Here is a 71,053-nt window from a genome sequence, read left to right on the forward strand (position 1 = left end):
CACAGCCTCTGTGTGTCTGTGTGTCTGTGTGTGTGAGAGAGAGGGGGGGAATGAAGTGGCAAATATGTTTAGAGAACACAGTTGCATCTTAATTGGGAGAAAGCCAGTGGCTGTTGCCCAAATGAGTTCTCAACTTCATGATATAATAGGCTTTTGCTAACCAGCCCTTCCTATTAACTCTAGCAAATGGCTTAGACCGCCCTCTCCCACCCCCAACTTGGGCCCCGGGCGCTGGCAAGGCAGAGCTCATCTCTTACAAATGTTAAAGCTGCTTCAGCGCACTGTAATAAACTAAAAGGGGGATGCAATACCCTGCACATTCATTCCTTTCTTCTCTCCCCACCTCCCCACCCCACCCCCAGTCTTTTTAACACAAGTAACTGGAATAAAAAAAGATCTGAGCTTCTGAAAGTTGATAGCACCAGCACTGAGTCAGTCCTTCTCTTGTGAATGAGTGACGGCATGCCACAGGATCATCCAGTGGCAATGAGGTGGGGTGCCCAGCTGTGCCGGTTCCAGGAGTTGGGGGGGGCGAAGGAGGAATACGTGGCTTGTGCCTATAGAAATGTAGGAAGTTGCCTTTTCCTGCAACTCTCCAAGACTACCGACGGGGTTCTGTCCTAGCTGCACCTGGAGATGTCAGGGATCAAACTTGGGACCTTCTGCCATGCAATGCACAGGCTTTTCCACTGAGCTGGAGCCCTTCGCTATGGTGAGCCTGACTCATTGGTTTGCCTGGGCCTGTATTGTGTACACTGATCAGCCCTGGCTCTCCTAGAGTTCAGACGGAGTCTCTCCCAACCCTATCTGGAGTTGCCTGGGATTGAACCTGAGGCCTTCTACGTGCAAAGAAGGTGCTTGTAGCTTAGTGGGGAAGCATGTGTTTTGCATGCGGAAGGTTCCAGTGTCAATCTTCAGCATCTCCAGGTAGGATTGAGAGTGTTCCTTGCCAGAGACTCTGAAGAACCACTGTTGATCAAGTGTAGAAAACACTGTGCTGGGTGGAACAATGGTCTGAGTCGGTAGAAGGCAGCCTCCAATGTTCCTATGATACGGTTTCATTCAGTATTCACCGAGATGAAATGTCTCAGGAAGAAATGTTTTCTGAGACATGTCTTTTTCAGGGCTGTGCCAGACTGTTGGAGAACACACCCACCCCAAAAAATGTTCCCCTGACCCACCACCAATTTCACCACCTGCAAAAAGGAAGGAGAATTCTGGGAAACCAATCCTTTTCAGCCCTAGGGGCAGTTTTTGCTACAGTCTGGATCCATTTACACACACACCCAAAGCAGTGCATGAATGTCCTACTTCCAGGCTCACCAGCCAGAGAGCGTTTGACTTTCTCTCTTTCGTTGTCACACAACAGTGAGCAGAGAGAGCGAGATGGAGCTTTTTTGTTTTATTTTTTTTCCCCACCTCTTTCCCACATCACAATCCTTTGGGGATATCAAGGGCAACCCAGAGAAGGGTTACCTGGAGAAAAGGGTTGCTAGGCAACCAAACACCCACCATTCCCCCCCCCAAAAGCAAGCGCCAGAAAGCCAAAACCCATTCCAGGCCCGCAACCAGATTAGCATATTAATGAGGTTGTAATTTCCCCTGGAGTTGTCTGCCTGTACATGCTTGCTCCAGCTACACGCTGGCCCAGGAGTTTGCTATGCAAATAAACTGGTTTTTACAGGCTTTGGCTTAATTAACTCATCAAGTTCATATTCCTAACCACACATACACACACACACACAAAGACAGCCTAACTACAATTTAATGGACCTGTGTTTTTACTCTTCCCTTTCACTCTCTGGAAAGGCCTTTAGTTACAACCTTTTCTCTCCCTCTCTCTTTCTCCATGAACCTCTGTCAAAAGAGGTGCTATTTCTTTCGATTTTCTTGACATTCCACAATCCAAGGGACTTTTTCCCCCCTGAATGTTCCAAGTGGTGGGAGGTGTCTTCTGGTTCCTGACATCAGAGGGAATTTGATTGCAGGATTAGCAGGGGCACAAGTTCAAATGTGAGGCGTGGGGTGGGCAAAGAGAGTAGGGGGGCCTGCAAGATTGTCCACAAGGTTTAGGGATGGCTGCTCTTGATTGCTGACAAAATCCCATACATGTCTACCCAGGTGTAAGTGCCATTGACTTGCTTGTGAGGAGGATTGCAGCCAACAGTTTTACCCCATCTTTCCTCCAAGGAGTGGCATGCAAGCTTCTTCTCCTCCACCACCCCTCCTCATTTTATCCTCACAACAAACCTGTGAGGTAGGTTTAAGCGAGAGCGAGAGATTGGCTCACCCAGGGTCGCTCAGTGAGCTTCACAAGTGCGTGAAGCAGCTGAATGTGGGTCTCCCTATTCTTGCACTTCAATTGCAACAACAGTGGAGGCTGGTCCATTTGGGGAAATGGGGAAATGCCCCACCAACCTCAGTCAGACACCAGCCTGCCTTCTTACTTAACAACCAGTCCAGGGGGTGGCCCTAGCTGTCAGTTTCCTCCACCTCTGTCTATTTTGCCCTTGTAGAACTCAACAGGGAGGAGGACAGGGACAAAACTAGAAAGAGTTGGCTCCGCCTATCATTGGCTCTAGCTCCACCTACTCTTGGGCTCCCTGCCATCTGCCCCAACAGTCCCAATGGCCACCAGCCACCATTGCACAACACTACACTGCCTGTCTGCCATGATCACAGTAAAACAGCAACACCAACAAACCAGTTAAGAGCATTTGTGGCTACATTATTATTTTTAAGCAACTCAGTGTGTGCCAATGATCAGGCAAGGATATAAAGGGTCAGTCTTGGCTCAATGATTTTCCTAACATTGCTCTGAATTAATCATCTAATGTTTTTTTCAAAAATTTACCATTTATATTTTCCATTAAAAGAGGTCCTTTTCAGGAGCCCATCTAGGGCTTGTGATTTCCATAATCTTGCATGGAGGAGGGGGCATTATTAAAATATGAGTTATGTAAATGCACTGATTTGTAGAATAAAAATAGTTTATTAAGCGGTCCACCAAGACCTACCAATAAGCCTATGTGAGTGGGGGGGAAGTTTGAGAACCGCTAATCTAATGTGTCCACTATGCTGGTAATACACCAAGAGCCCCAAATGGCTTCAAAAACTAAAAACTAAACCCCATCAGTATTGTGATAGATCATGATTTAAAAGGCATTGCTTTCAAATGAGCACAGTCAATTTCACTTCCTTGTCCCTTTTTATTAAAAGAAAGAAATCTCTTCTAGTTTCAATCTGAACTTCACTAATTCACGTGATATTTTACATCATCTGAAGCTTCTAGTCATAATGATAAGAATTAAAGAACTGGGGACAGTGACAGAAAATGATCAATAACTTGCCTGGAAAGTTTGAGGTTTGTTTTTAATTTCCCTGCCCCTGAAGTTTAGAGCATTTGTTCTTCAACTTTTGGTCACCTGATGTTGTTGGACTACAACTCCCATCATCTTTGGTCATTAGCTAAGCTGACAGGGTTTGATGGGAGTTGTAGTCCAACGACATCTGGGGACCCACAGTTGAAGGACTATAATTTAGAGCACCAAGCCTATGTGTACTTCCAGACTGCCACTCTTTTCAGGTGGTATTCAATAACATACCACCAAATTCAGGTTGCTCAGTTGTAGTTTTGTGCAACCAATCCTTTTCCCCAGAAGATCGGACTTTTTGCAATAAGGAAAATGTAACTGAGAGTGTGGGATAACACTTGCTTTGACACATCATCATTTAACCTCCTCACAAACCAATCATTAAACAGCCAATGTCACCCTGCAAACAAATAAGAATGAATACTCAATAAACAGGTTGTCTGGAAATGCCCTCCGACCAGAGTTTGGAAAAGTTACTTTTTTGAACTACAACTCCCATCAGCCCAACCCAGTGGCCATGCTGGCTGGGGCTGATAAGAGTTGTAGTTCAAAAAAGTAACTTTTCCAAGCTCTGCCTCTGACAATTATAACAATTATCAGTATATAACTTTAAGGCAGAGCATCTATATTACAGACTGAAATTGGTTTAACAGTTATTCTCTCTCCCTTGGAGACAACAGCTGTTCTGTGAGTGGATAGTCTAGAGATAGTCTAACACAGCTTTTCCCAACTAGTGGGCCACCAGATGTTGTTGGACCACAATTCCCATCTTTCCTGTCCATTGGCAATGCTGGCTGAGGCTGATGGGAGTTGTGGTCCAACAACATCTGGTGGCCCACTAGTTGGGAAAGGCTGGTCTAACAGAGATCTCAGCACCCTTGCCAAACTACAAATCCCAAGATTCTTTGAGGGGAAATCATGACAATAAAATTAGAATCATATATACTAACAGGAAGCAGGTGCTAAGTTATGATGGGTATGTAGCCAAAATAAGACTGCTGAAAAATAAGAGGGGGGTATCAGCACTCTCAGGAGGACCCCAAGTTTGCAGAAGCAGAAAAAAACCCTTTTGTGGATGCGGAGGAAGAAATCTAAGTAGGCCAAATAAACCAAAACAGCCCAGTGGGAATGGAGGTCGCTCACTCACTGGCCGCTTGAAAATTGCTCCAGAGGACTTAGAAACTTACTTTTTCTTTTTAATGAAAGGTAACAGGCTTGGCCCCCTGATCGCCCTGGGCCTGTTAGCGACTGACCCTCTATACCGTCTGTCGGCGACCTTGATTGTGAGAACAGGATACTGGACTAGATGCGCCTTTCGCTTCATCCATCAGGGCTCTTCTTATCTTCTTATGTTCTTATGCTATGTTCTACCTCCAGCATTGGTGGCCATATGTCTTTGAAGACCAGTTGCTGGGAATCACAAATGGGGAGAGTGCTATTGTGCTCAGGTCCTGCTCATGTGCTTCCCAGTGGGGTATCTCATTGACAATTATGAGAAAGGGATACTGAACTAAATGAGTCTTTGGCCTGATCCAGCAGGGATCTCCTTCTGTTCTTTACAGGGGGCCCACTGAGGAGTTCAAATGAAGTTGGCCAAACCCTTAAAAGTCATCACATAGGCTTTACTTTCCCCTTAATCTTAACTAGACTTGCATATTTACTTACTTACTCACTCACTCACTCACACAGAGCATTTATATCCCACCTTCCTTAATGATGGAACTCAAGGCAGCATACCCAAATGGTTTATTTTATTTATTTACTTTATTTATTATTTGATTTATATCCCACCCTTCGTCCCAGCAGGAGCCCAGGCCGGCAAACAAAAGCACTAAAAACACTTTAAAACATCATAAAAACAGACTTTAAAATACATTAAAACAAAACATTTTTAAAAACATTTTTAAAAGCTTTCAAGACATCTTTTTTTAAAAAAAGGTTAAAAATATTATTTTTTTTAAAAAAAAAGGTTTAAAAACGTATTTAAAAGCAATTCCAACACAGACACAGACTGGGATAGGTCTCAGCTTAAAAGTCTTGTTGAAAGAGGAAGGTCTTCAATAGGCACCAAAAAGATAACAGAGATGGCTCCTGTCTAATATTTAAGAGGAGGGAATTTCACAAGTTAGGTGCCACCACACTAAAGGTCCATTTCCTATGTTATGCAGAATGGACCCCCTGATAAGATGATATCTGCAGGAGGCCCTCAGCTGCAGAGTGCAGTGATCGACTGGGTATATAAGGGATAAGACGGTCTTTCAGGTATCCTGGTCCCAAGCTGTATAGGGCTTTGTACACCAAGACTAGAACCTTGAACTTGGCCTGGTAGCAAATGGGCAGCCAGTGCAATGCTTTCAGCAGCAGGGTGACATGTTGGCAATACCCTGCCCCAGTGAGCAGTCTCGCTGCCACATTTTGCACCAGCTGCAGCTTCAAGACCAACCTCAAGGGCAGCCCCACATAGAGCACATTACTGTAATCCAGCCTGGAGGTTACCAGTCCATGGACAACAGTGGTCAGGCTATCCCATTCCAGAAACAGCCGCAGCTATCTAACCAGCCGAAGCCACTGAAGTCACCTAGGACTCTAGTGACAAAGATGGACCCAGGAGCACCCCCAGACTACAGACCTGCTCTTTCAGAGAGAGTACAACCCCATCCAAAGCAGGCAACTAACCAATTATCTGAACTCGGGAAATGGTTTCCCATCCAAGCACTGGCCAGGGCTAGACCAGCTTAGCTTCAACAATGCTGCCACATAGAGTGCCCTCAGACTATGTCCTCAGTTGAAGGAAGCCAATGTCAGATATGTATATGAACCACCAGAACAAAAGTAATGCTATTGTTTCAAAAAAATGCAATTCTTGCTCCAAGGGCCTCAGAGAAGCACACATCCCCTCCAGTTTATTGTCACAATTACCCTGTGAAGTAGGTTAGGATGAAGGTACCAACAATATCAGGATTTGAGAGTCCTCAGACTAATGACCTCTGATCTGGAGACCTTCTATTTTCCATGCCAGGACTCAGTCCTAGAAGCCTGGAAGTAATAATAGAAGAGCACAGGTGGCCTGTCTGTGTCTGTGTGTCAATAGTAGGGATGGAATTATCTGTCAGTGGTTCTCTCTTGCTAATCTTCTGTTTGGTTCTCCACATTTCTGCAGCAATCTGCAAGGTTTCTTAAAAAAAAAATCCTCATGAAAATTCTTCAGCATATTAACGCAGATTTCTCCTAATACATTTTTGTATGCAGTTTTGACTAATGTACACGTTTTTGCAAGCCATTTATCCTCATATAATTCATGTTTGCATGTTATTTTCACTAATGATTTCATTCTGTGCACATTTTCCCCTAATATATGCATTTTTGTGAACATTGCTTGGTTGGAGAACCGCATTGCAAAATCTGGAGAAGTGTGTATTTCGAAGGATGGCCTTGTTTTGGTTCTCATATTGTTTCAGAAAGTGTGGCTTTGATAAATTCAGCTTCAAATGGAAACTGAATCACATCTCTCCCCCAAGAAGAGTGCATTTTTTTTTCACCACTAAGAAACTGAAAGTTGTTCCTGATGTATCTGGGACTAAAAGGTAACGGGGGTAGCAAAACATACACTTCTACGTTGAAACCCAACATTTTCTCCTTATAAGCGTTAAATGCCTGGGGCACTCTGCAAGGCATTCAGCACCTACATAAGAAGAACTACCAAAGCTACAACAGGCCATGTAAACCTTAAGAACTGTCAGATAAATTGGCTGGAACCCTCTCTTGTTTCCATGTCTCTCATCTCCTACTTCCCATACATGAAATGTCTAGACTTTTCTTCTTTGTTTAAAGATGCAAAATAATGCTCTTTCATTTCCTCTTCTCTTTCACTGAGATTCTAAGAGGTTCAGAGATCATTCTGACATGTGGTCAGCAAAGCAGCTGAATGAAAAGGTATCCCTGGATTCCGTTGGGCTGGCAGAAATGATTTGGCACTTTTGTGGCGAGGGAGGTTAAGGCGGCAATGAGTCACTGCAGAGTTGCTAGAACATAAGTGTAGGCAGCCTTACATGCTTAAAATTATTTCACTGAATTAAACATTAATAAAGTACAATTTAATTTTGCATTTAAGTGGCATAGATGATAGATGATAGATGATAGATGATAGATGATAGATGATAGATGATAGATGATAGATAGATAGATAGATAGATAGATAGATAGATAGATAGATAGATAGATAGATAGATAGATAGATAGATAGATAGATAGATAGATAGATAGATAGATAGATAGATAGATAGATAGATAGATAGATAGATAGGACAATAATGCTGGGAAAAACAGAAGGGAGTAGAAAAAGAGGAAGACTAAACAAGAGATGGATTGATTCCATAAAGGAAGCCACAGACCTGAACTTACAAGATCTGAACAGGGTGGTTTATAACAGATGCTACTGGAGTTCACTGATTCATAGGGTTACCATAAGTCGAAATCGACTTGAATGCATATAACAAGATTAGATTGGATGGATGGATGGTGTCTACACCTTGTCAGTTATCCCACTGGCCACTGTGAGAACAAGCCGCTGGACTAGACAGTCCTTTGGTCAGATCCAGCAGGGCTGTTCTTATGTTCTGCAACAAGGAAGAATCCTGCATGCATGCTTTTCCTTATAGTCCCACAAGTACAAGGGCTAGCGCAACCTCCTTATTAATATTTAAAAAAACCAAGGATTGGTCTGAAATGAGAGACAGTGTGGAATAGTAGTCAGAGCAGCCTTCCCTGCCATCACCACCACCTGGTACCTTCCAGATGGTTTGGACTACAACTCCCATCCACCCCAGCCAGGACATGATTAGCATGCAGGAGATCACAGGTTCAGTCCCTAGCATCTCTGGTTCAAAGGCAGCAGGTGTTTGCCAGGAAGCCAAGGCCAGGTAGAGTAGGCAATACTGGCCTACATCCTGGGAGAGTTACCTTTTTTCAGACCAAGGGCCACATTCCCTTCTGGGCAACCTCCGGAGGGCCACATGGCAGTGGTGGGCATGACCAGAGGCAAAAGTGGGTGGAGCACAATAAATGTAAATTTTACCTCTGTACAGCAGGTTAGTTTCTACAAACACACCTCTCTGTCCTTCATTGAGATAAGCAAGAGGTATTCTCAGAGTTCAAGGTAGATAAAAACACAAAGGGTAGTGTCCAGTGTTAGTCCTCCTGGGAGCAGAACCATTGAAACTGATGAACATGACTCACTTGTTGGAAGTGGGGCAAGAGCAACTCCTTGTTTGGGTTCTTTTGTTTGTATTCCAGAAGGAAGGTAGAGTTGGGGTCCTCCAGCTGGCTAGGCTTGCCTACCTTTCCTTGTGCTCTTCTCTACCTAACTTCCTTCAGTTGTAAACTGATATGTTCAGGGAAGCTTATCTGCCCCTCCTCCTTCTGCCCTTTCCTTCTTCCTCTTCTTCCACTGTCCGAGATAGAGGAGACATATTTGTCTTTGTTCTCTCTCCTGAACCATGATACGCTCAGGGAAGCTGATCTGCTCCTCCTTCCTTTGTCTTCTTCTTCAATTGTCTGAGGAGAGAGGAGACATCTTTGTGTTTGCGCTCTCTCCTGAGCCATGAGGACAGTACCCACATCTGGGCACTGTGCCTCCAACTTAGTTAGTTAGTTAGAACTAGGTATGCCTTTCCTATCTACTATGCATTTCCATAAATAAAGTAGTTTTTTTATTTTACTCTTAAGTCTCAGTGATTTAAATGCAGGGTAAAAGCCTGCTTCTTACGTAAATACTCACACTGGCACAGACGCATCTCAGACCGCTGAGTAACTCTGCATATATATACATATTTTCATAACATCACTTAGGTATATTACCTAAGAGCAGACCGGTGGGTCTACTCTTAGTTTATTTATTTTATTTATTTATATCCTGCCCTTCCTCCCAGCAGTAGCCCAGGGCGGCAAACAAAAGCAGTAAAAACGCTTTAAAAATAATAAAAACAGACCTTAAAATACATTAAAACAAAACAACTTTAAAAACATTCTTTAAAAAAGCTTTCAAAAGATCTTAAATAAAAAGGGTTAAAAAACATATTGTTTAGGGAAAGAAGGTTTTTTTAAAAAAACATGTTAAAAGCAATTCCAACAGACACAGACTGGGATAGATCTTAACTTAAAAGGCTTGTTGAAAGGGGAAAGTTTTCAATAGGTGCTGAAAAGATAACAGAGATGCAGTCGAGTTTCCCGCATTTGGGGAAATCACAGGGGTCAGCACACCTGGAGATAGTTGGATACAATCTATGAACACTCAGGGTTGTAGCTAACTGAGCCTTACCCTGAGTAGACCCATTGAAATTAATGCAGCTAAGTTAGTCATATCCATGTTCACTAGTAGGGCTAGTACTGGCTACAGTCCTCAGAGAGGGGGAAGTGAGGGGTGCGGCGTGGGGAGAATTCTGAGGACCACATCCCCTCCCTGGCTCCACCCTTCAATTAGATGGGCAATTAGACTGGAAGTAGGGGAGGTAATTTAATATAAGGTTGTTTTCTATAGTATAAGCTAGCACAAAGGCATTTCACATACAGAAGATCACATGCTTAGACTCAAAGCTGATTAGCAGAGCAATCCTGTGTGTGTCTATTCCTATGCATGGTCAACTGCTATGCATGCAACTGAGTTCAGTGAGACTTATTCCCAGGGGAAATGGCATAGGCTATCCTATCTGATATTCCCAGCCTCACAAGGTCAGTTTATACAATCAGCCAAATGAAGTGGCAAACTAGCTTCCTGGGCTGTGCCACTTCAGACTGCAGATGTGGAAAGGCCTGCCTAATTTAATGCCCCAACACGTGAAAAGCTCCTGCATGCAGAAAACTAGCTTGTCAAGGAGAAGGATTTGAACAAAGAGTCACATGGAACCTCAAAGTCTCAGACCTCAAAACTGACTGTGGCATACGTTTTCACGGGCTCAAGCCCACTTTCTCAGATGCATCATCAATTTGCCATAATAAAATTGTTAGTCTTCAGAGGGCCACAAGACTCTTTGGGCTGGATGCAATGCTGGTCCTACCTAGAGCAGACCCACTGAATCATTACTAATTTAGGTACATTAATTTCAGGGGGTCTACTCTGAGTGGAACATAGTTCGATAGCAGCCCTGTGTTGAGTTTGCTGCAAGAGACAAACGTAGCTACCTCTCTGGAAACCTTCTCCTTGACAATACTGTTGTCATTGTAGTCATTCTTTTCTATGTGCAGGAGTTGTGTTCACTTTTGTTCCAATCTTTACAGCCCTGCTCATTTGGATTTTACTGGATTTTATTTTAAATCCTGTTGTACACTGGAAGGTTTTAGGTTGGGGGGAAAACAAGTAATTGACAGTCAGCTCTATGTGTCTCTCCTTATATATTTTCTTACATTTATAACCACTTATGGAACTGAATGCATCATGTGATTCCCAGGCAATCAGCCCTCCACGCACTGGCTGTTGGAGATGTTGGGATGCAATTCAGCTTGTACTGGGAGTCTGGTCGATTTTCATGGGAAAGCGTAGACAGAGAGGTGAACCTCCGTGCTTCCTAGGATGTATTTCTGACCTAACCTGTGCTGACCTTCCTTCAGGTGCTAGACCAATGTTCTTCAGCCTTGGGTTCCCAGATGCGGTCAGAATATAACTCCCATCAACCCCAGCCAGGTTAGCCAATGGCCAAGGATGATGGAGGTTGTAGTCCGACAAACATCTGGGGACCTAAGGTTGAAGAACAGTGTTTGGACTGATAGATGTTGCTGACCTCATTTCCTGCTCCTCCCTTCTTCATCATCCCGCCTTGAGAGAGGAGGCATCTTTTCTTTCGTCTCACTCTCCTGCAGAGATGTAGGAACAAGCCTGCCTTGTTGCATCTCCAGCTTTAATTAGCTAGAACTAAGATTTTTTTCCTATCTAATATGTATTTCCTACAATAAATATAAGCTTTCTTGTTTCATTAAACCCAGAGTCTCACTGTGGTTATATCCAAGGTAAGGTGTGCTCCAACAGGAATTGTTATAGTTCAGCTTCTGCCAGCATTCTTCAGACCTGCTCAGATTCAGCCAGGTGATAGCCTCATGTGCCTTCAGACCACACACCGAAAGTAAGCCACAGTAAGTTCAATGGAGCTTACTCCCAGGTAAGTTGGTATCAAATTTCAGTCTTCAGCTCCCTTTTTTCCTTCAGAACTGTCAACCAATTAAATATTTGCCTGTTGTTTGTACCAGTTAATTGACTGATCATTGCATTTCAAAAGATGCTCATATCACTGAACCTTCAATACAGAGACACATGGAATTATTATTCTATTTGTTTTGTTTTATTCGCAATTATTAAAAGGAAAGGCCATCTTTAAAAAAAAGCTTTTCAATAACACAACCAAATTGGTTCAAGAAGTCAACACGTTTGCCCTCAACTCTCCAAATATGTGCTGCCCTGGCAAATTATGAAGGCGTTTTAGTTGATTAATCTACATTAGCGTTTGCAGTTCTGATATTTTAAATCAAGTTACCACAGAGAAGAGATTAGGGCCACATCAACAGTGTGTATTGAGTTTATTTATTTGAATGTACATCATGGTTGTTTTATTCTGTTTTGATTTTTCACTTGTTTTAATCTTTATGGTTTTAAATGTTCAAATGTTATTGTTACCATCCAGAGAGCATCAGTTATTGGGAGGAATGCAATATGCAAAATGCTGTAAAGGAAGGAAGGAATAAAGTGATAGCTGGATTTTAAAAAATAAAGACAAATATTCATAAAAACTGTAAATAGCAAGCAACATTTTAAAACACATCTCTCTTTTTTCTGACATGAGAGGGATGACTCTTCTAAGGGGAATGCCTCATCATCTAAAAGCATGAATTTTTGTTTCATAGCTATTGTGTTTACTCCTATCCAAACCTATACACATTTACCGGTTGATTAACAGCTCAATCCTATGCATACTTACTCAAGACGTAAATCCTACTGTGTTCAATTGCGTAGGATTGCAGGCGAAGTAATGGATTAATTTACTGAAATTCATACCATGCTGTGACAGGAAACAGACATGCACACACACATGTTCCCACTCTCTTCATTTCAATGGAGTTTGTGTAGAATAACTTATCCTTGGGTTGCCCAAGTCCTTCATAAATGGTCAGAATTGATTCTACCTGCAGGTCGATCTTTTATGCATGTTTACTCCAAAGAGCCTCCTACTGTGTTCAAGGAGCTTAGTCTCAGGTGAGTGTGCACCAGATCACAAACCTGGAACAATGCTTCTGAACTTAGCTGAAGTGTTGGAAATTGGAAGTGTGGAAATTGTTGGAAGTGGGGCAAGAGCAACTCCTGTTTGGGTTCTTTTGTTTGTATTCCAGAAGGAAGATAGAGTTAGGGTCCTCCAGCTGGCTAGGCTTGCCTACCATTACCGTAACTTCCTTCAATTGTAAACTGATACACTCAGGGAAGTTGACCTGCCCCTCCTTCCTTTGTCTTTTTTTCCCAACTGTCTGAGGAGAGAGCAGACATCTTTGTCTTTGCTCTCTCCTGAGCCAATACCCAAGTCTAGGCATTGCGCCTCCAACTTAGTTAGTTAGAAGTAGGTATGCCTTTCCTACCTACTATGTATTTCTATAAATAAAGTGGCTTTTCTTATTTTACTAAGTCTTAAGTCTCAGTGATCTAAATGCAGGGTAAGAGTCTGTTTCTTAGGTAAATACACACACTGATGCACACATATCTCAGACCGCTGAGGATCTCTGCATACATATACAAATTTCCATAACAGAAATTGCAGCTCAGATTTGGGGATTGAAGTCTGCATGTCAGATGAGAGATAGATAGCACTCAAAAGTGGCTAGGATGTCACTGACCTGTACTCACCTACCTGTCTTCCTTGCAAACTGATACTCTTCGGGAAGTTGACCACTCCTCCCAGTTCTTGTTCCTGCTTCTTCTCTGACCACCCAAGAAAGAGGAGACACCTTGCCTTTGCTCTCTCACCTGAAGCATGAGGGCAACAACCATGCTTGGTCTTTGAGCCTCCAACTTACTTAGCTAGAACTCTACTGCCTTTCCTTGCAACTGTGTGTTTCCATAAATGAAGTCGTTTTTCTTATTTTTAACCAAGTCTGAAGTCTAAGTGATTTTATAGCAGGATAAAACCCTGCTTCTTTACAGATAAATCACACACACACATTCTCAGTTCCACTGCCACTGCTATATCATAGCGTCTCTGCCATATCCAACATTCACCACCACCATTTGCTTATTGCTGTGACAGGAATCGCCAGAGTATCTCAACCTAGCTTATCAAAAGAGAGAGAGAGAAATGGATTTCACTGCAGGCATCCAGAAAAAAGCAGATATTGGTGGATGAGCAGTCTTTCTGGAGGTTGCTGTTCAGGTTACAGTTCCAGAGCAATCCCAGAACATGAGAACTTAGGAACCTGTCTTATTCTGAATCAGGCCATTGGTCTATCTAGCCCAGCATTGTCTACACTGGCAGGCAGCAGCTCTCCAGGAGGGTTTCAGGCAGGAGCTTTCCCAGCAGCCTTCCTAGAGATACCAGTGGATTGAACCTGGGACCTTTTTCATGCAAGGCTAGATGCCCTACCACTGACCAATGGCCTATCGACTTTTCCCCACATATTGGTGTATGTGAGACAGACAGACAGTCAGATGGTGGAAATGGAAATGTGAAGTGTGCTTCTTAGTTCTAAATATGCACATTTCTGCAAAAGGACGGAGGACGAATTTCCCTGGCCCTAAACTCCATCTCTCCCTTCAGCTCCCAAGCCGGTTCCAAGATCTTGGATGGTGTTTGAGTCGCTGGTTGAGAGCAAAAGAAACAGCTACAGAGCAGACACGTGTAACAGTCTCATGACATTCTCTCACTTTCTAGCTCTCCCTTCCAGAAAGAACTGGAAGAGGGGTTGCTTAAGACTTGCCCCGTTAGCCTTTTCCTTCTCGATATTGCTCACAGCCCTTCTATGCAGGCTCTTTTCACCCCGCGTGGCTGCAAAAACAGCTTGGGAGGGAAGGAATGGCCACGAGGAAAGAGTTAGGCACCCCCTCCCCTCCAGCCACCCCTGACTTAAAACCCCTTCCTTTAACCCTCGCCTTCCATTTTTGAAAAAGAGTCAGGACAGAGAGTCCTCTCCTGTCCAGGCGTCGGGCGTGTAACGTCGAAGTTGTCCCTCGAAATTCTTGGGGATGTTGGATTCTTCCCTGCGCCTCAATACCACGGCTTCTCCCCGAAGATCGTAGCAACACGTGGTGGTCCACCTTCCGGAGGAGGGGGGTTGTCCTCATTTTGGAAACCCGGAAATGTGCATTTGTACTCCAGAACCTCAGATTTCCAACCCCCTGAAAATTCCCTCTGGGACAAGTCCTCTTTTGTGTTTCCGGGTTGTAGTTACACAACTTCCCGGCGTTCTTTTGATTACCCGAACACACACACACCCTCCTTTTCTTAAGGACATTAGCTTGATTCAGCAAATGGCACCAATATTATAGACAGAGAAAAATGAGCTAAGCCAAAAGACAATACACTTTAAGGGTGTCTCTAAACCTCCGTGGCTTCATTGTCGTTTAACTGAAAGAATGATGAAAAAAAATAGATATTTACCCTCCACCAGCCCCAAAAGAAAAAAATGAAGGGGAGACGAAGGTATGAGCTTATGGAATCCTTAGCACGAGCGATAGAACGACTTCAGCACCCTGGTCAGCTCCCAAATGCTCTACTAGAAGAAAGGAAAGGGAGTAGGCCGGATCTGTCCATTCTCGGACCCCCCCCCTCCTCAGAAAGATATTTGGGAGGGGGGAGATGCCCCTGCCTCCTCCTCTTAGGGGCAGTGAGGAGTGGGATATTTCTTTATTTCTTTTAAGGCGCACGATATTATTGTCAGTCAGGCGAGGAAACTCAGGTATTTATATACCGGCAGTGCGCCGGCAGTGTTCAGCTGTGATGGAAAGGAATAATAATTATTAGATCTATTTCAGATTAAGGCTTCACGACAAACAAAAGATTTAAATTACAGACCGGTGAGGCGTGTGTGCACGTTTCTTTACGAGTCTGCTTTGGTTAGGATTCATTCCCCGGCTAGCTTAAAGGCTACAGTAAATATTTTGAGTAGGAAAGCTGTGTTTCTGAATATAATAATAAAATATATTATTATCGTTAATAATAATGGCATGATCCAAAAGAAAGTTGTCCTGCACAGGGTCACTTGAAATTACCTGGACTTTCCCCACTGGAAATGATTGTTGTTGTAATTTCCTTTAGGACAGATGGCATATTTTTTAAAAAATCTAGATTTTTGCTAGCTGGTTGCTATAGTTTTCTAAAGGAGACAATACACTACCATCTGAAAAGAGCGGCTTTTAAAAAAATATTTTGCTATCTCAGATAAATTTAGCCTCATTTTTATGGGTACAAAATTCGTTGGAGTTTTTGGTGGGATTTAGTGTGGTTTTTGTGTTTTTATTATTATTAAAAAGGGGAGTTGCTCTTTTCTTTTTTTAACAATGGGAAAATGGAGGAAAGAACAAGAGGCACCCAGGAGACAAACACATGAGGATGGGAGGTGAAACTTCTTTCGGATATTAAGCGTGAAAATGTGAGGTGCTCTTGATGCGCTTCTTAAACTGAAAAACCGCTTCGCTCTGCTATGAGACTTCTCGCGGGCTCTGGGGAACGAACGCGACTCTCCCTGGTTGCTTGCAGCGCTCCATCTAGATAAATTAAAGGCTGCGATCCTATGCGCACTTGCATGGGAGCAAGCCCCGTTGAACGCCTTGGGTTTTATTGCTGAGTAAAGCGCAGACCCTGGCTGAGCGCTCTCAACCTCCCACCAGAGAACCAAAGTCGCGTGGAATGAAGAGTAGAGAATTGCAGCCCCTAACCTCTCCCCTCACAGGCACGCATGTAGGCACATGCACACACACCCCTCCTCAAAGCCGTTTCCTCTGGCAGAACCAGGGAAGCTCTGACCTCCCCATTATATTGGGCAGGAGGGGAGAAAAGAGTCGCCCCACTGGTCCACCTAGCCCGGTCTCGCCGACTCTGACTGGCAGCTGCTCTTCAGAGTCTAAGGCAGAAATCTATCCCAGCTGTTCCACCCAGGATCTCCTATTGGTTACTGGTGGACCCTAGGACCGTCTGCATGGGCAAAGCATGCGCTCTATCCCTTTGGAGAAAGCGAGAGAGAGACCGAGAGAGACTTCAGTTAAAACCCAGCAATGCAGCCAGAAGGTCAGTGTCTTCCCTTCTGGGCTGCCTTGCGGGGTTTCCAGGGGGGGGGGGCTGAGATGAGCGGCGGACATCACTTCCTCCATCTGGACTGCTCAACAGCCCGCCACCCCTCCCGTGTCATAAACCCCGCAAACCACACAAAGCAGCCTCATAGGATGAGCCTCTCTCCACGCACCCACCCTCAGCCCCTTAACTTTAGGAGGTGAAAGTTCCATCTGCGCAGCGGGGGGGAGGGAATGCAGAAGACCACTCCTTCTCCTCCTCGACACCCTCTTTGCGGATTCGCCGGGGGGGGAGCAACTGCCTGGCTCAGCCAGCCCTCCCCCCCACCTCACCCACCTGCTGGGAAGCCGGTGAGTTGTCGGTTACGGATTCCCCTTTTCGCACCTTCTAAACAAAGGCGACCCAGGGCACCGCAGCGCCGGATCAACAACACGCAGTCATTGGGGGGAACCCGGGAGTGAGAACCAGAAGGAGATTTCCCTTCCACATACCCAACCCTAGCCCGTTTTCTCCACCCACACCCCGCTCTGGCAACTCAGAATATTCCGAGGGCAATTCATCTCACTTGCCATAGCAGCAGCGTATATATCTTGCCCAAGGCTCGTTGCAGTGAACAAGGAAAACTGAGCAGCTTCCCTTCTTCCAATGATGGTTTCCCGGGGCTGGCGTGCACGAGAGGGCCTTTTCCGTGGTGTCCCCAGATCTATGGAACTCTTGACCCAGTGAGGTACGATTGCCGCCCTTCGATTCAGAATTTGATAAATTAGATAGATAGATAGATAGATAGATAGATAGATAGATAGATAGATAGATAGATAGATAGATAGATAGATAGATAGATAGATAGATAGATAGATAGATAGATAGATAGATAGATAGATAGATAGATAGATAGATAGATAGATAGATAGATAGATAGATAGATAGATAGATAGATAGATAGATAGATAGATAGATAGATAGATAGATAGATAGATTCCAGCTTCCTGATGGTTGTATGATGATGCTGTTGACATTATTTTATTTATGTATTTATTACATCTCTATCCCACCTTTCCTCCAAGGAACTGAAGGTGGCACACCTGGTTAGCCTCCTTCTCTGTTTTTATCCTCTCAACAGAGGGAGGTTAGTTTGAGAGATTGTGACAGGCCCAATTGCTGAGTGGGGATTTGAACCCTGGTCTCCCATGGTCCTAGTCTAACACTAACTGCTACACCACACTGGTTATTTTATTATTAGCTGAGCAGGGGAAGGGCTCTAACACAGGGGTACAGAGATGGCTTTGCATGTAGAAGGTCCCAGATCAATCCCCGGCTTCTCCAGTTTGGTTCTGGAAAAGTCTCTGCAACTTGGGAGAGTCGCTGCCAATCAGAGTAGGCAATACTGAGCTAGATGAGCCACAACAGTCTGACTCAAAGCAAGTCAGTTTCCTGTAATGATACCGGTTTGTCTGCTGCCCATCGGTTGAGCGTTAAGTAGCAGTTTGGGTTTCATTATCTATTTTTTTTATTGTTGAACGAGGCTTAAAAACATTCCAATAAAAAAATAAAAAATAAAAAGAGCTGTGATGGGTGACATCAAGGATCTATCAAGTCCAGCACTCTCTCCAGCTTGCAGCTGTGGCCAGCCCATCAGATGCCTCCCCAGAAGCCAGACATGAAGGAAACGGCTGCTGTTTATTAGTTATTATTTATTTATTATTTGATTTATATCTCGCCCTTCCTCCCAGTAGGAGCCCAGGGCAGCAAACAAAAGCACTAAAACACTTTAAAACATCATAAAAACAGACTTTAAAATACATTAAAACAAAAGCTTTCAAGCCATCTTTAAAAAAAAAAGATTTAGAAACATATTTAAAAGCAATTCCAACATAGACACAGACTGGGATAAGGTCTCAACTTAAAAGGCTTGTTGAAAGAGGAAGGTCTTCAATAGGCACCAAAAAGATAACAGAGATGGCACCTGTCTAATATTTAAGGGGAGGGAATTTCACAGGGTAAGTGCCACCACACTAAAGGTCCATTTCCTATGTTATGCAGAATGGACCCCCTGATAAGATGATATCTGCAGGAGGCCCTCAGCTGCAGAGTGCAGTGATCAACTGGGTATATAAGGGATAAGATGGTCTTTCAGGTATCCTGGTCCCAAGCTGTATAGGGCTTTGTACACCAAGACTAGAACCTTGAACTTGGCCTGGTAGCAAATGGGCAGCCAGTGCAATGCTTTCAGCAGCAGGGTGACATGTTGGCAATACCCTGCCCCAGTGAGCAGTCTCGCTGCCACATTTTGCACCAGCTGCAGCTTCCAGACCAACCTCAAGGGCAGCTCCACATAGAGCACATTACTGTAATCCAGCCTGGAGGTTACCAGTCCATGGACAACAGTGGTCAGGCTATCCCATTCCAGAAACGGCCGCAGCTATCTAACCAGCCGAAGCCACTGAGGTCACCTGGGACTCTAGTGACAAAGATGGACCCAGGAGCACCCCCAGACTACGGTCCTGCTCTTTCAGAGGGAGTACAACCCCATCCAAAGCAGGCAGCTGACCAATTATCTGAATTCGGGAACCAGCAACACAGCGTCTCCGTCTTGCTAGAATTCAGACTCAGTTTATTGGCCCCCATCCAGCCCACCACTGGACTTCACTAGGAAGTGGTCTAACCATGACAATGGGGTGACATCCACCACCACCCATCTCCAGACCACCCCTTCCTCCATCTGGAGCAAAAACTAAATTGAGGGTGTCCTATGCAATGGGCCAGTGACTACTTGAGACGGCCCCATGGTCATCATGGAGGCCATGAAGTCCCAAGCCGGAACACTAGAGGCAGCCTCAGCATGGACATTGAAATCAGCCAGCACTATCATTCTGGAGTCCTCCAATACCACAGCTGAGATGGCCTCAGCCAGCTCAGTCAGAGAAGCTGCCAGGCAGCAGGGTGGACGGTACACCAGCAGCAGCCCTAGTTTACTGTCTCCTTAGCCCGACACCAGGTACAGGCCCTCACAGCCAGCTCCAAGATAAAGTGGTTTCCTGGTGACAGAGATGGAAGTTCTGTAGACCACAGCAACTCCTCCCCCCTCCCATCCCTGCAGCCTGTGCTGGTGTTGCACCGAGTATCCAGGTGGGCAAAGCTGGGTTAGATCAACTCCTCCCAGCTCACTCACCCAGGTCTCGGCAATGCACACCAAATCAGCACCTTCATCCACGATCAAATCATGGATGAGTGTGGTCTTATTGTGTACCGATCTGGTGTTAAACAGTACACACAGGCCAGTGGGCACAGTAGATGAGCAACGAGGAATCCATCCATGAGAGGAGTGGCAGCAAGGAACAAGGCGTAGAGAGCCTTGCCCTCATCTTCTATGGTAATTCACCACCTCCCCATGGCTATTCTTCCCTCTACCCGTGATCACCAACACGGTGATGCTGTTGGCCTGTTCCCCACAGCAGGTAGGCTACTTCTGATCATGGAGGATCACCTAGCACCGGCAGCTTAAGAACACAAGAAAAGAAAAAGAACACAAGAAGATCTTGGTGCTGGAACGGGGGTGAGTGGCAAGGTAGGTACTACGCTGGACTTTCATGACATCCAGACTCACTACTGATCTTGGCCATCGGATGCCCTCCCCCATAGCCTTCTAAAACCAGCAGTTAAAAAAAAACCTAATAAAAGGATGTCATTCCAGCATCCTGATTCCAAGCGTGGTCAGCCAAAAATGTCTGAAGCAAGGCCAAAGGATAAAATCCTCCCCCGAATTGTAGCCCCAGGCCAGAACTTCTTTATTAGTTAGTTAGTTAAGTAAGTAAGTAATTGTGCCAAGTTTACGGGAGAAGAGAGGATACCTCTGGGTATATGCAGAGCATGTTTTTTCATTTGTGATCAAGAATCAGGGGGTTCAGAGTTAAGGAAAACTTCCAGGCAGATAACGGCCTAGGCACCTGTTTGGTAATTAAGAATTGTCCTTCCTCCCTTGGAAAGCCAAAGTATTTTGGATAGGGGCTGCCCCTTCAGATCTGGAGATTTCCAGCCAAGTTGGAAGGGCCCCTTTAAACTCAAGCTCAACCTAAAATTGAAAAAGCAAAGGGAATGCATGACTTTGTTGTAGTTGTTGGAAGTCGGGCAAGAGCAACTCCTGTTTTGTTCTTTTGTTTATGTTCCAGAAGGGAGATAGAGCTAGGGTCCTCCAGATGGCTAGGCTTGACTACCTTTACCTGTGATGTTCTGACTGACTTCCTTCCGTTGAAGCTTGTCTGCCCCTCCTCCTTCCGCCCGAGGAGAGAGGAGACATCTTTGTCTCTGCTCCCTCTCTTCTGAGCCATGAGGGCAACTCCCGCGTCTGGTCATTGAGCCTCCAACTTAGTGAGTTAGAACTAGGTATGCCTTTCCTATCTACTATGTATTTCTATAAATAAAGTCGCTTTTCTTATTTTACTAAGTCTTATGTCTCGGTGATCCTAATGTAGGGTAAAAGCCTGCTACTTAGGTAAACGCACACACTGGCAGACACGCATTTCAGACCAGCTGACGATCTCTGCTCATTTATACAAATTTACATAACAGTAGTTATTTTTAATCATTGTTGCAATCAAGCGATCAGTCATTTATTTGTTGAAAAGCAAACTTCAGCACAATTATACTTACAACAACAGAATTAAAAGTCACCTCTTTTTCGTGCAAAGGGATTTGCGCGTTTGATGTGCAGGCTTAGTACACAAATCCGTTCCATTCTTTATAAGAACCCTCACTCAGCGTGTGATTCTGAGTTGGCCATTTCCATAGGAGCTGTTTGTGTTTTGTATTGTTTGAAAGGGGGGTCATATTGGGCGGAAAGACAGAGGGAAAGATATCCTACATCATCACATAACGCCCCTTATTATTCAGGGTCGCTCTTTCAGAGTTTCCTTCGCCTTCCTGTTTTGCCGCGTTGGAATTTGCCTATAGACTTTCGTCAACAAGGACCGGGAGTTTAGCAAATAGCCTTACTCTGGACAGGGACGAAGAAGAATCTTTTGGCTATTTTTTTTTCCCCACATACAAAAAGCCAACTCGCGCGAGAGCTGAAACTTCGGATCCAATCCAAGGGAGGTAGCGCGCACCGAGTTAGCAGCAAATTCAATTATGGAGGCGATCGTGATAAGCTCCTGGCCCTCATGGGCACAGGTCAGTTCTGTTTGATTCGGGGGTCTGTTGGAAAGGCTCCAGTGAAAGTCAAACGGAAAAGTTTCTTGCCTCCGCAAATTCAGACTTTTGGACGATCCAGTCCTCCGATGGGTTCACAGGAACATCATAGAAACACATCATCCTGCATGACCCCTCCCCCCAAAAAACTACAACACGTTGCTCCCAGGATCCGGTCCCATTTCCATTATTTTCCCATGTTACTGGAACAGGTTCAGAGGAGAGCAACAAGGATGATCATGGGACTGGAAACAAAGCCCTATGAGGACAGACTGCAAGCACTGGGCATGTTTAGCCTTGAGAGAAGACTGAAGAGAGAGATGATAGCACTCTTCAAGTACATGAAAGGTTGCCACACAGAGGAGTGCCAGGATCTCTTCTCCGTTGTCAATGGAACCAATGACCTAGGTGATGGGCTGTCCAGCGCTGGAGGCATTCAAGAGGCAGCTGCCTGTGGGTATGCTTTAAATTGGATTCCTACGCTGAGCAGGGGATTGTACTGGGTGGCCTTATAGACCCCTTCCAACTCTACTATTCAATTATTCTACTGGCCAGGGACTAAACTGGAGAGTGGGCTGCCTCAGAGGGGAAGAAGAGTCCTGCTGGATCAGGACAGCAGCCCATCTAGTCCAACATCCTGTTCTCACAGTGACCAACCAGATGCATGCGGGAAGCCCTAAAAGCAAGACACGAGCACAAGAGCACTCGGTCCTGTCAGGGAGCAAGAGAAAGAGCTTGATCACCCACCATTCCCAGTGGAAGCCTTGATGCCCCAGTTATCTCAGTGTTGGAAGTGGGGCAAGAGCAACTCCTGTTTTGTTCTTTTGTTTATGTTCCAGAAGGGAGACACAGTTCGGGTCCTCCAGATGGATAGCCTTTGTTTACCTTTACCTGTGATGCTCTGACTGACTTCCTTCTGTTGAAGCTTATCTGCCCCTCCTTCTGCCTTTTCCACTCTTCTCTTCTCCGACTGTCCGGGAGAGAGGAGACACCTCTTGTCTCTGCTCTCTCTCTCCTAGCCATGAGGCCAACTCCCACGCCTGGGTGTTGCGCCTCCAACTTAGTTAGTTAGTTAGAACTAGGTATGCCTTTCTATCTACTATGTATTTCTATAAATAAAGTAGCTTTTCTTATTTTACTAAGTCTCAAGTCTCAGTGATCCTGATGCAGGGTAAAAGCATGCTTTCTTAAGTAAACGTACACACATGCTGGCACACTCACATTTCAGACCACTGTTACTCTCTGCTGTGCTGCTTAAACTAATTTAGCATCAACAACAATTAAAATTAGCGCCCTCCCTCCGTGGTGTTGGAAGTCAGAGTCTGCTGCTTCTGCTGTCTCCAGGCAGATAATGGTGATCAGTTGCAACCCCATAACACTCTTTGTCCAATCCACCCGGCACTACTGAGAATCGGATGCGGGTGGAGGGGAACTGTGTTTTCCCCAACTTGTCAGTAATGTTTGTGAACATTCTAAGCAGCTCCAATGACGATGAGTTCCAACAGTGGGCGTGGTCATGCTTACGGGTTAATTAACACGAAGTAGAAGGGTGGAGCCCCTGCTTGCTCTGCCTCTGCCTCTCTCTAACCTGGAGGAAAATGAAGGGGGGTAGGGGGACGGACTCTAACGCTCAGTATGGTATGGCTGACCACAGACTATTCCGTTTACATTACCTCCCAAGCATCCACGACTCAACAGGAAACAGCAATGAACAGATTTAAACCGGAACTTGTCTGTAATGACAAGAAATAACTGTAGAACATGAAGTAGGCGTAGGGTGGAGGAAAGAGTGTCTCTAAGCATGTGCAGAAGCCTAACCATCTCCTGACCAGCTCCATCTCTTTAAAAAAAGTGTTTGGCATTCAGTTTCCACCTGCTGTGGGTGTCTTTCATTTCCGGGTCAAAGGGCGTGATTCCCAGGGTTCCAAGCACTAAAAGCATTTATCTGGATGTTAAACTCATTTGCTCCAATAGAAATCACTGCCAGGTAGGCTATATATTTAACTTTGTTTTAAAGTGTTTTTAACGTTTTTCTTTGTAGCCCTGGGCTTCTACTGCGAGGAAGGGTGGGATGATTATTATTAATGATAACAATAATAATTTTGCCTACTTTTTTTCAGGAGACAGATGGAGGACAGACTTTTGTTATGGAGTGGTGGCATAATATACGGTTTGGAAATATGCATGGGCAACATTTCATCCACACGCTGACCTCCCTCCAGTCTCGTACAAGGATCTAGTTCTCATGGATGTTTCCGGGCTATACCACTTCAGAATGGGGGAGCTGACGGCCACTGCCCCTCAGTAAGATAACAAAATGCTTCTCTCAGTGCCACTGCAACAGATCCTTCTGTAAAGAAAATTGGCGTTTCAAGCAGACGGCTAGGTCTGAATCTTTCTCCCTGACACACAGACACAGAGAGCCTGAACGGACATGTTCCAGCTGTCTGTCCCCTCCTTTTGCCTCATGCCTAGAAACAGGTCCCCGGTTTTTGATCTGGAGTAAGGCATTCACACGCGCACATCACTGCTTCACTGCTGCCCTGACAAACGTACATGTGTGAGCCCGCCCTAAACTAAGGGGAGTTTTTTTTCCCCAGAGACTGACCTGGACAAGCTAGCAGCACTTTAATACCCATAGCGGCTACCAAATGGAGACACGCTCCACACACACAGTTCCCCGCCGGATGATGCACATGACCAGTTTCTCCCCCCAGTCCCCTCCGCTTGTAAGCAAAGTCCCCCCCCCGTCGATCAAGGTTGGCCCGTCTGAAATCAATCCTGATTCTATTGCTGCTTTTAAAAAAAGGGAAAAAAGAAATCATTTTCAACCCCTCAAGGCGTGAGCGGCTGTGGGTTCGAGACTGACTTCTGCTCTTTAAAAAAACAAAAAACCGCTGAGGATTCTCTGGATTCCATCCTTGTCTTCCAAGGCGGGTCCTTGTTCAGGTGCGGCGTTTCTTCGAGGGCGCACTACTGATTTTCTTCCACCTCCCTCCTCCTTTCCCTCCAAGGCGACTGCAGCTCAGTCTGTGCAGCTCAGAGAAAAGCGGGGAGGGGGAGAGGAGGAAGGATTTGGAAAGGGGGAGGAGTGGAAGCGGAGGAGCACTCTTCTTCTTCAGCGAGGCTTCCACGTCCACCGAGCTGCCCGTTTTATTTTCCTTGGGTGGGTAGGTAGAATGCCTCTTTAATGACACAATTAATTAGCAGGGTTCCATAAACTCGGCCCGCCTGCGCGGTCTCTCTCTCTCTCTGTCTGTCTCTGTCTCTCTCTCACACGCACCCATACACGCACCCATACACGCACCCCTGCTCTGTTTCTAGCGAACTTGAGGGGAAAAGGAAGGGGCAGCTCACTGGATCCACGCCCGCAGGTCAATTGCGCGAGGAGGAGGAGGAGGAGCAGGAGGGAGAGAACCGGAAGGCCACACAGTTTGCAGGCCAAGGTAGGAAAACTGGCGTGGTAGCCCTCCCCAAGCTTCACGGAACAGAGCACGTGGGAACCTGGGCCAGAGGGCATACACGCGCCCCTGCTTGATGCGCGTACTTGGAAATCGCGCTCCAACTCAGAAATACAAACAAAACAGACGTTGACGTTGTAGCAGCCGGCGACACAGCCTGATAACCCGACCCTAAGAGATGGGGAGAGCGATTTCAGAAGCATTTACTGTCCGGCTGTTCTGAAATACAATACCTGAACTCCATTTAGGAATTCAGTATTCGTGCCCAAGGTAGATGATGATGATAATGATTAATAATTATCATAATAGTTCCTGTTGCTTTCTTCAAATTTCTAAATCAGCCTATTCTTCTCTCACTCTTGTAGCACTCTTCGGTGTTGATGAGGGGATCACACGAGCAGTTCCTATCGCTTCGCTGACTAACAGCTGACGGCCTCACGCGATTCCTTTTGAAATGTTCTCTAGCGGCGGTGGTTGTTTTCGGTAAAGTGTCGGCGGCTGAGTAGATGTGTAAATACCGGGGAGTGGGAGGTTGGATTTCGCGTGTATTTGAGGGGATGGGATGGGAAAAGAAAGGATGAGATCCGCGGTGTTGGATCTGAGCAGGCACATTCACACGTGCGAATCAGCGCTGGCTGTTTGTTGGGTTCGGCAATCGTCCTGTGATGAATCCGGATGTCTGAACCAGACCCTACAAAGGCCGGAGTGTATATGATGCGGGGAAATGACATTTTAAAATGATATTATTTAACAGAGGCCGAGATTCTTTGCGTGCGCTGGTGGGTCGCCCCTAAGGGAAAGCATGTGGGGGGGGCGGAGAGAGAGGGAGAGATGGGGGGTATTGTTTATTCGGAGGCGATAGACGCGAGAGGTTTATATCATTTGTTTCAGAGCCAGGGAAAGTCCCAAGTAAGGTCTCCAGGGCGCAACCTCAGGACAGGTCTCCTGCGCAAGAAATGGGGTCTGCATTGCTTTGGCGCAGCGCCTCTCTCTTCACGCAGGGGCCTTGCGCATAAGATTTCGCCCCACATTTAGAGAGGGAGTTCCCTTCCCTACCTCCGAGGTGTCCTATTGTTCGCGGAGGGCAGCGTGTGAAAGTGTGTGAATGAACCCTTTTGCTTTCTTTAAATTTTAATTTATCTCTCTTGCCCTCCCCCCCTTTTTTTAAAAATAATAATAATGGTGACGTTTCCAGCTGCCTGCCTCTCTTTTATTTCCTTCAGTCTTCCTTTTCTTTTTAACCTTGGTACTAATTTCGGACGGATCCCCTTAAAGGCGCCCGCGATGCATTCAGACGCCGCTGGACTTTCTGTAGGGTAGGTTATATTTACACCCAAAACAAAATAATTACACTTTTGTGGGAGAGAGAAAGCGGGTGATTAGAGCTGTTGCTCTTTGCAGCAAAACGCTTTCGCGGCGGTACACCAGTACAATTTTTCACGGCTGACTGAAATCAAAGGGAGGCAGTAATGAATCCGGCGAGCAATTTAAATTTACAATTTGTAACGCAGCCACTCAGAAAGAGCCCCACAGCCCAACCCTGAGAAGCTTGCTGGGCTTGGTGTGGTTGTTTAACGTTAAAAAAAAATCTATCCTTTCAACTTGTTTTCTTTTTTTCACTCAGCTTTTATTTTTCCCCAAAGGAGATTTTAATGAGAAAAACCAAGAATGTTGCACACGCGAACACGCTCATCGTCGGTCCGAACCGTTCCTTTGTTGCCCTTTTCTCAAAACCGGTAGCCACCTTGTGCGGAAAGAAGCACATTCCAAACGCGTGCGCGCGTGTGTATGAATTAAACGCGCGATCCTGGCAAGGTTAATCATTTTTAAGGCTGCCGCCTCCTCAGAACGAATAACTGGACTCCCGGGGACTTCCTCCCAAGAGGTGGAGGAAATGCAATCTGGATTTTATTTATAGTTAGAAAATGTCTTGCCCATCTTTCTAAAGTGGGGGCGGGGGGGGACCTTTAAGCACAAGGCCGCTTAGGGAAAAGCAGTGATGTAGTGGGAATTCAGAGGTTCCCTTCATGGTAGTCACAGCCACGTCCCACCATTTTTTGCTGTTGTGTTGAGAATGAGATCCTTGTTAATGCCGTCTCTAGCAACAACAGACGTCCCTAGGAGCTAATAAGCTTTCAAAGAGAGTGTTAGCTACTGAAAAGAGTCGTCTCACCTCCTTTCACTCCGATTGGCTCCAAACAGCAGGAAAGGGCAAGGAAGCAGGTTAGAAGACTCTTATCAGTAGCTAACATGCTCCCTTTTCATGGTGATTGGCTCACCGGATGCTGGAGACATAGGGACCCTGCTCCCCAAAAAGTAAGGGGTCTAAGACCCCCTGAGACCCTGGACAGCAACACCCCTGGGGCAAAGGCCCTTCGGAGTTGAAAACGCTGCCGGGGATTGCTTCTGCAGCGCTGCAGAGCTGAGTGCACATTTACTCAGGTGTAAGTCATAGCAACCTGGGAAGTTGCCTTTCACCGACTCAGGCCATTGGTCCCTCTAGCTCGGCATTGTCCACACTGACTGGCAGCAGCTGTCCAGGGTTTTCAGGCAGGAGTCTCTCCCAGCCCTACCTAGAAATGTCGGAGACTGAACCTGAGACCTTTTTCATACGGGGCAGGGCTCCGCGGCCGACATACAGGTCCACTTGCGCTCGCCAAAGCACCGTGCAAATAAGTAAGCAAGCATGTATTCACTGAACAGAAGCCCTTTGCAGCCTAGCTGCAGCTTCTTGCTTTTTGGGAGGGGGGTTAGATTCCATGCCTTACCTCCACACATTGCGGGACTCTATCTCCCATCAGCCCTGACCACTGGCTACCGGGGCTGATGGAGGCGGGAGTCCCAGCTACAACTGGAGGGCCACGCCTTCCTCGTCCGTGATATATGGCTTTGAGACCCCCAGCCCCCCCCCACACACACACCTTCCCCCTCCCTCCTTTTCTCCCATATGTGTGTTTTAAACAACGCCTAAAGGGGGAGTTAAGGCTGCCATGGGGAGGGAGGAATAATTTGGAGTATCAACAACAACAACAAAAGAAAGCCAGTCGTCGAAGAGATGCCGAAGAGTTAGGTAATTAATTACAAAACTCGGGGGGGGAGGGATACGCAGAGCGCAGCCTTACAAATGCCACAGAGCTTAAGTGATTGCAAACAGCTGATTGTCGTGTTTGGCATTTCCCTGTTTCCTTTCTCCCTCTGCCGTCTGTTGCGCTGCAATGTTGATACACCTTACTCTCTTCAAAGGGGCGCTTTGCTGCTTCTTTTGCTTTCTCGTGCCTTTTTTTATAGTATAGTAAATTCCATCAACTGCGCGCGTCTCTTAATACTGTCACCGCCCCAGCTGCCAGCGCGCAGTCGCTTTATGAGCTAAGCAGAGAGAGAGAGGGTGGCGGGCTTGCTTGGCTCTCTCTCACCATCTGCTCCGGCGCGCTTCTGACCCCGGAATAGGCCTAGCGGGGCGGGGGGGGCGGTGAAGGAAGAGCTGGAGACGACAGTCTGTGTGTGCTGGACGGGTGGGGGAGTGGGGGGGGGTCTACTGTAGTGCAGTTTGGGGAATGGAAACAAAAAGATTTCCATCTCTCTCTCTTCCCCTTCCCCCCCTCCTCTCTCTCTCTTCCCAGTGCAGTAAAAGAGAGAAGGGGGTGAAAAGAGCTGAAAATCTGGGAGGGTAGGGGGTGTTCTAATGCAGTACAATTTGGGGGATGGAAGCGCAAAAGATCTCAATTTCTTTCTCTCTCTCTCTCCCACCCCTTCTCACTCACACACTCGTCTTTCTCCCCCGTCCATTAAAACGGGGAATAGAGGTGAAGATTTGGGTGGATGGGTTGTTTTCTAAACTAGTACTGCTGAGGGAATGGAAGCAAAAAAAATCTCAATTTCTTTCTCTCTCTCTGTCTCCACACACACACACTCACACATCCCTCTTTCTCCCCAGTCCCTTAAAATGGGAAAGGGGGGGGAGAGCTGAAGATTTGTGGGTGGGTGAGTGGGTGTGGAAGGATTTCTAATGTAATACAGTTAGGAGAACGGAGGCGAAAAAAATTTCAATTTGTTTCTCTCTCGCACCCCTCTCACCCACAGGCGCATGCACCCCTCTTTCTTCTCAGAGCATGAAAATAAGGAAGAGGGGTGAAAAGCATATCCATCCTGAATGTGGGAGAAATAAAAGGGTGGGAGAAAGAGTTATCTCTTTTTGCCAGGTGCTGAGGGGAAGGGAAAGTATCGATCCTGGGGATTATCAGTTCGGATATATATGTTTATATATATGCCCGGCGATGTGTAAGGAACCGTCGCGGGAGCTGGGGCGGGGGAGGAAGACCACTGAAGTTTCGCCCCGATATAGATTTTTGAAGAGCCGAAAGGAAGACAGAGGACGTGGATCCTTACTCGCTTCAGAATGAGCGAGGCGTTCTTTTCAATTCCATTCTACTCTATCCAACCGGGATGTGAGGCCTCCATTGCACGGTGGCTGCGATCCTAGCCACAGAGAGACTTGCTTTGGAGCAAGCGCGATTAGCATTGCAATGTAAACAATAAATAAAAGAAATCAGAGTTGTGGTTTCCACCCACCCACCCTTCGGTTGACGCCAAGGAAAAAAATCGGATTTGTAAGGGTTGGATGAAAGCGGCAAGAAGGCCCCATAAATTTAAAATAATTTAGAGAAGATTACTGCGGTAAGAAACACATAGGTTGGAGAGCTATTGACGATGCGTGGAAGGAGGAAGGTTGGGTTATTTTACGCATTCATATACGCATGGATAGCAACTCCGTATCTTCCCAACAATAATAACTCCCTATAAGTTCTCTAGGTAAGGCTTTATTCTTTTAAAACTGCGCAGAAGGGCAAACTAGAATCGCTATCCTTATCACCGACCGTGAAAGGGGGGGGGGAATCCGCTAATTTTCAGCCATGTGGACTGCAGCCCAAACCCGCCTCTGTTTACAGAATCGGGTCTGGAGGTCTTGATCCTGCCTCGCTTCTCTTGGCTTCCTAGGTTTACGGGGAAGTGTGTGTGGGCGCCCGCGGCTGTGTGTCTGCACCCCGCGCGCCCCTACTCCTTAACAGCTACCCAACAGCCTAACCGACTGCGCGCAAGGCAATATTTCCGGGTTGTATGGATAGGTAAGGAACTTGCCCCCCCCCAAGCACACCAAAACAGAGGGGGGAATAAATAAAACCGCTGTCTTCTTCTCTTGAGCGCTTCCTCAGGGTCTAGTGAGACTCAACTCTTCCCGTGCAAGTAACAGAGAGTTGCCGTTTTTCAAAGCTTGAAAGAAAGACTTTTTAAAAAGAAAATGAATGGCAGTCCCACTGATATATTTCATCCAATAGAACATATGTGGAAGGCGTGGGGCGCAAGATGCCCTGGAATGGGTGTATAGCTAAAGGTGTTTGTTTTGTGCGTGCCCGTTAACAGACCTCTGCCCGGTGTTTTTCCCTTGCACGGATCTCTTTTCATTCTCCAAGTGAATCTGGTGACCCTCGATTCCTGCGTGGTCTTCCCTGGCCTCTTTAAGGTTCGAAAGGAACTTCACGCCTCTGAGAGCAGAACAGAGAGGGATATATTAACCCCCGCATTGAACAGCACCCAATATAGCCGGCAGATAGGACTTAGGTGAACTCCCCGTCTTCCATTTCAGCGTGCACGCGGTGTGTTATGCCTTCAATACGTGTTGGGGCGATCTTTTGTTTTTGTCTGGATAGTACAGCGCGCCGCATTTCCGTTTGGAATGGAAACCCTTTCATTCCCGTTTCGCCTGGAAAAGCTTTTGCCAGGACAAGGCATTGCACCCACCTTTGACAAAACACATTGGCACTGTGCTACATATTGGGGCGGGTGACGTTGGATCTCACACAGAGGCCTAGAGAAAACCGTCTAGCCTCTTCAGTCGAAGTACTTTGTCTTAAGTCGAATTTGCCCCCCCCCAAAAAAAAAGCCCAATCCTTTCCCTCCGACGCGGGAAGTTTCTCATTGAAACTGGCTGAAATTCTGGATCCCGGTACGCAATTACACACACACTTTTTTAAAAACAACAACACCCTCACTCTATATGAGCAAAGCAGGAAATGATTTCTACGTTTTTTAAAAATAATTGGATTGCCCAATTGAGCAATATTCCATTGTTTTTAGAGCTCTGCGTTCTGATCAAAGCCCAACGTAGGCTTGTTCCACAGCTTTGCTTTACTCTCTCTCACACACACACCGGAAACTAAAGTCCAGGCTGCAGACACACCGCACACCAGCCCTTTGTTTTGAACCGATTTTGCTGTGTTAAGTACAGGAAAGGCCATTTCATTTCCTTCACTCTTGCCATCCTCTACCGCCGCCACCCCACCCAAAAAAATGCCTCTCCGGTTCTCTTTGCTCCGACCAGAATTTGTCAATCGGTGTTTTCTCACACCCAGCGCAACCCCCCGACACACACACACACACACACACACACACACACACACACACACACACACACACACACCTTTTTTCCCGTTTTTGGCCAGTTTGGAAATTAGCCAATGGGCAATTCAACTGCCCTTTTCTTTTTAGCAAATAATCCGCTTCCGTTTGAACATGAGGGGAGGGGGAGTCTTCCTACCGTCGGGATGCAGCAAGGGCTTCTTTTCCGCAGACTCCCCGCCTCCCATCCAGCTCACCTCCAGGGAAAGGGGTTTTCTTTGGGGAAGGGGCGACCCCCGTTTTCTTTCTTTCTTTTCAGAGGGGCTTTAGCCGAGAGTTCCATCGCCAAGGAAGGAAGGAAGGGGGAGTTATTTATTTCGGTTTCCCCCAGGTCTTCTTTGAAACTCTGCCTCTTTACACACGCACACACACTTCTGGTGTTGTCCTACAAATGGGGACAGAATTCTCTCTCCATTATCAGACTTAATGAAATGACTAACTCTGTATTTGGGGCCTGGCCCATTCAGGAGGGCTTTGTGAGACGCTTGTCAAACCCTCCCATTTTGAGAGAGCAAGGATTGCGGGGGGGGGGAGCGGAGTGAACCTTGTAAGTTAATCTCTCCTGGTCTTCCCCTATTGTCCCTGACCCTTGCATGACAAAAAAAAGAAGAGGGGGGAGAGAATGCTGAGCACTCTCTCCAAATTCCTAGGCAACAACTGCAGGAAGCTAACAATCCCCCATCTTCTCCTCCACAGACACACACACACTGCACAATTGCCCACTTACAAAGTCTGCGTAGACCGGGAATTAGAGAGAGCGAGAAGCTACCGGCGACACACTCACCAACCTTTCTGAAGAGCTGACCCACGCGGTGTTTCAAGGGGCCCTGCTCATAAGTAAGAGCGCGATACCGGGGAAAGTTGTCTCCAAGGAACGCTGGAGAAGTTAGCGAGGAAGCAAAGTGCTCGCATTCCTAACCAGGCAAAGCTCCACAGACATACGCGCACACTCACACACATCGAGTAAATGGCCAAGTTACTTTTTGAACCGTTATGTCGTCCTTGTTTTCCGCACTTCCCCCCAGCGCTTCGCTCTCCAGACAAGATTAAATCCACTTTGGACTCTTGTTTTGCGCAAAGATTCCTCTTTCTCCATATCTCCCACCGCGCGCATTCCTTGCTCCGACAATTTTCAAGACCTGGAATTAGAGGGGGGGGGCGAACTGATCGGCGAGGTTTTATTGTTATTATTAGCTTTATCATTATTATTGGGGGGGAAGGGAGAGAGAGAAACCTCAGAATTCCTGATCCTAATCTAATCTAATACAAAATAATATAATAACACGTACAGACTGCCATCTATCTGGCTTGATTTCCCGAGAAGATAGGAAGGAAGGGTCCCCAAAAGTTTTATTGTTGCTATTTATTGGCATTAGTATTATTAATTGGGGGAGGGGGAAAGAGACAGAAATCCCAGGGGTTGTATCTTAGTCCTCCTCAGAGTAGACCCGCTGAAAACAATAGCCATGACTACCGTAGGTCTGTTAATTTCAGTGGGTCTTCTCCAGGTACAACTGAGCTAGAGACAGCCCCAGGACGTTCTCCTTTTACAGAATTCGCGTTGGATAATATCATTTAATATTATCCATGACAGATTTCCAAATGACTGGCTTGATTTCCCGAGAAGGTTGGGCCGAGGGTGTGGGGGATCCCAAAAACTTTACATCTCAGACCCTTGCGCGGATTTGTGGCCGGCAGGTCACCCTCCCAAGCAGGAAAGCTAACCCTAGATGCATTGGCCGCACATGAACTGATTTTTTCCCCTCCAGAACTTACTCGAGAGCAGGAAAGAGCAAGGCTCCTTTTGCTGCTAATGCTCGCTTGTTGTTTTTTTTTGGGGGGGCAGGACCGATCTAAACATACATACATACATGCCCGCATGCATGCGCGCACACACACGCAGCGGAGCGTCCTCCACCACCACCCGGCCCCGATCCGCGAGCATTCCCCTCCGTCCACCGCTCTGAGAAGGCAAAAGATACTCACAGAGTACCCCGGCAAGCCAGGTGAAAATCTCGCCCCTCAACAATAGGGCTGCCTTCTTTTTTTCCCTCTGTGCCAAGCGCAAGGCTGGAGCCAATTTAGATATGCTATAAATTAAGAGGTTGCCATGGCCACCGCCTCGCCATTGGCCGCCGCCCGCCCGACGTGGCGCCCGACGTCACCAAATCTGAATAAGGATGCGCGAATTACTAAAGCCGGGAGACAAAGCTGGGCGATGGGAACGGCATGAAAGTCGGGCAAAGTCCCGGGCAGCCATCCACACGCCGACGAAGAGCATCGGGAAAGGGGAAGAGGCGCCAGGCCCGGGCCTTCTCCTTCTGGCTGTCCTCCCCCATCGCCCCTGTCGAGGCTCGGTGTGGGGCCCAGGATACTGCGCTGGTGATACGGCTCCTGAACCTCCTCGACGGTGCCCAACAGGCCGACCTCGGCGTCCCCGGAGGCGGGGATCGGAGGAGCTAGCGCGGACCCGACGGCAAATAGAGAGAGCGCCTGAAGAGGAGGAGTGGGGCGCGCGGTGTGTGCCCGAGGGGAGACGCGGGCGCCGGCGGGCGAGGGAAGAAGAGGCGAGCCTGGGTTGGCTGCGGGGCGCGGTGAGGTGACCCCCCACCCCACCCCGCCACCGTCCAGCCGCGGCGATGATGGTTCACTGTGCGGGCTGCGAGCGGCCCATTTTGGACAGGTTCTTGCTCAACGTCCTGGACCGGGCCTGGCACATCAAGTGCGTCCAGTGTTGCGAGTGCAAATGCAACCTCACCGAGAAATGTTTCTCCCGGGAAGGCAAGCTGTATTGTAAGAACGACTTTTTCAGGTGAGGGGCCGATCTCCCATCTCCTTCCCTTGCAACCAGTCAGTCTCCTTCCCTTCCACCACCGCCACCCCGCTTCCAGGATGATTTGGGCTGCACTCCTAACTCCATTTACCTGGGAGTAAAGCCCACTGATTTCAATGGGACTTACTTCTGAGTTGACCTGGTTAGGCTTGCCCTGTTGCCCATAATATTCCCGAGCCCTGCAGGGCTATGATTCTGCTGTTCCTCCGACCCCCCACCCCCACCCCCACCCCCAAAATGCCTTGACTTCCCCACCTCCCCCCTTGCTAGTTCAGCGTAGCCAAGATCGAAATAGACTCTCTCAGGGCCCTGACCCTGAACACACCCACAACCAAAGGCCTGATCCTCTATGCCTGTTTCCTTGGAGGTAAGCCTGGGGTGGTCAAAGGTGCCCCAGAACCGCGCGTCCTTTTGCCTAGGAGTAAGTCTCATTGAAAGGGAGGCTTGCTTCTGAACCAAGAGGCGTGGAACTGAGCTCTGAGGCTGCCGTCCGAAATTCACTGACTAGGGAAGCAAGCCCCTTTGGGGCCAACGGGCTTTACTTCCGAGTAAGCGGGAAGAGGCTCGCCTCCTTAATGTAGCCATTCAAGCGGACAGCAGAAAAGGGGGTGGGGAATGTTTTGCTTTGTTTTTCGTTCTGTCGTTGATTTTTGTAAAGCCTTCTTAACGGGAGGGAAGCTGCAAGGTCAAAACGTGATCTCCCCACTCGCCTTCCCATCAGCCGGGAACATATCCGTCCACTCTGTGACGGAGGTAAAAGCGGGCTCTCCAAATTAAAAGGAAAATACTGGGATTTAAAAACAAAAACAGCAACACCTGAATAGACCAGCTATCCACTTTGTCATGCCACATGCGACGGGACCCTCCTCTTCCGAAGGAAGGGTTGGGGGAGGGTTTAGCCTGCCATTATGGGCACCCTTTCCTCGGGACTAACACTCACCCATTGAATTCCTAGGGCGTTCTGCTGGGCAAACACCGGGTGCGGCTGCCTTAGGTCGAAGCTGCGCTCCTAAGTGGACTTAAGCGCTCAAAAGCCCCTGAATTTCGCGGCTGCACGAAATAAATATTTCTCAGCAGGACGGCAACAGAGGCCCACCAGCGGTTCGCGACGTTTTGGAATTTGGACGTGCCTCCCACCCCCGTAATAATGCCAGACCTATGCAATCTCCTTCATCTTGATCTTACACACCCATCCCATCCTTAGGGAGTCAGGGCAAGTGAGGTTGAAATATAGGCAGCCCGGAGCTACTCGGGAGTAAGTCTGGCTTATATCAAGGGGGGCCCCTCTCGATTCGAAGCGCTACCCTAGCTATGCCAACTCAGAAATTAAAGTCGTATCGATTTCCACGGGGCTTACTCCCAGGTAAGTGGGGTTAGAATGGCAGCTTATGTATGCAGAGGAAGGCAGTTTTATATTGAGGGAGATGGAGGTTGGGGCAAAATAGACGCTTGCCATCCCTCTCCCCAACATATACACATTTAGAGGAATCGTATGGCTATACGAAGATGCACAGTATTTTAGTTTATGGTCTAGTGAAAAGCATCTTCTTCCTCTTCTTATTATTATTATTTGAAAGCCCTAAATTTGAAAGCCAGCAGCTTTCAAGGTGTTGTTCTAACCGAGATGCTTTTCCCTGCTAAGAACCTTTGCAGATGGAAATCTCTCTTGACTTTGCTGATGGGCTAAAACGAAGTGGGGGGGATTTTGGCCCACCCGCATTCCTCCTCCCCCTCTTTTTGTTTTGGAGAAAGAAGATCAACAAATAAACCCTCATTTTGGAAATGCAAATCCATCTCTGGCTTTTGTTTTCGGGGCCTAATTGGAGGTAAAGAGCCTATTTGTTTAGTGATGAAAATGCCAGGCACGGGAATGTGCGGGGGGGGGGGGGGAGAGAGAACATTCCCCTCCCCAGGCGAACGCATATGAATGGACTAAGCTGTCTTTGCACATGTAAACGGCCTGGAATAGCCATTCCAAATTCTCCTACCTTAAAACCTCTTCCCTACCCCACTCCCTCTCCTTTAAAAAAAAAAAAACTTGAATGATTTTTTGATAAGGTGCAGCTGAGGCTATTATGCCCAAGGAGAAGACCACTAAAAAAAAATGATTTATGGGCTGTAATGTTTTCACTAAATCAACGTCACCGTGGGGCTACCCTTGAGAGAAAATGGTGCCTAGCGCAGAAAGGGGAAGATGATTTGGAGTCCTCTGAGCCCAATTCTGTTGTACCCCAAATTCGAGATGTATGAAGGGAGGGCCGTCAGTCAGACTGGCACAAACGCCTCATTTTTTTCCTACTCTGGATCGTATCTCAACAGGCGATTGCCGCACATACCTGCGCGGACGCACACCCACTTTCGTGCCTACACAACTCCCTTGCAGCCGGGAGTTTCCACCGCATTCCCTAAAGCGGCGCGCTTCACTTTTTGCTACGAGGAAGGCGGCGGCGGCGGCGGCTGGGAGAAACAGATATTCCAACCAAAAGCGGCTTTTTATACTTCTCCCTCAGGGGCGCGCACACACAAAATACACAATAAATACAAAAATGCATAAATATACACAAATGGGGAGGTGTATTCCTAATTCCTAAATTTAGGGGATTCCTTCCCGACTCGGGGCCCCGATTCCATCCAGCGCAGGTTGAGTGGGGCAGGGGAGAGGACCTTCCGGGGTTGTTGCCACCGTCGTCGGAAAAATCAAGATCTCGGGGCTGGTTCTCCTGCGCAAAGCCGGCGGAGATGGCACCGTTCCCTTGCCGAGGGGTGGAGGTGGTGAGGAGGCTTGCTCAGGACCACATCTGGACCTATCCATCACGCACACAACCTTTGTTTGTTAGTTTGTTGGTTTTTCAAAAAACAGACCCAAACTTTTCCTGGGCATGGCAAGGAGGGTTACCTCCTCTCTCCCCCACCCCACCTCCCCCCCACCCCACCCCACCCCACCCCACATTATTTGGCAGTGTCTCTCAGGAAGGTCGGGAAATCCAGTATCTGATGCCGCTGGGAGATCGCTCCTCATTCTCTGTGGAAGATCCCGGTGTTTCAATAACGTGGAGAGCGTCTCTGCCACATCTGGATTCCCTCCTTCCTGAATTCCTTCCTTCCTCACCCAGGAACCCTCACGCCTTTCCTTCTATTTTCCCCTAGGAGATTCGGCACCAAGTGCGCCGGGTGCGCGCAAGGCATCTCCCCGTCGGATCTGGTGCGGAAAGCTCGGAGCAAAGTCTTCCACCTGAACTGTTTCACGTGCATGGTGTGCAACAAGCAGCTCTCGACGGGCGAGGAGCTGTACATCATCGACGAGAACAAATTCGTCTGCAAGGACGACTACCTGAGCTCGGCCAGCTTGAAAGAAGGCAGCCTCAATTCAGGTGAGCCGGCGGACGGGCGTCCTCGGAGGGAAAGGGGGAGCCTTCGCTTCGGCGAGCTGATCTGGGGGAAGGTGCCAGGTGCAATCCCCGAGAGCAGCTGCCAGTCAGTGTAAACAATACTGAGCTCAATGGACCAACAGATTGGCTCAATATATTAAGACAGTTTCATATGCTCCTATGCATTATTATTATTATTATTATTATTATTATTATTATTATTATTATTATTATTCAAGTGCAAAATAACTTGGCTGGTCTGGAGTTGGATGGCCTGCATTTGTTGGTAGGGCTCCTTCTATAGGAACTGTAGTAATGCTATTAACACTGTAGTAAACTTAGTAATGGCACTAGTGGTTTTACCGTTCCTGTTGATAGTGTTATTAATTTCAAGATGATATCGTTATTATTCGTAGTAGCAATGATATGTGGATACCTATCCACTTCCTTGGAGAGTAGGGCCCGTTGAACTTGGTGGAATTCATTACCCAGCAATAATAATAATTAATTAATATTGTAATAGTTATTTTTATCACCGCCCTTAGCAGGCATGTCCCAGGGCTGGCTAAAACAATTTTAAAATTCAATATTAAAAACAGTGAAAACAAATGACAGCCACAGAAATAGCCCGTGGGTCCTGAAAACCTTATCTTGGATGTCAAAAGCCAGGATAGGGCGTCTCCAGCCTACGTCGGAACCTCTATAATGAAGGCGCCAGACCCACCTCTTTGGGGAGGGAATTCCACAGCCTAAGAGCTGGCACAGAGAATGCCCTTTCCGGGGCCACCACCACTCAGAGCTTCTGAGCGCGACGGAACTACCGTGACGGGCCAGGATGAAGACGCATGGGCTTTTGGGGTAACATCCCTGGCTCATGCAAGTTGCAACTTCTCTTGGACCGAGAGTGAACCAAGGGAGGGGGGATTGGATGGGGGGCAAGAGAGAGGTGAGGGCAAAAGCAGCCCCCACCTCACCTTCCTCCTCGAGGAGAGGGGAAATCGATTCTGCCGTGTTCCCTAAGGAGTGCAGCAGAGGAGCGTCTTTTCACGACATTTCTCTACCGTGCCTTGGAGCTGGAAGCGGCACACTTTCTAAATCCCATCTGGCCTGGTCCGCGAGGCAGGTCTCTGCCCTGGAGGAGCTTGCTGTCTAACTTTAGGCAATGGGGAGGGGGAGAGCAAGGCAGGCGAAAGAGCGAGGACCCCAAGAAATGGAGGAGATCGCCTCGTGGGAAATACCCAGAAGCGGACGCTGAGGACTGTGGATCGGCGTCCTTTCTCGTCGGGGTGGGAATCAGTAGGTCGGGATTGGGGGATAAGGTTGGACAGCGGGGGGGGGGAGGAACGGAGGGAGATATTCGATTTGTCTTTTCCTAAGGCCTTGCTCGGGAATAAAAATGTGGGTTGGGGCCAGCTGGATTTCTCCTCTTCTTTCTCTGGCCGTCCTCTTTATTGGGGGGGGGGGTTAAAAGAGGCTGTTTGGAAGTCACCCTATATAGGATCCCCTTCCACCTTCTCTCCTCCATTTGTGAGGGTAAGGTGGTTTTGCCCCTGGGCAGCCGTCGGCGGGAGGGAACATTGTATTCCTTTGAATATAAGAACCGCTTTTGCCGAATTGGACCAAAGGCCCTCTAAACCCCGTTCTGTCTCCAGCAGTGGCCAGGCAGAGGCCTCTGGAGAGATCACAAATCAAGGAAGTGAAGGTCTGCCGGCCATTCTCTCCTGTTCCCAGGCTGCATGGACACCATCCATTTAAAGCACATTGCCTCCCTCCCAAAAAAAGAAATCCTGGAAACTATCGTTTGTTAAGGGTGCTAGGAATTATAGCTCTGTGAGGGGTAAACTACAGTTCCTGGGATTCTTGAGGGGGGTGCTTTAAATGTATGGGGTGTGTGCTGTCTCCAGCACCGTGCTGTTCAGAGACGGATTGCCTCACCCCCCAGAGGCATCAATAAGTGCAAAGCAATTTTTTAAAGGTCGACTTCTCCAAGGGGGCATGGATGAATGGGAACAGCAGGTGAAATTATTGGTGGGAGGGGGTGTCCAAGGACAGCCAAGCCAAATCTCGTAGGAAGCTGCCTTCTACAGAGGTAGACCTTGGGTCCATTTAGGTCAGTATTGTCAACACTGAACGGCAGCGTCTCTCCAAGGTTTCTCAGGCAGGGGACACTCCAGACCTACCTGGAAATGCTGGGAACTGAACCTGGGACCTTCTGCATGCAAAGCACTGAGCTACAGCCCTTCCCTGTACCGTCACACCCTTGGCCCATCTAGCTCAGTATTGTCTACTCTGACTGGCAGCAGCTCTCCAGGGATTCAGGCAGAGGCCTTCCTGGAGATGCCGGGGGTTGGCCCTGGGGCCTTCTACATGCAACACTGATGCTCTACTGCTTTGCTCCTTCTGTCAGAACAATGGGAAATTTTGGGAGGGACACGAAAAAACAGCCTCTTAAAAGTTTAGGATTGGAAACCAGGACAACATGCTATTGGAAGGGGGGGGGAGCCTGGCGGCGGCGGCACCGTTTTGACATAGACTTCCCTTGATTTTGCAAGCCTTGTAACCTGTCTTTTTACTCTGTAGTAAATCCCTTTCCCCGCCAACAGAACAGGGTGGTTCAGGGTGGTTCATGACAGGTGCTACTGGAGGTCGCTGATTCATAGGGTCGCCATAAGTTGTAATCGACTTGAAGGCACATAACAACAAATCCCTCCAACAGAGCCAAGGTCATGGGTCTCAGATTCAGGTCCTCCACCCCTCCCACCAGTATTCATCCTGCAGCACCCCTTCCACAGCTGAAGTGCCCATATCCTCTCCCCACCACCACCACCCCATTCTTCTTCTTCAGGATTGGTGCCCGGATGCTTTGGTTTGGCTTGGATCAAGAGGAGAATGGAAAGGGACGGATGCCGCTGGCCTCTGTTTTTTTTTTTGTTTTTTTTTTTGACAGCTTGATTTGTTTGTTTGATTCATTAATGAATCAATTAATTGATTACATTTCCCTCTGCCTTTGGGCTCCTCGGTGCTCCTCAGGGCAGCTTCTTCTATTCTTCTCTCCGCATCTGAGCATTTATTTCGACAGTGGAGAGACAGCTGTCTTCCTCTCCAAGTAGAATTTGGTGACTCCTTCCTTAGAGAAATAAGGAAGGGATTTTCCCACTTCCACCTTCCCTTCCAAGTCTGTGGGGTGTTTGTTGGATGTGTGGCAACAGCAACTCTCGTTTGGTTCTCTTTGCATGCCTGGGAGGGTGGGAGATAGTCCACCATAGTAGCTAGGCTGTCACTGACCTGTTCTCATCTTACCTGATTTCCGTCCCTGTAAACTGATACTCTCAGGGAACTGATCTCACCTCTAACTCTCCTTCCTGTTTACCCACTTCTTCTCCAACCAGCCAAGCAAGAGGAGACATATTGTCTTTGTCTTCCTCTCCTCTAGCACGGGGGGGGGGAGTGATCAAGCCTGGCCCCTGGTCCTCCAACTTAGCTACTTAGAACTAGGTCATCTTTCCTGACAACTCTGTATTTCTCTAAATAAAGTAGCTTTTCTTCATTTAACAAAGTCTGAAGACTCAGTGATTTAAAACAAGGCTAAAAGCCTGGTGCTTTCAGATAAACCACACACAAGGTAGTTAGCTTGCTGCATCTTTGCTAATGAATATATTTAAGGGTGTTATCCTTTCATACTCCAGGCCCAAGTAGGATGAAAGCTGATGTCAAAATAATTTTTTGAAACTCCATCCAGGAGGGATGAAGATGGGGTCTTTGGATCCCTAAATCCTGAGCTTTGATGTGGTATATCAGTCAATCTGGGAAATGAAGAGGGCTGTATCCATGGTTAGCTCTGCCCAGAGTAGACCCATCACATCCCCTCTTAGCCCTGCCCAGAGTAGACCCATTTAAATTAACAGTCATGACTACCATCAGCCCATCAACTTCAATGCATCTGCTCTAACTAGAACTTAGTTGGGCACAAGCTAAAGCAGCCTTTCTCAACCAGTGTGCCTCCAGATGTTGTTGGACCACAATTCCCATCTTTCCTGACAATTGGCAATGCTGGCTGAAGTTGATGGGAGTTGAGGTCCAACAGCATCTGGAGGCACACTGGTTGGAAAAGGCTGATCTAGAGGCTGAGACCTTTTCTGCTGGAGTTTTCCTCCTCCTTCTCCTCCTCCCCCCAAGTGACAATCGCTCTCCCCTTCCCTCCACAGTATCCTCATGTACCGACCGAAGTTTGTCTCCGGACATCCCAGATCCAATGCAGGATGACACAAAGGAGACTGACAATTCAACCTCCTCCGATAAAGAGACCACAAACAATGAGAACGAAGAACAGAACTCTGGGACCAAACGGAGAGGACCCCGGACCACCATCAAAGCCAAGCAGCTGGAGACCCTCAAAGCAGCTTTTGCAGCCACCCCTAAACCCACCAGGCATATCCGGGAGCAGCTGGCTCAGGAGACAGGGCTCAACATGAGAGTCATTCAGGTAAGAGGAAAATGACTGCCTACCTGTCCTCAACTAGACCACAGAGTGGATTTGCTCTTCTGTAGGCATTTGTGGGCCTACAGCCATACTACCTTAAACACGCCTGATCTTGGAAGCTAAGCAGAGTCAGACCTGGCTAGTAATTGGATGGCAGACCGCCTGGGAATACTGGGTGCTGTAGACTTAGAGGAAAGCAATGGTAAACCACCTCTGAAGACCTCTCACCATGAAAACCCCATGAATATATCCAAAAAGATTCATAGGGTTGCCATAAGTTGTCATTGACTTGAAGGCATATAACAACAACAAGGCATTTGTGGTGCCTTAGAGGTGCTTATTGCTGATGCCGCCACCACCCCAGGCCCTTTGAATGCAGAGTCCTCCATATTCTTCTCAACCGTGTCTCCCTCTCTACAGAAAAGAGGCATTCTTCTACATGTTCCAGATCACATCATAGCTTGTCACCACAGTAATCAGGAAAGGCCCTTCTGCGTTATGATGTTATCTGGACCATGAAGGATGTTTCTTTCACTCACACACAGTAGTTTACTGGCAAAATCAGAAGTGCCGGGCCCCTTCATGTTAGTCACACCCATCCCCCTCCCTTCTTGTTTTTGGCTGCTGAGTTGAGAACAAGCTCCTTGTTAACACCTTTTCCCACAATAACTGAAGTTCCTAGGAGCCAAGAAGCATAAAAGGGGGAGTTTTAGCTACTGAGAAGAGTCTTCTTTTCCTCTGATTGGTTCCAATCAGCAGGAAAGGATAAGGACGTATGCTAGGAGACTCTTCTTTTTTTTTTTTAATAATTTTTATTCAAATTTTTCAAAAGACAAACAAAACAAAGTCAAACAACAAAAACATAACAATACAACAAAAGAAAAAAAAATAAAATAGTTGACTTCCGATTTGTCGCAGATCAGCTAAAAGTATATAATATATATCAAACCTGTCCCTTAATATATACATACAGGATCACTTTTCTCCATAGGCTATCTTAGTTAATCGTCAAATCCCAATATCATCATTTTATTTTGATCTTTCAACAAAAAGTCTAAGAGAGGCTTCCATTCCTTAAGAAATGTGTCTGGCTAGGAGACTCTTCTCAGTGGCTACCACATTCCTCTTTCATGATGATTGGCTCATAGGATGCTGGAGACATAGGGACCCTGCTCCCAAAAAAGTAAGGGGTCTAAGATCCCCCGAGACTGCAGATGACTACACCCCTTCGTGCACACACAAATTACCCAAACAATCTGGAAAATTGGAAAGCAAAGCTGCCATTACCAGAAAATTCCTGATGGCCATCCATTTATCTTCATTGTCAATCCCAAGATGTTTTGGAAAATGATTTTTAATCACGTGACTTAAGTATGGAATATTGCATTTATGGAGACTGGAAATGCAGATGAGTAGTAGCCTTCCTGAAGTGTAGTCTGCAAAAAGAGGAAGATATATGATGCGACATCTTGCACAATGATGATGCACTTCCTTTTGGAGCAGGGTAGAACTAGCTAACTTCATCAGAAGGTCTTCATACATCCCATTGTGCCCATCACCCTAACTACCTACGAAAATACCATCTGAAGCATTCGATCTGGCTGAAAATCAGTTAAGGGAAAATGTATGTACAAGCCCCTTTATAATGAATGAGAATTACACGTGTGAAGGTTGTGCTCAAGTGATTACCGTCCTATGCATGTAAGCCCCACTTAGCTCAATAAGGCTTCCTCACATGGAAGCATGCATAGAATTGCAATCTTAAAAGTCCAACCCTACACAGGTTTACTCAGAAGCAATCCCCACATATTTCAACGAGACTTACTTTCAGGTAAATGTGCACAGAACAACCTCCAGCCTTAAGGTGTACAGACAGTATTTAAGCCAGCCAAAGTTAAGCCTTTAATAAGTCCCATGGATTTCAACTGGAAAGACTGAGAGCTCTGCTTAGTGACCCATTGATTTCAGTGTGAGGAACATAGGATGTTGCTCAGTATTGTCAACTGTGACTAGCAGCAGCTCTCCAGGAATTCAGACAAGGAGTCTTTCCCTGCACTACTTGGAGAGTATTCGTAAATTAACAGAGTTTAGTTTGGTGTAGCTTGCGCAGTGTCCTGTGTGCTTTTCCTAAAAGGAAGCAAGCTTTTAACTTGCTTTGAATCACTGAGACTTTAGACTTGTTTAAAAATAAGACTACTTTACTAATAGAAACACATACTCGATAGGAAAGGCACTAGTCCTACCCACCTAACTAAGGCTGCTATCCAATACACACTTACCTGGGAGTAAGTGCCATTGAACCCAACGGAGGTAACTTCTGAGTAGACACGTATTGGATTGCAGCCTAAGTTGGAGACCCAATGGCCAGCCTTGGTCACTGCCCCTATGCTGGAGGAGAGGAAGACAAAGCCAAAATGCCTCCCTCTCTCTCAGTGGTCAGAGAAGAAGAGGTAAACAGGAAGAAGAGTTCAAAGTGAGGTCAGCTCCTTAAGACTAGTAAGGAAGACAGATAAGATGAGTACAGGTCAGTGACAATCTAGCCATCCCGGAGGACTCTATCTCTATCTCCCCTCTGACATGCAAAGAGAACCATATGGAAGTTGCTCTTGCCACACTTCTAACATGCTCAATGACTGAACCTGGGGCCTCCTGTATGCAAAGCAGATGCTCTACCACTGAGCTACAGGCTTCCCCTGAAGGATTTACACTGCCCCATGAGGTTGGGGGTGGAGGTTAAACTGTAATCTAGTGCATCTTTAGTAGGAAACAAAATGGAAATGGACTGCCTTCAAGTCGATCCCAACTTATGGCTACCCTATGAATGGGGTGTTCATGGTAAGCGGTATTCAGAGGGGGTTTCCCGTTGCCTCCCTCTGAGGCTAGTCCTCCCCAGCTGGCGAGGGCCTACTCAGCTTGCCACAGCTGCACAAGCCGGCCCCTTCCTTGTCCGCAACTGCCAGCTGGAGGGCAACCGGGCTCCTTAGGACTATGCAGCTGGCCCACGGCTACACAGGCGGCAGGGCACGTAACCCCTGAGCCACTTCCTGTGGGGGTGATCTTTAGCTGGCCCTTGACACCCAGGAGACATGAGCAGGGATTTCAACTCACAGACTCCCAGCCAGGGTCTCCTCCCCACTGTGCTATACCAGCTGTAAGTCCTACTCAAATCAGTGGGGCTCCCTTTTGAGTAAACATGCATAGGGTTGAGCTGTTAAGACAGTCATGATGCTAATGCCAACTGCAGTTACTCTTTCTTGTTTTACTGTTATTTAACATTTTAAACAAAAGTAAACAGGGCTATATCCAGACCCATTGAAATCAAAGGACTTAAGTTACTCACATCCTTTGTTTTCCATGGGTCTACTTTGAGCATGACACCACTGGATACAACCCCATATATTTCTGCTTGAAATGTTTCTAACCTGCCCTTCATTGCAAGCGATCCCAAGGCAACGTACAGTAAACCATTTAAAGCATGGCAAACATTAATAAATATAACCATACCAAAAGAGAGGGGCAGATAAAATCAAATCTATTAGGTTTTTAGTTTGGTTTTTATTATAAACAGAATTTGAAGGGACTCAGAACAGACGAATAGCCGGTAACATTTCTGTGTAGGACCTTTCAGTAATCTTCATCACACCCCTGTAAAATAGGCCAGTGTGATCATGTTGCTAATGGGGATGTCAAGGAAAGGAGTCCCAATCCTCCTCTCCAGGTTGTTTTCCATCTTGATCATGTGTGGGGAACCTTTGACCCTCCAGAGGTTGGTGAACTACAACCCTCATCATCGACAGCTGCTGGGCGTGCTTGCTGGAGCTGTAGTTCGCCAGCGTTTGGAGGGTTCCCCACACTTGATCTAGATGAACTGGTAACATCATAGCATCTGGAACCTTTCAAGGCAAAACCTGTTAGTTCTCCATGTCAACAAGCATCCACCTTTAATTCCTCCTTGATGGATGAATTATCCTTTCTAGAATTCTTAAACAAAGGATCTTGCAAGACTGTGTCTAAGATACTAGTTATCTGTTTGAAGCAGCTAAGCAGAGAACAGTGGAACTGCCATGTTCAGAGACACTATACCTCTCAAGCCCAGCTGCTGGGGCCAAGGAACAGGAAAGGATGTTGCCTTCATGCTCTGCTTGTGTGTTTCTCAGAAACCTAACTGGATGCTGGTCTACATCAAAGTTGGGGAAACGGTGGCCCTTTAGACATTGTTGGAATTCCAACTCCGATCAGCCCCAGCTAGGATGGCCGAGCATCAGGAATGATGCGAGTTGTAGTCCAGGAACAGCTGGAGGACGAGGGGCTATCCATCCCTGGTCTAGATGGACCTCTTTGTCCCATCCAGCAGAGATATTCTTATGAGTAAAATAGGCAGGAAGAAAGCCCCAGTGGTGGCTAGAGCCCATTAAGACTGGTGGGACGGAATGCAGGGAACCCAAACAGTAGGCAGAGCCAGAGCCAATGTTAAGCAGAGGCTTCATCCTAGTTGTCTCCATCCTCCTCCCTGTTGAGTATTACAAGAAGCTTGACAGGTTGCTCCCCTGACCTTATTGTAAGAAAGAAGGCAGACTGTGAGAGAGAAAGAGACATGTTCAAACTGGGAAACGTGACTTGCGATTTGAACTGGGATGGGGGTTTTTCATACTGCTGTGCTAACCGTACTAGTTTGCTGGACCCACTACTCCTGCTTGTAGTTACTACAAGCATTTTTACCTAGTGGTAGTAAGCTTGTGCTTAATTAGGACACACAACACAGTGGCAACAGTAGCAGCAGAAGCTATCTTGCAGCCTTTTATCCCCCAAAACCACCCCAACCACCCTACTATAAGTCCATTAGTTACTATTTATCTACTGAGTAATGCAAACCTTTTTTTAAAAAATCTTTAGTCTCTCTTACTTTATGAAAAAAAAATTCTTCCAAAGTGGGGAACAAGAAAAAAAAAGAAGCTTTTGGACCCAATCCTGGGGGGAAGGTCCTGCCTCAGCTCAGGAAAACTTCCCACAGGATCGGGGGCTCTTGACAAACTCCTTCATCCCCTGGGCAGCTGCTCATGATCTCAGCCATGTTGCATGTGTGTGTGAGAGAGTTCTCTTTTCCCTTTGTTTGGTAAAGAGCAAATTCCTTAATCCTCTCCTTCAAACCATATTTGCTCTTGAGGGGCTCCAGCAGTCCAAAGAAAACTGGGTTGTATCCTGTGCAAGTCCTACTCAGAGCAGACCCATTGAAATTAATAGGCCGGAGTGTTACTGTCAGGGGAGTCGAGCAGGTTGGGCTGTGTGATTTACCTGAAAGGAGGTCAATCTGCACCCAAATCACGGAGACATTACACATGTTCAAAACAAGAAAAGCTACTTTATTTAGAGAGATACATGGTCACTAGGAAAGTACTCTACTTCTGGCTAACTAAATTGGAGGCTCAACCGCCAGGCTTGGTAATTCCTCCCATGCTACAGGTGAGAGAAACAAAGGCAAGATGTCTCCTCTCCCTTGGCTGGTCAGAGAAGAAGCAGGAAGGAGAGCTGGGAGGAGTGGTCAGCTTCCGGAAGAGCATCAGTTAACAAAGGAAGGCAGGTAGAGGAGCACAGGTAAAAATAGGCAGCCTAGCCAGCTGGAGGACCCGTTCTCTATCTCCCCTCAGGCATGTAGACTTCAACCCAAGTTAGAGCCACTTTCCCACACCTTCAACCCCAAATTACTTGCGTCCATTGTTTCTGGGGGAGGGGGGTCTTTTTTGCATGGCAAGCCCCCCACTCTTCCCATTCCCCCCTTAATCCTATTGTTTAAAAATCCTAATTTCCAGCCAGGCCCCCCGCCTCCTCTTCCTGGGGGCTTTGTAGGTGCTCAGTCCAGCTGGAGGGCCTCATCCTGGCTTCTCGCTTTGCCCCGCAGGTGTGGTTCCAGAACCGACGGTCCAAGGAGCGGCGGATGAAGCAGCTGAGCGCGCTGGGAGCCCGGAGGCACGCGTTCTTCCGGAGTCCCCGACGCATGCGCCCGCTCGGGGGGCGCTTGGACGAATCAGAGATGTTAGGCTCCACCCCTTACACTTACTATGGAGGTAACCAGGCTTGTCTTATCGGATTAAGTGGGGGAGAAAAATGAGAGGTGTGCCCTTCCTCCCCTTTCACTTCTTTCTGCCCCCCCTCAAAAAACATGTTTTGCTCTGAAGCAAATAAATTTTCTCAAGAGGGTCGCCATCCCAGACCAGTAGTGTAGTGACAAATTCAGAAGTGCAGGGTACCTTCATGGTAGTCACACCACGTCTCCTGGCAGCCATGCCCCCTTGCCTTGCTCACTCCCTTGTCATCTCCACACTCTTCAGTTCTTCCCACAAGCAACTTCTTCCACAGCAACAGATGTCCCTAAGAGCCAGTTGGAATGAAAGGGGAGTGTGTTAGCTTCTGAGAAGAGTCTTCTCAGTGGTTGTCTCACCTCCTTTCACTCTGATTGGCTGCACTTGGCAGGAAAGGACAAGGAGGCATGTTTGAAGACTCTTCTCAGTGGCCAACACACTCCCCTTTATGTTGATTGGCTCATAGGACACTGGAGACATTGGGACCCTGTTCCCAAAAAAGTAAGGGGTCTAAGACCTCCTGAGACCCTGGACTGCTACATCCCTGTCCCAGACACATTCACTAGTCATCAAACCTATTGTTAATACAGCAAGACTACTTTGGAGTAAATGTGCATTAGATCCCACTGGGGAATGTGTGTGCTTACTGGGAAATGTCTCCCACTGGGGCTTGGGGTGGGATCCAAGGTTCGCCTACCCAGCATAGACCCACTGAAATTAACTGACTTGACTAACTTGAAATTAATGCTCTCCCTGAGAAATCCCATCAGCATTGGCATTCTGCAGGCTCTTGAAGATGTGCCTGTTTAGAAAGGCATTCCCCTGATTGGCTGACCTGGGCCTCCTCATCTAATGGTTTTAATTGTTTAAATGGGTCTGTTCTATTGTACATTTTAATGGCAGATGTTTTTAATGTGCTGATGAAATTGTTTGCTTAGAAGCCATTTTGGTACATAACTAGCACATTAGTAGTAGTAGTAGTAAAGCATCTTAGGCCTATTCATTGCAATGGATCTGTTTGGAGGAAAACTTCGTTTTGCTCTTTAGCCAGCCTCTTTAGGATCTCACCATTATGCTTCCAGGGAGAGCAAGAGATGTTGACTGCTTACACACATTTAATGCACATTATTTCCCCCAAAGAATCCTGGGAAGTGTAGTTTGCTAAGGATGCTGAGAATGGAAGCTCTATGAGGGGTCGACTGCAGTTCCCAATTTTCTTGGGGGGGGGGGAAATGTGCTTTAAATCTGCTTTCTTTCTTCTTTGCCTTCCCTGCTCTTAACTCTTCTCCCTTCCTCCCTCTGGTCTTGCACGCTTTCATCCCCACCACCATTCAGTTATCTCCTTCTTTCCTTTTTTACCCATCCCTTTCTTCTTCCCTTCTCTTTTTTCCTGGGTTCCCTGCCTTCCCTCGCTTCCTTAACTCGCTCTCTCCCGGTTCCGCTCTCAGCGCTGACAATCCGAAGGCGCTGGGGAAGGAGCGCCGTCGATTGCCTGCATTCCTCCTCTCCCCCCCCCATTCCCCACCAGTGCACCCCCTTCCTTTCCCCTGGCCTTGACAGGAGTTGCGTCCCCGCCCGGTTGATGCCTTCCAGCGGCTCTCTCCCGGCGGCTTTCAGGCTGGCCTCTCCTTCCGCCCCGATTCCCCTTGACGGGGCCTACGCCATGCTGCTCTCCTCCCCGCCTTCCCCCCCCCCAATAAAGGGAGCTTTGTGCGGGAGGGTCCAGCTCTGCACGACCCCTTTGACGCCCGGCGCTCCCTCGTCCTGCGCTGTGAGGAACAAAGGTCCAGCTGCCTCGCCTTTGTACCTCTTTAAGACGGCATTTGTTCCAATTACGGCCGAACGCCAGGAGCGTATGGAGGGCCGCCGCCGCCGCCTCTGGCCGGGGCCCCCAGCGCTCTGCTTTCGTTTTTCTTCCCGGCACGACGTCCCCGTTCCCGCCGCCGCCCCACCCCATCCCACATTTCTTGCTCCCTTAAAACGAACCCCCTTAAAAACCACCCCCCAAAAAGGCTCTTGATCCCGGAGGGTGGAGCTGGGAAACCTGCCATTTTCCGTCGAACAAAGCTGTTCCGCTGGAAGGAAGTGAGGCGCCTTTTCCTTTCGAGGATCCCCTCTTCCCAGGGAGATGTGTCGGTCTGTCTCCTGACCGATTTGGCACCGCTTCCAAAGAGAGGGGAAGGGCTGTAGGTCAGGCTTAGGGCAGAAGGTTCTGGGTTCAATCCCCGACGTCTCCCGTTACGGTTGGGAGGGAGAGATCTATTCTCTAAAATCCTGTACGGTTAATAATAATAATAATAATAATAGAATGGAGGATATTCTCATGCCCGATTCAGAGACATAAAAAAGTTAAATAGTAAATAAAACCGCCATTTAAGCATTAGGGAAATAGGAACAGTTTATAAATTGCGTATTGAGGATCGGGTTATACGGAGTTAGTCAAACGAGGAACTACTAGAGCTGCCTATGTCAGCCTGGAACCCTAGACGTTGTGGACTGCATGAGAGAGAATTTCAGCGGTTCCCAGGGGCTTCTCCCTTTGTTTCCGGAGATGTCTTGGCATTTTTAAAAAATTAATTAAGTATATGCCAGTTACACACACACACACACACACACACTCTCTCTCTCTCTCTCTCTCTCCAGGGCTCTGAGTCATAAATTTATTTCGCCTTCTCCCCCCTCGAAGACGCGCGTGCGGACTCGCCGCTCTGCCCACGCGGGCCTTGGTTTGCAAAGGGAGGGAGGGGCGTACAGATGGGTGGGTGTCCCTTTAATCGAATTAAAATCCGACCCGCCCCTCGTGGAGGATTCCAGTGGGGCGGAGAGAAAGAACTGACTGAAGCCTGCGGGTTTAAAGCGACGGCTGCAGCTTTCTCGATCCAAATTTTCCGCCCGATCCTGAGCGCGGTTTGTCCGCGAAGTCCCACCAAGTTCAGGCTGGTCGCCATCCTAAAAGCACAAAAAAGTAGAGGGGAAGACTTTTTGCTTCTGTAGTAAATTTATTTATTTATTGTAAAAAAAAAATGGGGGGAGAAACAATTTAGGAGGGCCGCCCCCCCCCCAGCCTACCCTCGGCTCCGAGTTCAGGAAGACCCCCTCCCGCAGCCCCCACTCCCCACGAGTAAATATTAGGGACGTCGAATTTGAGCTTCGAGTTTCCGGGGATTTTAAAACCTCTGGCCTTTTCTCTGGCGCGCCTGCTTTGTTCAGACTTGGGGCAGGGGGAGGGGAAGCGAGAGCGTTTCGAATCAGACGCGAATTTGATCTCCTTTTCCAAACACCGGGCCTTTGATGTTCTTGCCAATTTCTCCGGCAACGTTCTGATTGGAACTCTGTGACATAGCAAACAGAATTCTATTATTTGCGGGGAGGTCGTCTGAGAATGTTTTTATACCGTTTAAAGGTGCTGTTGGGGGATCCGTTTTTAAACGCAAAATCGAGAGTGTTTTTGAACTCCTTTGAGAGGGATAGTTCGGCAAATTTGAGATTGGGGCGAAGGGGGGGGGCTGTGTATATCTTCCATCGGGAGAGCCCATCCGAGTCAGGCCAAAAAATCTTCAGCCTGGCCCCTCGGCACAATCCATTTCCCTCTGGTTGCATTAATGTTGGAAGCAGTGCTTCTAACCACGTGCAGAGCGTCTTTTGCGCCCTGCGGGAGGCGTAAAGACGCGCTGGCTCTACCCCCTGCCTTTGGAGAAGGGCTTGCTGCCTACAGGGACGATTTCTGCGGGGAGCCGAGAGTCCAGGACCTCTCCTTTTACAAAACCACTGTGGAGCGCCCTAATTTTTCCCCTATTGCCAGGAAATCTGCTCTGTCTGATTGTTGGGAAGCGTCTCCCGAAGGGAGCTATATGGTGCTGCCGCAGTTACTGTTCTATTATATTGCCAGGTCGGTATTTCCAGGGATTAATTGGGCTGAGATCGACAGACCCAGGCCTCTTAGTTACTTCCCAGGGAGGAAGCCTCATTAAACTCTATGAGTCTTACTCTCGAGGAGACCATGGTACAGGATCCGAACGGTATTGACGAGCGTCTTGCGGCATCTTAAAGGTTGCCCAGATCTGACCATGCTTACTCAAGAAGCAAGCCCTGCTGAATTCAACGGGGGTTTCTGCCCGGTAAACGGGGTTAGGGTGGCAGCCTTGATGACTCTTAAGGATGGGATCCCTGCGAAGTTATTGAGAGCAAATGGCCAGCCCAAAGGCCCTTGAGATTCCCTATGCGAATATCTCTGGGCACGCTGGGGTTAGTGGAGAAGACCTTCCGCCGGCCTTTGGGGCTGCCAGCCCCCTCCCCCCTCTTGAAAGTGGCTCTGATGCGGGCGGGCGCGATTCTCCTTGCGGGTTCCAATTCTGATGGGAGGGACGCTGAATCCCATCTGAGCTGCTCTTCTCGCTTTCCCCCCTTCCGCAGATTACCAGGGCGACTACTACGGTCCGGCGGGCAACTACGACTTCTTCCCTCACGGGCCCCCCTCGCAGGCTCAGTCCCCCGCCGATTCCAGCTTCATGCCGACCTCTGGGGCCGGCTCTACCCCGCTTGGACCTCTGGAACCCCCTCTCCCCGGCCACCACGCTTCCGAGAACCAAAGGTATACGGATATGATCTCGCATCCGGACACGCCCAGCCCGGAGCCCGGCCTCCCCGGCTCGCTGCACCCCATTCCGGGAGAGGTCTTCAGCGGAGGACCCAGTCCCCCTTTCTCCATGTCAAGCTACAGCGGGCCTCTCTCGCACCCCAACCAGGAGCTCAACGAAACGGCCGTGTGGTAGAGCGCCCCTAGCGGAGGAGGGCGCGCCTGACCGGCCCCCACCGGACCAAGCAAGCCCTTTTGTCAAAACCCCGGTCCGCTCCGTCGGGGGCGAAACTCCAGAACCAAAAGCGCCACCGTGATGCCAAATCGCGCCTCGCCAGACCTCCTTCCGGAGGGGGGCGCTCAAGGACCACGCGCGGCCCACTGCCTGGCCCCCGGTGGGCTCAGTGGGGACGTTTGGACAGGCTCGACGCCCCTCTCCCTTGCAGCGCCCAGAGGTGGCCCGCCTTCTTTGTTCGAGGAACCTCTGGCAGCGAATCTCTGGAACTCGCCAACTCCTTGGACCAAAGGTTGGACTCGCCTGTTTCATAGACTGAAGGATGTGAGAAGGAGAAGGGGGAAGACCCCCGCCCCCCAATCCAGGATTGCGTCTTGGGTTTTTGTTTTGCTTTTGTTTTGGGTTTTGTTTTGTTTTTGTTTCTTTGTTTGCTTTCCTAACTCAGAAAAAAAGAGTACCAATTTATTTTAATTAAAAAGGTTTAATTTGTGTGTGTTCGACGGTGGCAGGAAAGGGACTTTTGGAAAAGGTTATTCGGAAGAAGGAAGGTTTCATCGGTGATACGTCGCCCCCTCGTGGTAAGTGCTGGAACGACTTGCAGGACTTATTTAAATATGTTCGGAGGGACGTGGGCAGTGGTGTTTTTGTTTTAATTATTATTATTATTAATATTATTATATTATTATTAAAGTTATTATTATTTTGGCAGAATTATAACCACAGCTACCAATAAAAAAAACCCTATGTCACTAGCAAACACCAATCCGGTCCAAACCTTCCTTGGAGGCAACGCCTGTTTAAGGATGTATTATAGTTTTTTGCTCCTAGTTTCTTTATTTTGTATAAAGAAGAAACAAATAAAGTATGTTTTTGTGTTTATTGGTTATTTATTGTACCTTAGTAATCTGAAATGTCAATTTACAATGGAGGATGCTGGAAAGATTGTTGTTGTTGTTATTATTATTATTATTATTATTATTATATTTTATCTGTAATTATCATTTAGTGCTATTACTTTTATTAATTGCAATTATGATCATTATCATTTAGTGCAATAATAATAATTACTTGCTATTATTATTATTAATTTATTATTATTATTATTGCACTAAATAGAGAGCCAGTGTGGTGTAGTGGTTAAGGTGCTGGACTACAACCTGGGAGACCAGGGTTCAATTCCCACACAGCCATGAAGCTCACTGGGTGACCTTGGGCCAGTCACTGCCTCTCAGCCTCAGAGGGAGGCAATGGTAAACCCCCACTGACTACCGCTTACCATGAAAACCCTATTCATGGGGTCGCCATAACTTGGAATCGACTTGAAGGCAGTACACTTACATTTTTATAATTATTATTATTAATGTGCATTGCATTTTGCAGAGTAGGTACAAAATGATGGGTATCTGCCCCAAAGAGCAAACAGTCTAACGTAAGAAAAGTGTCCTAGTTTTTAACAATTTTGACTGCAATCCGATACACATACTTATATACACTTACTTGGGAGTAAATCCTAGTGATCCCAATCAGACTGACTGTTGAAGAAGTGTGTGCAGAAGTGCGACGTATGATGATAAAACTCTTCTATCTGAAATAAGTTTTTGGTTTCCTTTGGCCAAACTGGCAAATAGGAACAGCTTTCAACAATTTAAAAAGGCCCCTAACAGACTATATCTGCCTTTCTGGATAGGACCCAGGGCAGTAGTTCCCAAACCTTGTTTTCCTCATGGACTATTTGAAATTTCTTGAGGGTTTTGGTGGACCAATTTTTCTGCCTATTATAGCAACTGTAATGCGCAGTGCTAGATATCTTTTTTTATTGTATTTTCATTTCTTCTTTGATTTCTTATCTTGTATTTTATTGTATTACAATTTGATTTCCAAAGAATTCAGATTGTAAGCGCTATTCACAGACGCACTGAAGACCACCTGGATGAAGTTCACGAACAATTGATAGTCCGTGGACCACCATTTGGGAACCCCTAATCTAAGGTGTGCCTCATTGCTGTGGCCCTCTCAGATGTTGCCGGACTCCAGCTCCATCAGCACCAGCCGGCATGAACAATGCTGAGGAATGGTGGGAGTTGGAGTCCAGCCACCTCGAGAGGGCCACAGCTTCCCCATCTCCTGCTTAAAAAAAATTCCAGAAGGGGTTGTTTTTGTCTTTTCTGCTTGTCGAGGTGGCCTTGTTGATACTCCCTCTTCAACTTCTCTTGCATCCAGTCATACGTGACAGAGGGAGGAAAAAATAGGAAGAGGAACATTGATTGTTGGTTAAAAAAATAAAAGGGGCCTCATTATACGGGTTTCTGCTAAAGTGGGACTCTAGGTCTGCAAAGGTTGAAAGTGACTGCTTTACATGTGGAACCTGCAACAAAATGTTGGAGCATGGAATGATTCTGCCTAGAGTTCCAGTCAAGGCCTTGCCATCCTCCAGCATAATACACACACACACACACAGAGAGAGAGAGAGAGAGAGAGTTTTCTGCCTGCCCCCCCCCAAAGTCAGTCAGTGTTCCATGGGCAGCAAGCACATTCTTTTCTTATTGTGCCGTTTTGAAGGTCCCACTTACGGTGGTTTTGGGGAGGGTACACCTGCAAAAGTTGGAGATTGTCCCTTATCCTGATGACCCCCCACTTGCATAAGCAGTGGCACACACCTCCTGAACATCAGCAATAAAAGGGATGACGACAGACAGATTCAAGAAAGAGGTGTTGTGGCATCTTAAAGACTGGCTGATTTATTGTGGCAGATTTTTTCATGGACCAAAGTCCAATCTCGCCAGCGTTATCCTCAGTCGACAAAGAGATGCATGGGAATAGAGAAGGGGGAAGGGAATGTAAACAGCCAGGCCATAAAGCCTGACATGCAAAAGGTACTGTACCATTTGCAACCTTTCTATGAATAACCCAAATGTATCCCAGATAAGCAGAGAGATAATACAATCTTCCTGGCTTTGGTATGCTAATTTAAGTTTTGTAGTGAGTGCAAGAGAACCTTGCTTCTGATTGATTCCCAAACAATACCGATTCTTGCTGATAAATTCTAGTGCAGACAGTTTCATAGGAGAGTCTTCCTTAACAGACAGTCTTCCCAGCTTTAATATGCTAATTGAACTTTTGGAGAAAGAGAGAGAGAGAGAGAGACCTGCTTCTGACTGAGTCCTAAGCAAATAGATTCAACCATGCTAATAAATTCTAGTTTGGCAGTTTCTCGAAGTCTATCTCAACAATCTCCATCTTTGTCAGACTTTTGTTGTTGGACATTCATCTTAGCCAGAGGCTAACTGATTGATATTTCCTTTTTCTTGGAAGCATCTGTACTTTTAAAAAAGGAGAAGCTCAATCCTACATGGGTTTACTCAGCTATAAGTGCCACTTTCCATAGAACTTATATCCAAGTAATTGCATATTGGATTGTAGCATTTCCTATATTCAAGATCTGGTACATGTTACGATTCTGTGGAGCATGCAACATGTGGCACCAGCCATAGAGTTCAGCTTCCTGAGGGTTTTTTTTTTAAGCAAATTTCTAGGCCTTACTATTGTGAAATTCTGCAGGCAATGCCTGCTGCAGTCTCAGAATTCAGAGGACGCAGGGCTTCACTGTTCAGTGTAACTCCTTGCTTGTCCCTTTGAGTACCGGCAAATGTCATAAATTGGGCAAAATAAGAGAGATTCTGCACATTTGCTCTGTTTCTGTAAGTGATACAGCTCGCAGAATTTAACTTTTTGGGGGGGCAGAATTTGTACTGCCTGGATGGAGAATTTCAATGCCCTTTAAAAAAGAGAGAGAGAGAGAAAGCAAAGTGTGTACACAACCACACTTACACACTTAACCACTACTGTGTCTTACAGCAGTGAGTTCCAAAGATGCTGTGTGCTGGGGTTGCTTGTGGGGGAGGGAAAAAGAGTCCTTTGTTCATTTTTTTTTTAAAAGGCCACTATTTTCTCCAGAGCTGTAATGTGTTCCCCCCTCATTTATTATGTACTACAAAAGTTATTTTTGCTCGTCATCTTGCATTATATATTGCATATTATAGTCTTTGTGCTGCCATCGGATTTTTTTATCCTACGCAGCAATCAGTAAGTTACCAGCTCAGTGGTGATAATAGATGTCGTGACTGTCACTTCATCTTTCCTGGGAAGAGGAGTGGCAGGGGAGGGGGAGAGAGAGGGAGAGAGATGAAGAACGGCAAAATCTAGACGGATAAGCTGAGACTTGTATAATAACATCCTGAAGAAATGGAAGGGAAATGGAGCGCTGCTGTTTTAATTATGTTTTCAAAGGGTGGCACAGCCTTTGCAACAAAAATTCTAGTTAGCTCAGCCTGTCTTGAGAACATCAGAAGAGCCTGCCTGCTGGATCAGGCCAGTGGCCCATCTAGTCTAGCATCCTATTCTCACAGTAGCCAACCAGATGCCTCTTCTGGGAAGCCCACAAGCAGGACCTGAGCGCATCCCTTTCTCTCTCCCATGATCCCTGTCAACCGGTGTTCAAGTGCCTCTGATCTTTCCTGAAGATGATATCTAGCCTGTCATGAAAACTGGCCGTTGATAGCCTTATTGTCCATTAAATTCAAGCCTTTTAAGTAGAGGCCTTATCCCAGGCTGTGTCTGTGCTGGAATTGCTTATTAAGACGTTTTGAAAGTTGTTGTTTTGAAAGATGTTTTGTTTTAATGTGCTTGAAAGTCTTTTGTTTTTAAGATCTTTTCAAGTGCTTTCAGAGTTTTTTGTTTACCGCCCTGGGGTCCTTCTGGGAAGAAGGGCCGGGATAGAAATTTAATAAATAAATTTGTCTTATCCCCATACCAACAGCCCTGCTGGGTCAGGCCAAGGGCCCATCTAGTCCAGCAAGAAGGACCTCTCACCACTTGCAGCTCCCAGCAACTCTTTCTTATGGGAATAAGACAAATTAACAGAGGATAAGGCTGCTATGAGGACAGAATTCTGGATGACGTGGGCCTTTGGTGTGATCTAGCCAGACTCTTCTTATGAACTTGTGTGCTATAGAAGAAATCCTCCCTTCCTGTCCAGAATGCCCCACCATTCAGCTTTACTGGAGGACTATAGTTGGGTCTCGAAATCTGCCACTTCCAGCCCTCCCAATCAAGATCCGTTGACCTGGAGATGTAAGGATCTGGGACCTGAATGTCCTGCATGCAAAACATGTACTCTACCAGTGGACCCATGCATCTCTTCCAACAGGGAGATTCAATATGTGGAACACTAATTGAGAAAGAGAGACAGGATAAGATTTGTCCTACCTTGGCTATCTTGGATGCTTTTTCACTCCTTTGCTGTTTTATTCCTGGAAAAATCTGTATTACTTGTGAACGATTTCAAATTGAAGCAGGAGGGGTTCCTCAACTGAATGCTCATTGTAGAGCTGAGCTGAAATTTCTACAAAAACTATTTTCTGGAATTTATCTTTCATTTCTTTTTCAAGCTCCTTCTGGAGAATTCCAGGCCTTCCTTAGAGAATATTCCCTAGATAAACCTCCTCTGACTACCTCTTACCATGAAAACCCTATTCACAGGGTTGCCATAAGTCGGAATCAACTTGAAGGCAGTCCATTTCAGCCTTGTTGAAAAGAAACTAAAGGCTTGGCCCCAGTTCCTTCAGTCCTCCACTCTCATTCAACCACATTACGCAAGCTGAAATTTCTCCGAAGAGCTTTTTCTGAGAAAAACGGCAGGATTTTATCTTTCCTTCCTCTTATCCCTTGTATATTAAGTAAAAGAGCTTTCCCCAATTTAGCACTCAAATAGGGTTGGAGAATTTTGGGAGGCCAGGTTTGGTCAGCCTTAGCTTTCTCGCTAACCCACTCCGCCATTTTAAAAAAATCCCTGAATATAGAAAACTAGCCTGCTAAGCTGAAATCAAAGTTTAGATCCCTTTTCCCCGGCATGCAGATTTTTCTGTGTACAGGAGACATTTTTGTATACAGAGGTGCATTCAGCTTGGGGAGTCCCTGTTGACAGCAGGAAAATGGCACCACTCAGACGCAGATTTATTCCTGGAGGGTGAAGGGGGTGACAGCCTGTCTCTAATGGAAATCAGGGCAAAATAAGGCTGGTTTACTCATGTATTGAGGTGACAAATGCCAAAGAGGGGGGGAATGGGACCTGCTGGTGCCCCTCTGACCGTGCCCCTGACATTCAACCTGTTGGTGGGATGAATTAAAAGGGACACCTCTGCACTGGCAGCTGGTGGCTTCATGTCAGCTCCTTGAAAAGTCAGACTAAAACTCAGAGCAGATTCCACTGCCCCAGTGGCATGGAGCCACCAGTGCACCTAGGTGCATGTACAAAAATAATATCTGCATCTGTTGCTCTGCTCGTGTTTGCCTTGGGCCCTTCCGATCACTGGCATTCTTTCTTTGTTTCCATTTATGAATTGCTTCCTATGAAACAACGCAAAGCGATTCAACAATGACAACAGATAGAAAACAGTTTCACATATCAAAAAAGAATGGAAGCAATGCCATACATCAAAACAGTTTCAAATCAGATACAGACTGGGATAAAGATCTCCACTTTATCTATGTAATTTTAAAGGAAGAAAAGGATAACCGCCCTCACCACCTCATGATGGGCGCCTTCTGGAAGGAAGGGTGGGATATACATTTAATTAATAAATAAGTGACCAAAGGGGCAGTGAGTGGGGAGAGGTTTTGTGGGTGCCTGGGGAAGACCTCAAAGGTGCCTTGGTGCCCATGGGCACCATGTTGGCAGTGTTGGTCTAAAGCCGGGGAAACCCAGGCTCGCTTAACTCTACACACTCTGAAGGTAAGCAAATAATACAGCCCTCCTTGAGCAGTCCCATTTCAGGTTGCAGGTGGAGGACTGAGAGTCCCCTACATCAAAAACTGCCCTGCCCTTTGAAAGCTAGCATTTTAGGGAGCAAGGTTCTGAGTTGACACCCGGCACACTAGTCTTCCGTGTGCAAGGATGTTTTCACATGGGGCGAAGGGAGCAATCCAACTTGGAATCCCCTCTGCACTCTGAAGTGCTACGTCCACCAAAGACTATACCCCACGCTTTTGCTGATCCTGAAGATCTGTGCTCAGTTCGAGCTGTTCCCTCTGCAAACCATTCTCTTTTCTTTGCTAAGTCTGGAGTGGTTTTATTCTTTAGAAGGTGAAGGGTTGCAGAAGGTGGAAAGTAATCAGTTTTGAGACTTAAGATAAAAAATGGTCCAGAGTATGTTCGACTGACTGCTTTATAATTAATGGAGTGCCAAGTAATAGGGTTCACCAGCCCCAAACACTCCTTGGAAGCACTTTTTTTTTTAAGGAACTGGGGGTGAAATTGCCCAGAGTTTTGATTTATGAGATTCCATCTTCCCGAAAACATCTCCTGGGGTGGCTTGGCCACTGCAATTTATCAAGAACCAAAAAATATATATATAGGAGAGGCAGGCAAAAAATGTCCCTGGAGAGGGCTGTGCCCTCCCCCAAGATCACCCGAATAAAGGCTATTTTCAGCACATGGAGACTGTCACCCGTGCCTTTGGCTCATGAGGGAGGAAATCAGTGTGCAAAGGCTGGCCCATGAATCATTGCTGGCTTCACAATACAGAGGGACCAGGAAGGTAATTTCTGCCCCACTGGAGCAGGCCCACAGCTTGTAGGGGAGCTCCTAAATCCAGGGCTGCTTCAGATAACCAAGATGGCCCTGAGCACCTCCTTATCCAGCCAGTCTAATACAGAGGCAGCGTTTCCACTCAAAGAGGAATGCTTCTTGTGCCACCCTTATCTACACCTTTGCAACCTCTCAGATTGGCTACTGCAGTATGCTTCAAGTGGGGCTGCCCTTGAAGTCTGCTTGGAAGCTTCAGTTAGTATTCCATACTGGGAGCTGGGAGAAAATACAGGACATGATCATATTTAACCACTAAGGCAGTGGCTGTGCTGGTTGACATTTAGCTGCCAGGCCCAATTCAAGGTGGTGGATTTTAATCTATAAACTGTGGAGGGACTATTTTTTTCTGTTGAGGGCCACATTCCTTTGGAAGTCATCTGTCAGGGGCCATGTGCTGGTGGTGAGGCATGTTGGTGGTGAGGCAGGGCTGAAGCCAAAATTGGGCACAGAACCCTTCTTTATTTCTCTCTTTTTCTGCCACCTTCTTTCACTCCCCATTTCCCCTTCCTTGTTAGCAGCATGAAGTGAGGACCAAGGGATGCATGCACCCAGAGGGTCACCTCCGTTTTAAAGCCCTGGATACACATATCTCAGAAACTAGCTCTCCCCCTATTTACTGACACACACACCTTCTCATCACATTTCATTATCATATGATTCATTAATGCATTTATGTCCCGCTGTTCCTCCAAGGACGTGGCTCTTCCCCAACCTTGCTATCCTCACAACAACCCTGCCAGGTAGGCTAGGCTGACAGGCAGCGACTGGCCCAAGGCAACCCAGTGAGCTTCATGGCCAAGTGGGGAATCTGAACCTGGGTCTCTCATATTTATATAATTATTATTGTTGCATTTCCTCCAAGGAGCTCAAGGTGACATACATAGTTCTCCCTGCTCTCCATTTAATCCTCACAACAGCCCTGTGAGGTAGGTTAGGCTGAGAGACAGAGACTGGCCCCCAAGGTCACCCAGTGAGCTTCATGGCCAAGTGGGTATTGGAACCCTGGTCATCTCCCAGGTCTTGGTCCGACACTCTAACCACTTTGCCACACTGGCTGTCTTGGTCCTAGTCCAACACTCTAAGCGCTACAGCCCAACTGATTCTCACACTGAGATCCTTTCCTGCTGTGGGAGGTCAGGGCAAAGGTGGTGATTGGCCTGGCAGTCCTTGAGCAACCACCTAGAATTTCTCATCACTAGAGGCCCAGCCGCACCATACATTCGAAGCTCTCTTATACCACTTCAAACAGGCATGGCTTCCCCCACAGAAACCTGGGAGCTGTAGTTTGTTAGGGGTGCGGAGAGTCACTAGGAGAACCCCTGTTCCCCTCACAGAGCTACCCAGAGTTCCCTGGGAAAGAGGGATAGTCTGTTAAACCATGTCGGGAATTGTAGTTCTGTGAGTGGAATAGAGTCTCCTCACACCCCTTAGTACCGTTAACAAACCACAGCTCCCAGAATTCTTTAGAGGAAGCCATGACTGCTAAAAGTGGAATGAGAGTGCTTTAAATGTATACTGCCAGAGGGACTTTGGAGAAATGAGCCACATGCATAACAATGTTTGATTGCTCTTATTTATATTGGGGGTGGGGAATCTCAGGCCAAGGGGGCCAGGTGTGGCCCTCCAGGGTTCTCCATATGGCCCTCAGGGCTGTCTTCAGGCCACGCCTCCTCCCCAGCCACACCCCTTCTCCTCACTGCACATCTCCCACCAGCCGTGCTTTGCAACCCCCTTGAATGTTTTCGCCTGGTTGGAATGCGTCTGGCTTGCCTGGATGGGGAACAGAGAGGAGTGTGCGACTCTGAAGAAAGGAGACTCCTGTACAAAGGTAAGTTATACATTTGTTGCTCCACCCACTTTGGCCTTTGGCCTTGCCCACCACAGGTATGTGGCCCCCAGAAGGTTTCCTAGAATGGCATGCGGCCCTTGGGCTGAAAAATGTTCCCTACCCCTGCTTTTATATTACTGCGAGCAGTCCTGAGCAGACTAGAAAGATGGCCTACGAAACCAAAGTTTCACATCCAGCACTGCCTGTTCATAATTACCTGCCAAGCAGGGATCTCACTGCTCTGACTAGGGATGGAAAGAAGCGTCAGTTTCGGATCTCTCTGTTTCTCATTTTCCCAATCTTCAGTTGTCCACATTTCTGCAACAATTTGCCATTTTTTAAAAACAAAATCATGACAATTCTCCAACATTTTAGTGGACATTGCTTCTAATAAACACATTTTGTAGGCAATTTTGACTCATGCACCCATTATTAAAACTATACGCACGCTTTCCCCTAACATACACATTTTTGTAAACACGGTTTGGTTGGCGAAATGCATTGCAAAATTCAAATAAGTGCAAATTTCGAAGGAAGGCTGTGTTTCGGTTCTCATATTGTTTCAGGAAGTGCTGATTTGAGAGATTCCTCTTGAAATGCGAACTATATCAATTCCCTCCCCCATTCCCTAGCTATGACAGAAACTATATTCCTGGCAAATTGCAGGTTTTCTACTTTTTATCTGCAATGCCCATTGCTGCTCCAAGCCGTGTGCAGATTTGGAGGAATTCTCTTATGACCTGCTGCAAAATGCAACAGCAGAGGACAGGCCATAATTAAAAATAATTATGACAATAATGCATGAAGACAGTGGCAAAGAAATTAGTCTGAGAAGGCGCGCTTGCTAATTAAAGCACAGAGTTGCAGTCAAAACAATCTTGACTGTGGATAAATATTGACGAGGATAAATAATAATAATATTCGCACCAGTGCATGAGCCAGGGGGGCTGACAATACCAGTGGGAAAGTGCATCTATTTAAATAAATAGAAATAAATGTAAATAGAAAATTCATTAAGTAAATAGAAGGGCGGGCTCACTCAGGAAGCATTGCACAGACCATCCCCAGGCCTGTCTCCCCGGAATTATCTTCAACTCATCCTCCACCCATCTAGCTTCCCCTGGCAATGTCTAGGTTGTTGACAGGTCCTTCTGCTTCTTGGTCTCTGACATTTCCAAGATCCACCCTTTTTCTCTGCACCTAGGGGCAGATCCTTGCAACTGTCCCTATTGACTTATTTTTTAACCAAGGGCTGGAAACGAGGGCTGTGCACCAGCTCTGGACAAAACCCAGATCCCGAACAGAACTGGGCCAATTCGGGTTGACCCAGGGTTCGATTAGAGCAAACTGAGGCAGCCCTGGGTTAGATCGGGACGACCCAAAGCAATCTGGGGCTGTCAGAAGAGGGACAGTTGGCAGTGTGGAGGAAAGGGTAGAGGTTGCACCCAAGCAGCCTGAGTGTGCCTCCTTATCTTCCCCTCCCCTGCAAACTGCATGTTTAATTAGGGTTTTAAACCAGGATCAACACCCGCTGCAGATGCAAGCTTTGCGCCAGAGTGGCCCATGCACTGGAGGCAAGAGGCAACAGCTGCTGCAGGGCGACCAGTTTTGCACGCCACACAATGAAGTTCTTGCAGACAGGTGAGGGAGGCAAGTGAGGATTCGCCAGGGGAGGCAAAGATGTGGAAGGCATTTAAATAGATATATATAAAGGTCCTGGCCATGTTGATGTTTGCTTGGAACAATAGGCAGCCTTGATGCTTGACTCAGAGAGCCTCTTCAGAGGAGCACCTTGCAAGGGCCATCAGCACAAGCGAGGGGCATCGCTTTTCCTGGGCCGTATCACCAGACTGCAGGCAGAGGGGTGCAGGTTTGTAAGCTCGCTCATGTTAAAAAAAGAGGGGATTTAAGAACATAAGAAGTGCCCTCATGCTGAGTCAGGCCCTTGATCCATTTAGTTCAGTATAGTCTACACTGACTGGCAGCAGCTCTCCAGCCTTTCCGATCTTCCTTTGCAGCCCTGGCTTGAAAGGAATATTTGTTTGTTGGTTTAACAAAGTTTGTCTCCCACTCGACTGTAACTAAAACCTCTCCGGTGGTTTACAAAAAGAGAAAACGTACATTAAAACTGTCAATAAAAAGACAATGTTCAAAACAAACAACAGTAAGAATAAAAAATATAACTAAAAGCAACAGTTAAGCTGAAAACAGATTAAAACACCGGACAAGTTCTATGTGGCTTGCTGGAACAAAAAATGTTGGCCGTGAGCCACCATTTTCAGTCTCCCATAGTGCTGCTGCACAATGCGCTTGGCCATGTTGACTGGGGCTGATGGCAACTCCAGTCTGAGCTATCTGGAGGCCAGCACATTGGCTACCCTTGACCTAAACTATTCACAGCCACTGAAAATGTGCTTTAATAAAAATGCTTTCCTTTTCTTTTGGGAAAATTCACAGGCTCATACTTTGTCAGCTAATAAATAAACAAACAATTTGTTTATTATTTGTATTCCTTATCCTCCCAGCCACGGTAGTTGCAAGACCCAACTCCGCAGCCCAGGGACCCCAGCAACTGAGGATTTCAGCAACTGCCCAAGGATACCAAGTGCTAAAGCTGGGCGGAAATAACACATTTTATTATTATTACAGTTTAAAATTTTAAAATTCAATGTTAAAAACAACAAAATTCATTACGATTACATTCGCAAGAATATGAATATGAGCCAACAGTGTGATGTAGCTGCAAAAAAGGCAAATGCTATATTAGGCTGCATTAACAGAAGTATAGTTTCCAAATCGCGTGAAGTATTAGTTCCCCTCTATTCAGCACTGGTTAGGCCTCATCTTGAATACTGCATCCAGTTCCGGTCTCCGCACTTCAAGAAGGATGCAGACAAACTGGAACAGCTGCAGAGGAGGGCAACAAGGATGATCAGGGGACTGGAAACAAAGCCATATGAGGAGAGACTGAAAGAACTGGGCATGTTTAGCCTGGAGAAGGCTGAGGGGAGATATGATAGCACTCTTCAAGTACATGAAAGGTTGTCACATAGAGGAGGGCCGGGATCTCTTCTCAATCGTCCCAGAGTGTAGGACATGGAATAAAGGGCTCAAGTTGCATGAAGCCAGATTTCAACTGGACATCAGAAAAAAACTCCTAACTTAGAGCCATACGACAATGGAACCAATTACCTAGAGAGCAGAGCTTGGAAAAGTTACTTTTTTGAACTACAACTCCCATCAGCCCCAGCCAGCACATACTGGCTGGGGCTGATGGGAGTTGTAGTTCAAAAAAGTAACTTTTCCAAGCTCTGAGAGGCAGTGGGCTCTCCAACACTGGAGGCATTCAAGAGGCAGCTGGACAGCCATCTGTCAGGAATGCTTTGATTTGGATTCCCGCATTGCACAAGGGGCTGGACTTGATGGCCTTATAGGCCCCTTCCAACTCTACTATTCTATGATTCTATGAATAGAGTGGGTCCTGAAAACGTATGCCTCAAGGGTCAAAGGGCAGGGCAGAGAGACGAGCCTTCAGCATTCACTGAAAAAAATGTCCCATGAAGATGCCATCTGCAGATGCCAAATCCTTCCAGATGACTTGGAGAGGTAAAGCCAAGCCAGTAGCAGGGTCTTAAACACCCAACAGCCCAGGATCATTCATGGGTCTGAACTGGGAGTGTAGAATTCCTTCCTGGCAGCCGTTATGGCAGCCCAATGGTGTGTGGGACAGGGAGACAGGGCAAAGGGCGCCTGGCATCTAATCGCTAAAATGGGGTTGGAGAGCTTCAATCCCGGGGGCCAAATGCAGCCCTCTAGGCCTCTCTGTCTGGCCCTCAGAACTGCACCCTCTCTCCTCAGGCCACACCCCTCACTGGTCCTGCTTTGCGCCCAAGCCCTTTCTCCTGGCTGCAATGTGTCCTCGAAGCCTTCTCGCTTGCCTGGGAGGGAGGGGTGTGTGCGTGTGTGTAGAAACTGGCCTACTGCACAAAAGTAAAATTGGCGTTCATTGCTCCGCCCAAGTTTGCCTCTGACCCCACCCACCACAGGCATGTGGCCCCTGGAAGGTTGCCCGGAAGGGAACACGGCCCTTGGGATGAAAAGGGGTTCCCCAGGCCCTACTCTAAGCCGACGAAAGCTTCCTCGCCAGCCCGGTTTCCACGTCAAGCGTTGCCCTTGTTCATTTCATCCTCAGGTGCCTCTTCAGGGTCTGGAGCTCCTCCATGTGGATGCCGCTTCCCCCGCACACAATGACCACAATGGAATCCAGCTGCCAGCTCAGCCGTCCCTCTTCCTGCAGCCGCTGGATGTAGCCCGAGTACAGAAGGGCCAGAGAGGCCCCGCAGGCCGGCTCCACCAACATGCGCTCATCATCTGGGGAAGAGCAAGAAAGGGAGGGGATTCATGGCAGCTGGTCCAGAATGGCTGGATCCCAAATCCTAGAACGGCCTATTGGCTGACTTTATTTGTTGTTATATCCCATTGGTCCTCCAAGGAGCTTAAGACCTGGTTTTCCCCTTCATGTTTTATCCTCAAAACAACCCTGCGAGGTAGGCGAGGCTAAGAGGAAGCAGGGACTAGCCCAAGGTCATTCTGGTCTCTCCTGCTCCAGTCCAACAGTCTGTCCCAAGAGGTAGCTGTTGTGACACCCTCTAATGTTGTTGGAGCTGATGGGAGTTGGAGTCCAACAACCTTTGGAGGGCACCATGTTGGCTTCATCTGAGCCATTACACTACATGGGCTTTCTGGGGAAAGTGTTGATCTAGGACACAGCATGTCCCACAAATGCCTGGAGCGACATCCCTGAATTCCTCAGGGGCCGCCTCTCTTGTGCACTTTCTGTCTCACTCACTCTCCTTCCCAGTCTCTCTTCCAGACCCACCTCTTTCATGAATCCTTGCGCTTATCCTTATTAAATTGTGTAGTGGCAAATTCAGAAGTGCAGGGTCTCTTTCATGTTTATTGGCTCACAGGATGCTGGAGACATAGGGACCCTGCTGGGACCCTCCTCCCAGAAACGTAAGGGGTCTAAGACCCCCTGAGACCCTGGATGACTACACCACTGTCCTAAAGTCTTAGGACACATCCACTGTCCCGAGCCACTGTTTTGTATTTGCTCTGATTGGTGGGCCTCAGGATTCTAGTCTTTTTAATAATAATAATAATAATAAAGCCCAAAGCCTGCCCATCCCACTCCACTTTCGGGTCTGATATTGTTGGAAGTGAGGCAAGAGCAACTCCTGTTTTCTTCTCCTTGTAAGCAGGGACTTCACTTTTGCAAATATCTCCAGGATGTGTTTATGATGGCAGCCCATTTGCTTGAAATGTATGGCGTGGACGTGAGCCGAATGAACGAGAGCTCCTACAAGCCACTACGAGGAGCTGTCTGCCAGCGGTTGTCTGCTGGCACAGCAGCTCTGTGCTTTCGGCCCAACGTTTCAGGGCTAACGTGGCCTTCATTGCTTAACATGCAGTCTTGCCAGTGATTTTTTTTTTTTTTAAAAATACTAGTTGTTCAGGGGGACAGTTTTCATCAGAACAACAGGGAAAATTGGAAATGGCTGGTATAGATCACAGGCAGGCAGACTTCAGGCTTGCAAGATCTACCTTGCTGTTTCACTAGAAGCCTGAATTCCACCAATCAGAGCCAAGGGCATACCAGTGGAGGCTGGTCCATTGGGGCAAGTGGGGCTCTGCCCCACCAGCCTCAGTCACCTGTCTGCCTTCTTTCTTACAACCAGGTCAGGGGGTGGTGGAGCTACCCGTCAGCTTCTTGTAGAACTCAGCAGAGAGGAGGATGGAGACAAAACTAGAAGGAATTGACTCTGCTTGACATGGCTCTGGCTCTGCCTACTGTTCAGGTTCCATGCATTCCGCCCCACCAGTCTCGCTGGGCACCAGCCACAATTGGTGCATACACTTAGAGAACAGGGTGCCTTTGGGCATATTCTCAGTCCAGGATTTTTTTGTTTTCAGTAGCAGAACTAGTTGGATCCAACTAGTTGGATTTGTTTTTTAAAAAGTGTGCAAACAAGCCATCATCATCTTCATCAACACTCCCTCTAAAAGCAAATTCAGGCAGTGTCGGCAGAAATGGAGACACTTGCCCAACTACAGAATGTGCAGAATCAACTGCAGAATCTCCTGAGCTGACACAGTGGCTGGAGCAGAGTATGCCACCATCTCCCACATTTCAATCCATCTCTACGACACCCCTGAAAACTCACCCAGGAACCGCTCTATGGCTTCCACAGCTTCCACGTCATCCAGCACATGAGAGACAATTGAACACTCACTGGCACAATCCAAGGCCCTCTGTGCCACTCTCTTGGCCCCAAGGCACTTTGCCACACTGCGGAATGGACAGCAAAGAGTAAGAGAGGTGGGCAATTCATACCCAGGGACAGAGGCAGGAAGGGAGTCATGGGCTATTTCACAGATTTATATCTCAACCTTTTCCCAGGATGGAACTCTAAGCACACACTGGATTCCCAGGAGGTCTCCACTGAGGAACTGAAGAGACCTAGGTCTACTTCGCTTCAGCAAGGTTACTACATCATGTGACTTTTGTAGGCTGTTGGGGCAAGGCTATATTTTGTACAGCAGCTGGAGGAAGAGGTGTCCCTCTAATCACAAACTCAGGTGTTGAGTGCCAACAGAGAAGGACCCAACTCTGGGCCACTAAAAAATGAAAGGAGGCACCAGCAGGTTCAGGAAAACCCTGAAGTTTGGAGAAGTACAAAATCATTTTTTAAAGGAGGAGAAGAAGGAAGGAGAACATTTTGTCTTTTTATTCTTTTAATTGGGTCTATTATTCAAGCTAAGTTTGCTGCCCTCTCCAGCCCAAATAACCCACCTGGTTATATCAGGAAGAGTGATGAGTTGTCCTGCTTTGATAGCTGCATTGAAGCTGTCAGCACCTTTTGTCTCCACAGCAACAATGGGCACATCCATCCAACCCACTTCTTGCAGACCGGATACCACCCCAGCCAGCAGCCCACCTCCGCCCACAGAGAGCACAATAGCTCCTGGCTTGGCATCTAGGGAGTCTCTCAGCTCCTTGATGATGGTGCTGTGGCCCTTCCTGCGAGGAGAGGAGACACTCTTGAAAGGCAGTCATTTATGGGGAGGATCCTGTGAGCCAAGGCTGCCCAAGACATATTGCTGTTCTCCCCCGCCATGCAGAAGCTAACTAGACTGGTAGTTAAACCTCACTTGATTGGTGATGCACTATACTAAAGGGTAGCAGGCTAGTTCAGGAAGTGTAAGGCAGGCTACCTGGAAGCCACAGTTCTGTCCTCCAGCACTTCATCTCTGTCCTCCATCCCTCAGTATCCTCTGACTGAAGCAAGCTATAAAGATCTGCCACTTGCTCCAGGACTCTGCTGAGACAACAAGTATGTTGTGCCTCAGCCACCAGATAGCTAGCCATGGTCCTGAAGCCTATCCCTCTCCAAGGTGCTGAACATGACACCCCTAACTTGAGAAATGCGGAGTGAGCTGAGATCATGACAAGCAGGATTTACTTTAACTTGCAGCTAGACACGAATAGATGAGAAAAGGTTAAAAATAAATAAAAAAAGAAAATACATGCTGGCTCCTTTAAAACCTTCTTAACCTTACATTATTGGGAAAATTACATGATGAGTTGAGGGACGAGCAGTGCTCTGGCTTCTTATACAAAAGGGGGAAATGCTTAGAATAATCCCTGATCAGAAGCATATCCATTTATACCCATTCATTCCTGAGTGCATTTGTTTTGGAACACGTGGAAAGTGAACCGACTAGGCCCAAACAAGAAAAGCCACCAAGGAAACTGTGTGGCCCACACACACATACACACAACAAGGACTAGATAGGTGCATAGAGCCCAATCCACTTGGTTGGCAGAGAGCACAATAGCTTCTCGTGGATGTACTTTCCAAAGTTCTTACCACACCAAAGGATGGTCAAAAGGGTGGACCTTGACCCAGCCATCTGTCTCAGCTCGCACCATGGCTCTGGTGTTGGCATCATCCCACACCTGCCGGAACAAGGAAGAAGGGACCCCCCCACTGAACTGAGAGAGCAGCCGAAAAGCAATTGCTGGGAAAGGCATTGCAGGGACCATCTGGATGACATGTAACTTTAGCACGGAGCTGCAGTCACCCGTCCTTCACAGCCTAAAGGGACGGTATTGGAAGCAGAAGGAATTCTGGCAACAGTAGTCCTGTGGGGAAGGTGAGGGATCTCTGGAAGAGAATTCTTAGCCCCTGTGTCAAGCTGCAATTCTACGAGTCCTTTACAGCTTAG

General features: G+C 47.3%; 2 protein-coding genes and 1 long non-coding RNA gene across 5 annotated transcripts in view; 2 read left to right on the top strand and 1 right to left on the bottom strand.

Moving 5' to 3' along the window:
- Positions 1-23,714: 23,714 nt before the first annotated feature.
- LOC133373253 (uncharacterized) lies at positions 23,715-26,042 on the top strand. The gene is made up of 3 exons (XR_009759634.1): positions 23,715-23,795; positions 23,929-25,254; positions 25,635-26,042. It is a non-coding gene; the product is annotated as an uncharacterized LOC133373253 (long non-coding RNA).
- An 8,310-nt stretch (positions 26,043-34,352) lies between these two features.
- On the top strand, positions 34,353-54,219 carry LHX5 (LIM homeobox 5). Its single transcript, XM_061603051.1, has 5 exons — positions 34,353-34,534; positions 37,703-37,926; positions 42,129-42,406; positions 48,300-48,465; positions 52,894-54,219. Exons 1-5 carry the CDS (start codon positions 34,362-34,364, stop codon positions 53,250-53,252), a joined length of 1,200 nt encoding a protein of 399 aa, XP_061459035.1. The 5' UTR covers positions 34,353-34,361; the 3' UTR covers positions 53,253-54,219.
- Positions 54,220-65,384: 11,165 nt separating this feature from the next.
- The window catches only part of SDSL (serine dehydratase like), a 14,215-nt gene continuing 8,546 nt past the window's right edge, over positions 65,385-71,053 (bottom strand). For 2 of the 3 annotated variants that reach the window (XM_061603039.1, XM_061603038.1), the window contains exons 5-8: positions 70,696-70,784; positions 69,618-69,845; positions 68,989-69,113; positions 65,385-67,135 (exon numbers count right to left, since the gene is read on the bottom strand). In XM_061603039.1, coding sequence (XP_061459023.1) covers positions 66,942-67,135; positions 68,989-69,113; positions 69,618-69,845; positions 70,696-70,784 — 636 coding nt within the window. In that variant the 3' untranslated portion in view covers positions 65,385-66,941. The remainder of the gene's footprint in view (positions 67,136-68,988; positions 69,114-69,617; positions 69,846-70,695; positions 70,785-71,053) is intronic. The other variant, XR_009759672.1, reaches the window with a different exon arrangement.

This window comes from Rhineura floridana, chromosome 19, assembly GCF_030035675.1.
Source record: "Rhineura floridana isolate rRhiFlo1 chromosome 19, rRhiFlo1.hap2, whole genome shotgun sequence".
NCBI lineage: Eukaryota > Metazoa > Chordata > Lepidosauria > Squamata > Rhineuridae > Rhineura > Rhineura floridana.

What these genes read in the sequence shown, in the direction of transcription:
- LHX5 (XM_061603051.1), top strand. Translation starts at nt 34,362, where the DNA reads ATGATGGTTCACTGTGCGGGCTGCGAGCGGCCCATTTTGGACAGGTTC. An exon ending in AGAAGGCAGCCTCAATTCAG is followed by an intron (nt 37,927 to 42,128) that starts GTGAGCCGGCGG and finishes TTCCCTCCACAG; the next exon opens with TATCCTCATGTACCGACCGA. An exon ending in CCCTTACACTTACTATGGAG is followed by an intron (nt 48,466 to 52,893) that starts GTAACCAGGCTT and finishes CCCCTTCCGCAG; the next exon opens with ATTACCAGGGCGACTACTAC.